This window comes from Bidens hawaiensis, unplaced genomic scaffold, assembly GCF_021521415.1.
Source record: "Bidens hawaiensis isolate Kalapana, Puna unplaced genomic scaffold, B.hawaiensis_p1.1 tig00023041_1, whole genome shotgun sequence".
NCBI classification, from domain to species: Eukaryota; Viridiplantae; Streptophyta; class Magnoliopsida; order Asterales; family Asteraceae; genus Bidens; species Bidens hawaiensis.
In genome coordinates this window covers 29,637-98,035 of record NW_027493598.1, presented here as the reverse complement: position 1 = coordinate 98,035, position 68,399 = coordinate 29,637, and the positions used below count along the sequence as shown (strand labels likewise).

General features: G+C 35.1%; 7 protein-coding genes, 1 non-coding gene and 2 pseudogenes across 14 annotated transcripts; 3 read left to right on the top strand and 7 right to left on the bottom strand.

The window, feature by feature from the left end:
- Positions 1–390: 390 nt before the first annotated feature.
- On the bottom strand, positions 391–6,966 carry LOC143566724 (starch synthase 3, chloroplastic/amyloplastic-like). 2 transcript variants are annotated; one of them, XM_077053349.1, is made up of 15 exons: positions 6,400–6,966; positions 6,107–6,179; positions 4,281–5,549; positions 3,929–4,143; positions 3,587–3,857; positions 3,318–3,496; positions 3,085–3,192; positions 2,637–2,746; positions 2,459–2,564; positions 2,216–2,386; positions 1,990–2,118; positions 1,597–1,911; positions 1,406–1,517; positions 1,210–1,333; positions 391–674 (listed from the first exon to the last, which is right to left on the bottom strand). In XM_077053349.1, exons 1-15 carry the CDS (start codon positions 6,529–6,531, stop codon positions 545–547), a joined length of 3,444 nt encoding a protein of 1,147 aa, XP_076909464.1. In that variant the 5' UTR covers positions 6,532–6,966; the 3' UTR covers positions 391–544. The 2 variants fall into 2 exon arrangements, with proteins under 2 accessions (XP_076909464.1, XP_076909465.1); XM_077053350.1 differs by having other exon boundaries at positions 6,107–6,170.
- A 5,210-nt stretch (positions 6,967–12,176) lies between these two features.
- On the bottom strand, positions 12,177–19,587 carry LOC143566723 (DNA topoisomerase 1 alpha-like). The gene is made up of 16 exons (XM_077053348.1): positions 19,512–19,587; positions 17,898–18,886; positions 17,608–17,802; positions 17,347–17,427; positions 16,709–16,768; positions 16,316–16,410; positions 16,035–16,191; positions 15,118–15,243; positions 14,906–14,986; positions 14,628–14,718; positions 14,358–14,491; positions 13,742–13,810; positions 13,564–13,653; positions 13,382–13,485; positions 12,526–12,694; positions 12,177–12,435 (listed from the first exon to the last, which is right to left on the bottom strand). Exons 2-16 carry the CDS (start codon positions 18,807–18,809, stop codon positions 12,367–12,369), a joined length of 2,433 nt encoding a protein of 810 aa, XP_076909463.1. The 5' UTR covers positions 18,810–18,886; positions 19,512–19,587; the 3' UTR covers positions 12,177–12,366.
- A 1,051-nt stretch (positions 19,588–20,638) lies between these two features.
- LOC143566722 (iron-sulfur cluster assembly SufBD family protein ABCI8, chloroplastic-like) lies at positions 20,639–23,386 on the bottom strand. The gene is made up of 2 exons (XM_077053347.1): positions 21,922–23,386; positions 20,639–21,073 (listed from the first exon to the last, which is right to left on the bottom strand). The coding sequence occupies exons 1-2, from the start codon at positions 23,326–23,328 to the stop codon at positions 20,855–20,857; spliced, it is 1,626 nt and encodes a 541-aa protein (XP_076909462.1). The 5' UTR covers positions 23,329–23,386; the 3' UTR covers positions 20,639–20,854.
- Positions 23,387–28,048: 4,662 nt separating this feature from the next.
- On the bottom strand, positions 28,049–33,423 carry LOC143566721 (polyadenylate-binding protein RBP45-like). Its single transcript, XM_077053346.1, has 7 exons — positions 32,734–33,423; positions 31,342–31,816; positions 29,644–29,699; positions 29,445–29,575; positions 29,256–29,352; positions 28,400–28,600; positions 28,049–28,318 (listed from the first exon to the last, which is right to left on the bottom strand). The coding sequence occupies exons 1-7, from the start codon at positions 33,007–33,009 to the stop codon at positions 28,316–28,318; spliced, it is 1,239 nt and encodes a 412-aa protein (XP_076909461.1). The 5' UTR covers positions 33,010–33,423; the 3' UTR covers positions 28,049–28,315.
- A 400-nt stretch (positions 33,424–33,823) lies between these two features.
- TRNAW-CCA (transfer RNA tryptophan (anticodon CCA)) lies at positions 33,824–33,895 on the top strand. The gene has a single exon. It is a non-coding gene; the product is annotated as a tRNA-Trp (tRNA).
- A 703-nt stretch (positions 33,896–34,598) lies between these two features.
- LOC143566715 (cardiolipin synthase (CMP-forming)-like) lies at positions 34,599–37,142 on the bottom strand. Its single transcript, XM_077053338.1, has 8 exons — positions 36,689–37,142; positions 35,876–35,942; positions 35,702–35,776; positions 35,556–35,607; positions 35,354–35,439; positions 35,195–35,269; positions 34,991–35,085; positions 34,599–34,857 (listed from the first exon to the last, which is right to left on the bottom strand). Exons 1-8 carry the CDS (start codon positions 37,120–37,122, stop codon positions 34,764–34,766), a joined length of 978 nt encoding a protein of 325 aa, XP_076909453.1. The 5' UTR covers positions 37,123–37,142; the 3' UTR covers positions 34,599–34,763.
- Positions 37,143–38,829: 1,687 nt separating this feature from the next.
- LOC143566714 (pentatricopeptide repeat-containing protein At3g21470 pseudogene) lies at positions 38,830–40,731 on the top strand (annotated as a pseudogene). Its single transcript, XR_013141278.1, has 2 exons — positions 38,830–40,530; positions 40,629–40,731. The product of XR_013141278.1 is annotated as a pentatricopeptide repeat-containing protein At3g21470 pseudogene (transcript).
- Positions 40,732–41,588: 857 nt separating this feature from the next.
- LOC143566713 (phospholipase A I-like) lies at positions 41,589–51,168 on the bottom strand (annotated as a pseudogene). The gene is made up of 19 exons (XR_013141277.1): positions 50,887–51,168; positions 48,699–49,040; positions 47,833–47,980; positions 47,619–47,697; positions 47,380–47,538; positions 46,554–46,755; positions 46,226–46,471; positions 45,888–46,050; positions 45,539–45,799; positions 45,342–45,463; positions 45,090–45,251; positions 44,833–45,015; positions 44,510–44,646; positions 44,286–44,424; positions 44,001–44,192; positions 43,488–43,899; positions 42,626–42,842; positions 42,432–42,521; positions 41,589–42,256 (listed from the first exon to the last, which is right to left on the bottom strand). The product of XR_013141277.1 is annotated as a phospholipase A I-like (transcript).
- An 849-nt stretch (positions 51,169–52,017) lies between these two features.
- On the top strand, positions 52,018–55,509 carry LOC143566720 (RNA pseudouridine synthase 6, chloroplastic-like). Its single transcript, XM_077053345.1, has 9 exons — positions 52,018–52,281; positions 53,168–53,296; positions 53,367–53,621; positions 53,716–53,797; positions 53,862–53,977; positions 54,059–54,113; positions 54,237–54,348; positions 54,424–54,593; positions 54,753–55,509. Exons 1-9 carry the CDS (start codon positions 52,070–52,072, stop codon positions 55,026–55,028), a joined length of 1,407 nt encoding a protein of 468 aa, XP_076909460.1. The 5' UTR covers positions 52,018–52,069; the 3' UTR covers positions 55,029–55,509.
- Positions 55,510–56,757: 1,248 nt separating this feature from the next.
- LOC143566719 (homeobox-leucine zipper protein MERISTEM L1-like) lies at positions 56,758–62,596 on the bottom strand. Of its 4 annotated transcripts, XR_013141279.1 has the most exons (13): positions 62,419–62,596; positions 61,091–61,339; positions 60,862–60,979; positions 60,510–60,698; positions 59,432–59,872; positions 59,235–59,336; positions 58,943–59,143; positions 58,552–58,726; positions 58,087–58,358; positions 57,897–57,992; positions 57,425–57,811; positions 57,136–57,207; positions 56,758–56,933 (listed from the first exon to the last, which is right to left on the bottom strand). XR_013141279.1 is itself a non-coding variant. In XM_077053342.1 (12 exons), exons 2-11 carry the CDS (start codon positions 61,315–61,317, stop codon positions 57,443–57,445), a joined length of 2,190 nt encoding a protein of 729 aa, XP_076909457.1. In that variant the 5' UTR covers positions 61,318–61,339; positions 62,419–62,596; the 3' UTR covers positions 56,758–57,279; positions 57,404–57,442. The 4 variants fall into 4 exon arrangements, 3 of the variants coding, with proteins under 3 accessions (XP_076909457.1, XP_076909459.1, XP_076909456.1); XM_077053342.1 differs by having other exon boundaries at positions 56,758–57,279; positions 57,404–57,811; XM_077053344.1 differs by having other exon boundaries at positions 56,758–57,191.
- Positions 62,597–68,399: the final 5,803 nt, after the last annotated feature.

Below are 68,399 nucleotides of genomic sequence, written 5' to 3'. Positions count from 1 at the left end.
ACAATGTATTTAAGCTATGTGTAATGGTTTAATTAAAATTGATAAAATAATTGTCAAACATGAGAGTTCTCACTAACTTTTTCATCAAAAACACGTAATGCTATAACTAAAACACAATTATTTTTTAATTATTTATTTATATAAAATGTGAGTTGGGTAGTTTGATTGGTTGCTGAGAAAGTGTAACCCCTACCATTCACTCTACTATATTATGTTAGATACACTTACATGTTCGTGTTAGATATGTGCATGAATAGTTTAAGTTTTACATGTTAATTAATACAGGTTTAACAGAAAATAAGAGTAGAACAACTGAACAAGTATTTGTTTGATAAAATTATAATTTGAATTTATTATTTAAATATTAAGAATAAAGAGAGTTCCAAGAAAACACTATCAATGTCTTCTAAAACTCATCAACAAACACAACCTTATCATTTTAAGAATCATAATTGCAGAAAACAAAAGACCTGTACAAATTATCCTATGGCTTTCTGTCTGTAACTTATTAAATCTAATCAAACCGCACTTTTCTCCATTAACTTCACTTCCGAGCCGCATGATAAAGCTCCAGATAATCAAGAGCCGGTCGGTTCCATGACCAATCTTGCTCCATCACTGTTTTACATAACGAATTGAACCAATCCCGACTCTCATACCACGCTGAAATCGCTCTGTTAAAAAATAACCATTAAACATAAGATTTCGGTAGTTATATAAAAAATCTGGCAATTTCGAAAATATCATATATATACCCATGCAACACTAAAAATATCATATATGCTCTCACATAGTAGTTAATATATCAAATATACCCGATTCATTAAAAACAATTTAATAAACGACCACTTTACCCTTATTTTTCTAAACCTTTAAAATTCCGTCTGTTGCATCTTCAACTTCAAATATTTTGATTTACCTATTTTTAGCTTAATTTTATTGCTCATATTTTTTCCTAAAACTTTAAAATTTCATATACGCTCATCTTGCTTATTGTCTATGTCGATCAGAATCCAAATAAAAAATAGTGTTTGAACAAATATAATGGAAAGGGGTAGAATGGTCATTACGTAAAAGTTCATTAAAGTTGGACATATGATATTTTTTATTTTGGTTAGGTAAAATATGAAAATTTTCAAGTTTGTCTTGTATATATGAAATTAATCCTAAAAAATAACCATTAAACACAAGATTTATGCAATTAGTTACCTGTTGACTGCATAGTCAACACCAGCAGCATCGGCTCCTTCAAAATTAAAACCGTTTGGTACAAGCCCTTGTGACTGTGCTCTCTCTTTATCATGATCAACATCAAACACAGTATCATAAAGTCCTGCAAAATAACAGAATTAGCTAAAGTTTGAATTGTTTGACTTAAAAAGTCAAACTTTAGATATAACAATACCTCCAGTTTTTCGCACAATCGGTATGGAACCGTATCTCATAGCCGTGAGTTGAGTCAACCCACACGGCTCGAATATTGAAGGGACCAAAATAAAATCAGCACCAGCATATATCTACAACGATACAAGAACGGGTCAAAAAGTCAACACGAATAAACAAAACAGCAAATTAGAAATGGAATATAAAACATACCAAGTGGGATAGAGGTTCATCATAGGTCAAACAGAGGCGGGCCCGGTCATGATGTGTAGAATGAAGTTGATTTGCTAAATTAACAAAATCATTTTGGATGCGAGGGTCCGGAGCCGAGCCCAGCAACACAACTTGACTGCCACGGTCCAGGGCCCGCCAGATGGCGTGCTTGATGAGGTGGATTCCCTTTTGGTGAGTCAATCGGGTGATGATTCCAATTAAGGGTAGATCGGCCCGTTTTAGACCCACTCGTTGCTGTAACGCTTCCTTCGCTGCTTTTTTGCCTTCCACCACGTTTTCGGAGGTGTAAGATACCTTAAATTACAGTTAAAAATGAAGAGTTTTAGATAATTTAAAGAAATGGGGCCCTCGTGTTATGAAAATGTTACTCACTGGAAGGTACTTGTCGTTAAACGGGTCCCAGATATCCGGGTCAATGCCGTTAAGTATCCCGTGAAACTTGTACAGATGAGGGGCAATTATGGGATTTCCTGCAACTTCGCGTGAATAAGTTGGAGATACCTGCATAAAGTATCCCATGAGCCAAACAGGTTTGATGGATTGTACATGAGTTGCAATCAAGTTGTATACGTGTTAAACGCAAAAAATTAACATTTACCGTAGTAGCCTTGTCAGCATACTGCATCGCTTTCCCAATTAGCGGGGCCCCAAATTCAAGGTTATGAATCGTGAACACAATTCGCGCTTTACTCAAACCGTAACTTTTGTAATTGTCTTTAAACAACCACGCAACGGGTGCACTAGACCAATCGTGACAATGAATTACATCCTGCAAAACACAACAAAACAAAACACTTATTATCCATTTCTTAAAATAATAAAATCATTTCATACAGCTTACAGGATGAAATTCACTCTGAAGAAGGAATTCAAGAGCAGCATGACAAAAGAAACCGAATCTTTCTCCGTCATTATTGCAACCATAAATGCATCCTTTCCAAAAGAGTCTGTTAAATACAAACGAAAGGTTTATGTTTACATTAAGTTTTATATTTCTTATACACACTAGGTGATGTTACCCGTTTTGGGGCTCCAAAAAGTAGACTGAAAGTCCTTCAACTTTCCCGAACCAAACTTTTATCTCGGTCCCGCCCCAAGAGTAGCTCTTATGGAAACCTAAGTCCTTCACCTACAATAATATAGCTTTTGTAATCATATGTAATGTATTGATTATTCACACATTTTAAAGAAATGAACAAAACTATAAATGGTGTGCATATATGCATTTAGATAATAGACAATGAATATTATAAATTTTTTGAATAAATCTTAAAAAAATAATTTTTACATGTATTCTAGTCAATTTATATAATAAAGAGTATAAGATTTAATACAATTCTCGTAGTTCTAAACATATTATTGGTTCAGAATGACCGCTCCTCTATAAGATAATGATTTACACACAAGAATATATTTTTTCAAGAATCATAGTTAAGATGAGAAGTTAATAAACCCTAACAAACTTACATTGCTAAGATTCAAGCAATCATACTTAGGAAGAATTATATCGACATTGTGGTTCAAATCCTGAACCGCACGAGAAAGACTAGTGACCACATCACCAAGGCCTCCCACCTGCAAAAATCAAACACAATATGAGAATACACACTTGTTATATTAAGCAAACTTACAACGATTCATCCAACTTTTGTAACCAGTTACCAATTTTTTGTATAAATTAATAGAAATTAAGATTATACCTTGGCAATGGGAGCCATTTCAACCGAAATATGCACAATATGCATAGGTGGTTCTTTTGCAATTCCGCCTGACACGGGTAAATGGTAATCCATACCATTCTTATTATAAAAAACGCCATCATCGGTTTCCTTCTCAGAGAACACGAAATCCATCACGTATGCATCTAGTGGTACCTTCACTGCATCACAATATATACAAAAAAATGCCAAATTTTAAATCAGACTTATATAGATTGATCAATAACTAGTAACACTTATAATTAACATACCAGAGGTTTTGACATGTGTCCCATTATCTGCAGGCAACATTTTCTGAGGTGGCAATGGGCCCATGCGATGCGTCCAACGGTTAAAAGAACATCTAAACCACACTTCCGGCTTCCCGTTTAGAACTGTGTTTGCAGGACTGTATAAAACTGTCACGAGACCGCCAGCTTGGACTTCAAGTGGGTCCGTGTAGACTATGTTCTTTTGTGACAACAAAAATGTTTTCATAGTTCTTTCTTTTGTTTCCGCTTTCATTCGTGCTGTTTTTTCCGCCTATAAATGACCACATATTTAACTAATGATAAATAATATATGAAAACAAGGGTATATATGTAATTTTAAACCTTAGCACGAATTTCTTCCTCTCGTATCCGTCTCTCGGTTTGAAGTTTGTTGTAAATCTCGTGTTCTTCCTCGGCCCAAAAGAGAGCTTCTGGAATGGAGATTGGGACGATTGCATGGAAATCTTTGCGGTTGTTGTTATCGTACATGGTGGCATGCTGAGGTGGACCGTCAGCAAAAACCCAATCCAAGACTAGTGAACGATGGGGGACAATAACTGTATAACATTTAGGACTTGAAATAGTTAGCCAATCAGATTAATATAAATGTCTAGTGTTTGAATATGATTACATAAATTATATGATTCACCAATAATCTAAACGCTGAGGTTTTATGATACATCCGATTACATACCGTCAGCATACCACCAATCGCCAACGTTCCCCTCAAACTTCTCAAGCTTCTCAACAATCGACAACCCATCTCTCCAGTTATTATACCCTCCATGAATCCATACATCTTTCGCATTCGCAAGCGGGCCCGCACCCTTATTATAATACAACCTAACCAAATCTTCCCCTTTAAACTCACTAGGCTCTATATACCACACACCATCATCAAACCTAACCGCCTTTTTCAACTGTTCTTCAAGTATCCCCTTTCTTCTCTCAGCTTCATTCTTAGCTTGCAATCTATCCGCTTCACTAGCCGCCTTCTCAGCATCAATCCGTCTTTGTTCTTCCGCTTGTTTCTCTTTCTCGTATTCTTCTTTCGCAATCCGTTCAAGTTCTCTTCGTTTTTCCTCAAGCAAAAGCTCCTCAAATTCATAAACATCCATCCCACCCTCCACATTGATGCAAAAGTCCTTACGATCGTTGTTTTCATAAACGTCTTTACCGTTAAAGAACACAAAGTTTATCGTGTATGCTTCTTTTGGGACGTGTATTTTGCATGACCACCAATCCATGCCAAAGTTTGTTTTTTCTAGTTTCACTTTGAAAGACTTGTACCGCCAGTCGTTAAAGGCTCCCATTATCAAGATTTCTGATTCTTCGTATAAACTTGAAACGGTCCGGTTAAGAAATATTTCTATATCTTGGTCGGGTGTCACGATATTGGGATAATAAAATATTTTTTCACCTTTGACAAGTGTCTCGGTCGCTAGAGATTTGAGTTCTTGTAATCTTAGCTTTGCTTCGGTTTCTTTCTTTAGTCGTTCTTCTTCCAGTTTTTGTTTACGTAATTTTTCTTCTTCTTCGATTTTCTGTTTTAGTAGTTTTTCTTGTTCTTCCACTTTCTGTTTTAGTAAGTTTGCTTCCATTTCCAGCTTCAAGATTCTAGAAGCTTCCTCAACGTCATTATCATCATCATCATCGCTTTCATCACTATCATCATCATTTTCACTGCTTAAAGTTTCAACCTTGTTATCACTAGTACTTATTGCCTCCAAAACATCAATATTTACATTTTCTGTCCTTTGACTGAACTCGGGAACTTGATCTATTTGACTTTCTTTTATGGTGGGATTCACAACCTCTGTAGAGATGGAAGGAGTCAAAACTTCTTTTCCTTCAACTGGTTTCTGATCTTTTCTCGGGTTGTTTGGTTTAGGCTTGAATCCTTTTGGTGCAGAGTCGTTTGCCCGTGGGGTTGACACTTTATATCGTCTCCGTCTTGAAAAGTCTATAAAAATGCAGAACTAACAAATTATTTGAAACGAACTAGGGGATGTTTGGATGTGCGTTTTTGAAAGTGGTTACTTGATTTTTGTCACTTCAAGTCACAAGTTTCTAGTGCTTAGATAACATGTATGCTCCTTTGATTTATTTAGGGGCAAAATAATAAGGGTGTTGCTAAAACGACACCACCCTACCAGACTGCCTATCACATCATATGAGTCATATGGGTCAAACTGGTCAAATGGGTCATGCAGGCCATATGGCACGTCTGTGGTATTTAAATAGTGTGTCAGTAGTGTTTGTTTAGTTGTCCCCAATAATAAATTTGAAAATAGTTCAGCAAAACTATCAACAAGTTAAGTATTATATAGCCATATTTTTCCGATTAATTCCTTACATAATAAACAAATTTTCAAATACTACATTTGTTAACTAATAATGATTATTCATGATCACATAACAACTTTCAAAATGCACATCCAAACACCACCATTCTCAATAAACTTAATGTTAAAACCTTCCATAAATAACTGACATACGAATCTAAGCTCAACGACTAACCTGAACTTGCAATGATCTGATTCGAGAACCCCGCAATCACAGAATACTTGTACCACGAACACGACTGCATAAACTAAAACCAATCAAAAACACAAAACCCTAAAACACATCAAACACCAACCCACCAAAATTCAATCCATACATGTGCAAATTCACACACATTTCATAATTTTCATTAACAAAATGAACCCCACAAACTAACATTTCAATAAAGACACAAACTTTAACTGAATCAACAACTTGTAAGACAAAATCTTGAAAACCCAATACCGAAATTGATCAATTGGGGTTACCTGTGAGACCAAATTTGTTGTTCTTGAAGGATGAAACCCAATAAATGGTTTAAACATGACATGGGTTTTGTTCTTTAGTGCAATTCTTGCACAGCAAACAGGTGTGTGAGCTTGTATAGATGATGATTCCATGGCTGCCCAGCTTCAGTGTTGTTGATCTTGATCACAAATTCAGCTTAAATTAGCCTGCTTTATGTTGCTCTGTTTTAGGGCATGATTTATTATTATTATGTTATTATAAATTATATGTGAATTGAGAAACTGAAGGAGAAAGAAGAGGTCTAGTGTGAGGAGTTTAGTAGAAGATTATTATTATTATTATTATTATTATTATTATTATTATTATTATTATGTATGTGTGTGAGTGAGTGAGTGAGTGAGTGAGATATGATAGCAGCAAAATCTGGGCCTCAAAGCTGCTGCAAATGCATGTGATTTTGAAGGTTTCTTCCTTTATTTTAGTCAATCTTACAATATCATACCTCTAGTGTTTACTACCTTATGGTTTTAGTCCAACTATTTTGTTTTTCGTTACACTTAAAACCGACACAGTTAGGGGGTTTGTGGTCTGGTTATGTCAGTTTTAATGGAAACAAATTAGTCGGGTTGGGTTGATTGGTTGCACCGGCTAGTTTTACTAGTTTGATAGTTTAAGCTCTATTTTTTTTAAATGTTGAATATATTTTAATATTGATAAAGATGGTTCACGATTATAAACATTTAATCTATATTCATAACTATATATCCTAAACATGAAAAATATGTATATACATAAGAAAATAACTATTGTTTGGTTCATTTAAATGTTTGGTCCCAAGTTTCAAATAGGGTTGAACTGATAAAATTGTTTTGATCTTAAATCGACCGACTTGCATCAGTTGGGACGGTGTGGTCTCTTTCAATGGTTTCTATGACCATCCTATATACCGATCGAACCAATAAAACTGTTATGAAACACGCCATTCTATTCATCTTTCTTAATAATCCACCTATCATAATAAATAGATAAATAAAAACAAACAAACTATGTTTCTTGTAATAAAAAGTTTTGAATTTTTTTTGTTAAATAATTTGTTGTGCATAGTTTATGGAACCCTAAAGGAGGGACAGCGAACATTTTGCAGCAATTGTTTTAAGTCTTGTCAATTTTTAAAGTTCCAAAGGCAAGAATTAAACAAACTTTGGTTTGCAAAATAAAGATAGGTTTATTATATGATAATGATGGGAATCGTCATAGTTATAACAAATAAAGGACTAAAGATTAATTATTCTAAAACACATATATAATTTAATAAATATGTTATGTCGATGTTTAGTCTTAAAGAATGAAAGTTGGTCTTCGACGTCATTTGTTAAAAAAAAAAACTCAATTTGAAAACACTATTTATTATTTTAAGCGAAATCGAGTATAAATCAAATGTAACTTAAGTGTAAAATCTATGATGGTTATGTTATCGTGACTGCATTTGGCAACAAAAGTAAAACATTAGAACTATTATTTGTGAAATGGTAAGTATGAATTATTATCAACTAACAGTTACTTTTTTTTTTGCTAAATAAAAATAAGCAAAACGATTTACAATGAAGTGGCAAGTAAACGGACAACAAGCTGCGCCGTAACCCCCTTTTAGATAGCAAAATCAATCCTATTAAAATAAGCAAAACGATTTACAATAGTTACAGTTTGAATTATTAAAATCCAACTTTTCAAACGTAGTAGAAAGGTTAATAGAGAAAATGTGAAATTGATAGTATGACGAGTAACTAATAATGCTTTGATGCTTCAAACACAAACATGTTTGGTGATTATTGTTAACTTTGAGTAAAAAGTGTGAGAAAAGTAAAGATTTGGCTAAATCTACATAGTAGTTGATTGTTGAGGGATACGTTATGTAACTAATAGTCTAATACTATTAAATATGGACGGTGGATATACGCTAGATTTTTTCATTCTATCTTCACGAAATATTATTTCACTATGACTTGCCTAGCATATTCTATGCCATATATATGTGTGGTATTTTTTTAACAGAAGAATTTTTTTTAATTCTTGTTATCTGTGAAATTTTAACTCGAGACTTCATCCTCTCTCTCAAATCCAGACAAAAGGTATATAACATGTGTTTATTTTTTGCTAAGATATTGTACGAAAATTATATATCCTTTATATGAATTTGCTTGTTATTTAAAGCTATAAGAATTTTTTATTTTAATGTTAATTTAATTTTATATCTGTGTTAGAAATATATTTACTGTTTTTAATTTCTTTTTAAGCTAAAAAAAAGTTAAAAGGACACATATAACTTAATTGAATCTACCGACGGGTAAAAAATGGACATGATAGAACAAAATATAAAAAACGTATGTTAAATATCATGCGAGAAATAAAAATAAAAAGGTATTTTAGTGGTACGAGAAATAAAAAATGTATTTTAGTCATACGAGAACAAATTTGCCGCTCAAAAAAAATATATGTATTATCATACGAGAATTAAAAAAGAATATTTTAGTCGTATTAAAACATTACAAAAGAATAATACGAAATCCAATGCTATTCTTTAGCCTCTCCTCTTTGTACATTAAATGATGTCAACCTTAGTTAAGACAAAGATCACCAATTTTTATTTTTTTTCTAATCGGTGACTTTCAAAGTTAAGCTACTTCATTGCGCGAACATGTCGCGCCCCGCCACCCCACTCAGGCCAACTATGTTGACATGATCGGGATCCACGCTGGCCAACTATGTTAACAAAGATCCCCAAGTTGTCTTTCATAACGCGTTATGATGAGATAGCCGACTCTTAACGCTGATTATATAAAAAAAAAGATGGAATACATTTCATTTCAACCAATCATTTTTTTCTTTGTTTTCATTTTTAAATATATAGTTAAACCACAACGCATATATTAAATGATAGGTTAGTTAAAGCTCACTGCATACGTGACAGTGACGTGACACCTTAACTAACCTAACCACAACACATAACCTAAGAGCATTTTTCAGTGAGAGAGTAGCAGTTCATATGTATCCCACCTAGAGCCTCGCTAAAAGAGAGAGAAGAAAGTGTTTGATAGTGTAGATAATTCGAAGAGAGGATGTGAGAGCAGCATTTGCAAAGAGGAGAGAAGAGGGAAGGAAGAGGAGGAGAGATATAATGGTGGTGACTATATCGTCCAAGACTCCTACTATTGGAAATGCTCCAAGGCATAAGTGAAATATTTGTTGAATTGTGTTGGCAACCAAAGAGCTTGTAATCAAACGAAATCATGATATGCATATATATTATAATCATGTTTCTTTCTAACTTCAAAATGGTTAAGGATCTTAATCTCATAGTGGACTAATTGATACGTGAATTTAGAAGTAGAATCACAAGTATGTGAATTAGCTGATTCAAATAGAATGCTAATGACATGTTTAAGCCGATTAAGGTATTTTATTTGAATTATATTTTATTGAGCGTCAAAATTGTTTGTGAACATCACCAATTAAGTTTTTTAATTGGTGATTTTACCCTTTTATAACTATTTCTTCTAGTACTATGACATTTCTTTTAGTTTTAAGTTTTCTTTCCATTAATTTTTATTTTTATTTTTAATAATATTTAGTATAAAGTTAATTGGACTCAACTTAATTAGTTCATTTTTATCAGTGACGGACCCAATAAATTTTTTATAGAGATGATAGAGAGAGCTCAACACTAATTTTAAAGGGAACGAGCAAAGATTTTCACATATAAATAATATCAAAAAAATTAAGTTATCAACTAAGCGTTTATCATCCTTTTTTTTTTCTCTGTTTGAAATAAGTAATTATTTGTATATATAATATTTATAAACTGAAGCATATTTTTTTTTTAAATTATACAATCTAACTAACTAATTTGAAAAATAAAATTAACTAGCTCAATCTGTCCTAACCAAACGAGCCGTGTTAGCTAGCCAATTGACATAACCAACCCTCCTCTGGACTTGACTTGATTGTTAGTTTTTAAAACCGTATTTTAGAGTTAGACGCGTTTTCTTTATCAAGACCAGCCGAATCGGACCATAATATGCTAAAAGATTTGTAGACATAAGCAGCGTACTTGATTAAATAAGTTTTTCTTATCTATAATTATCGAAATAGGTTTGAATTTTGCCAAAGATAAGTCCACACTTTTTTAAACAAATATATTTGTTTATGTGCTACGGTGTCCTTCATTATAAAAGTAAAGTGATAGATTTAAATCCTAGGTTTGGAGGATTTACGGTAATAAGAGTTTAAGTTGCTTGATTTGTTGTTACTTTATTAGGTCATAATTTGTATTTTTCCTATTCGTTCTTATATATCCTACTATACACTCTAATTATTCGACTATTTGTTTTTATATATATATAGAAAAAAGACTAATCCGATAAAACTATATTTATTTTGACACGGATTATTGTTATTGTTATATGTAATTTTTAATGCACACATTTAGTGTCTTAATTTGTTAAAACATATACATATTTTGGGATCTTCTTAACAACACTTAAACAAATTAAAATTTTGGTACATCACATACTTACCCAAAAATGAACCAACTCAACTTACAACACTTGGGTAAGTTGTAGGAAGCATTGGTTTCTCAATGGAGCCGAGCCATAGTCGATTTTGGCTAGGCTACAAAAATGAGTCAACTCAACTCAAGTTGTTTCAAATCAAGTTTTTTCAGCTAGTTTTATTCAAGCATTTATCAAGCAAGCCGTAAGGTTTTTGAACAGCCCTAGCCTCAATCTTCATTTTCCATACAAAAGTTGTTTTGTGTTATTTTTCAGATGACAACTCTATAAAACATTTGCATTAATAGTTAAGTCTAAATAAGGGGTTTTTACATATTTCCCCTTGGTAATGACTATAAATTACATATTTCTTCAACCCAAAAAAACAATTACATATTTCCCCTTTTAATATCAAATTACCAATTTACCCTTATTTCATATAGTGAAAAAATAGAGCAGTATTACTATTTTCTATTTTCTTTGGATTATTAGGCAAGTTTTTTAGTTGTAATTCATGAAGGTTGGAACCTTCTAAATCTATTTGCGAAGACCATAGCCAATCTTGTAAACAAATCAATGACTCGACAATCTTCAGTCTAAGATGACTTCTCTATCTATAACATTACCATCATACTAATGCCGACTCAAATGTAACTGTTGTGATACAGATTCTTATAAACATGCCTGGCAAGGTTAGAAAAAAAATATAGGATATTCCCTTTGACTTTAATTTCCAACAACCCAAGACACCATACATCTCTTTTTACCCTTTTATGAACCTCAGTGGGGAAGCTTAAACAAAAATGCGTATAAAAACTTTTGGACTCTACTAATAACTAACCCATTTGAACTTAAATTTGCTAAATTTTTCCGGTTTGTTGCTCATCCTTACCTTACAGCGAACCTAAACAATACCCAAGATAACATTTTAGTGGTAAAATGTTAAAAAGGGGGGGGGGGGGGGGATTCCAAGATACCCTATAAATAACCTATTACGAGAATCGTTTTAATCACAAAGTCACAAACCAAACCCATCGGTTTCTATATGGGTCGGCTTTTTAGGTTCGGTTACATCGGTTTGTCGATTTGGGTTTGTTTTTTGTCGGTTGTGTTGCACACCATAGTATCATCTAATACCTTAGTTGTACCAGCCTAAGAAAGCTTTTTTCTAAACTCATGTTCAGTCTCATATCCACAGTTGAGCACTTGAGCTACTAAAACATTTGAACATATTGTCAAGAAAACATGACGATGTAGTTAGAAACTCAGTTCTTGTGACAACCGGAAAACCGTCACTAAATAAGCAACTCATCACAATTCACTTAACAAGCTTCATACGACAGTTAGCTAAATTAAAAACGAAAAACATGTAAGAAAGGTCGGGTATTGTTTTCCACGCCTTGGTCAGTTTACAAGTCGCGGGCCCACTTCTAACAACCATCAGAATCTGAAATCAAAGTCCACATCCATTGCCCAAACAAACTTTGCCAATAAAGACTTGTTAAATATCTGCATCAGGTTCAATTAAAAAACGTCTTTCTAAAATCATGATATTAAAGCATTATATATTGATTTTAAACGTTAGCAAGTATTTCTTACCTTCTCAATGGGAACGTCTTGTCTCTTGCACCATGCGACAGTTATCCTTGGGTCGAGGTAGTTAATTTTTGAAGTACCCAATGCTACCGTTTTCAGATCTTCTTTAGTCTCTTTATCGCGCTCCATTTTCTCAATTTTTGCTTTTGTTTGAGCTATTTTTTTCTCTAGCCTGCATAATTTTTTTATCAATAATAAAGATAATGTATGTGCTTTTGTGTTTGCAGGTCAGAAAGTAGAACTCGACACGAAATTAATTTCTCTTTTATGTTTTATAACTTTTATCCTAAAATACTCAATCAGTTTACCACATAAAACTTACTTACGAAGAAAAAGGTAATAAAAATAAACCGGTTAAACAGCTTTGACCCAAGAACCTGGCGGCTGACTCCTTTAGCTAAACAAGTTTGATGTTTCGACCCGAAACTGACCCGAACTTCTTTAGACTATATCCAAACCCGTGAAGTTCGTGTTAGATTCATGTCGTATCTAGGGGAGTAAACGAGCCAAGCCGCTCGTGAGCTACTCGAGATCAGCTTGCTAAAAACTCAAATCGAGCCGATTATAAATTAGATATAAAAATATTATTAAAAAAAATATTTATATATAAAATTTATAATGTATAATTTAAATATATATATGAAAAAATGATTATAAATACATATAACTTATTAAATAATAAATAAGCCAAGTTCGAGCTTGAAAACCTATTTACAAGCCGAGCTCGAACTTCAAAAATAGAGCTCGGAATGAGACATTCTCAAGCTCGAGCTTGACATGAGACTGCCGGCTCGTTAACACCCCTAGTCATGCGAGAAATTCACATCCGTACTACAAATGACAAAATTAGTGATATTACGCTTCAGGATTCAAGTTTCTCTTTTGTTTTCCATCAGAGGCTTGTAACGGCGGCTTCCCTTTCTTTGCACGAGCCAAATCAGTTTCTAGTTCTTTTATAACATCCTACAAAATACAATCATTGCAAAATATTATAGAAATATGGTAAAAATGGAGAACATAATGAAAAGGACAAATTGATACCTTTAATTCATCTATCTTCTCATTCAATCTTGTCATTTGTGCACTATGAGACTTTGAAACACTGCGTTGATGGTTACATATGATAGCCACCTACCAAAATTAATGTGCAGTGTTAGACCGAAAACATTAATTAAAAAATTAAAAAATGCGATAAAATTAAAGGTTGCTTAATTAATACCTCCTTGTTTGCATGCTGGTAAACGACTATATTTTCAGCAACATCTCTAGCCTTTGTTTCCCTATTTAACTGCAAGCAGCCGAAAAAACCACAAAGATAGATGTTAGAATTACTTATTTGCCCATTGTCACCATTAGAAATAATTAATAATTTGTAATTATCTAAGGGTAATTTAAGACATTTGATTAATGCTCAGATATTCTTTAATATGAGTGCTTCTTTCCAGAGGGAATTTTTCTCAAAAGTACAAAATTCAAGCATATAACATTTTAATTTTTTTAATTTGGAATTATTCAGTAGCAATATTTGTTGTATTGCTTAGTCGAAACTTGTCCTAAAATCAAGATATTCTATTAATTATTATTAGTAGTATTCAAATAGTAGCCTGTCTTATGGATCAGGCACAAAAGTCAAAGTTGAGTAATAATTTAGGCACATAGTTTGTGTGCGGTGTTTTGACTACTGGTCAAATGCAGGAAGAGGAAATCTTATGGATCAAAGATATTAATATGATAAATTTTTGCAACTACAACAAGAATTATGCAACTGTAAATTGAAAACTGCTCAAAAACAAATCCTGCAAATTGACTAAAAACATTAAGATGGAAAGCGTTACCATATCATCTAATGTGATGGATGCATTATAAGTTCGAAAAACTTTTGCTGTAAGGCCATCCATAAGTCCCTTCAAGTGAGCATTCAATTTATTCGTATCCAGCTTATCAAAAAGATCATCACTGCCCTTTTTCCCTGAGATAGGTACAAAAAAAAGTCAAACTTATAAAATCTTTACCAAGAAAGTCAAACTGAAAGAAATATCAAAGTCAAACTAGAGAAACATAAGTACAAACTTATGGCATAACTTCCTCTAGGAAAGTCAACTAACCTGTTCGGAACTGTTGAATAGCCTTGAAGACGGGAAGCTCTACTTCAACCTCGTTTTGGTATCTTATAGAATCTTTACCAAGAAAGTCAAACTGAAAGAAACATTAAAGTTAAAGTCTAAAAAAGATTCCCAGTGATGCTTTAAAACAAAAAAAAAAACAAAAAACATATGTTAGGCACTTTTCCTTACACGGATCTTGTAAGTCATATGAAAATGCTCTACCAAAAGATATTTGGAGGTGGGACCCACAGAAGATAGATATACAATTTATAACAAACCTTTAAGATATTTGGAGGACTTGGTTCGACATTTTCCACTTTCAAAGTACAGCAACCGACTGTATCAGCCTCATCATCATCCTACAACCACAAAAGGTCATAAAGTTATAAACAATTAAGCATACATGAATTTTAAAATATTACTAACTCATCCACTGAAAAAAATTTAAGTATATAAAATTATAAATTGAAAACTGGTATAAAAGTGGTACCTTTTCATTTCCAGCCCTGAGTGCTAGTTTATCAATAAGATATGTAGCAACTGCTATTTGTCTCTTTGTCACATCTTTGTTTCCAAAATCTTTAGTGTAAGTATTTCTAATGCGTTGTATGCAGTGCTATAATCAAATTATAAAACAAGAAAATTATGAGAAACAGGTAAAATTAGCTGAAAAATGAAACCAATCAAATGTGTCAAAACTCAAAAGTTGCCCAAAATGTAGTTTTGAGGTATAAAATCTAGGCCTATAAACAAACCGGATGAACATAAACGAAGCATGGGCGTGTTCGTTCATTTAACCGTAACTGAACAAACAGTCGAACATGAACAATAAACGAACAGAGTTTTCTTGTCTGTGTTTTTTCATTAAGAAAATGAGCATGTTTGTGTTCATTTATGTTTGTTTATTAATCGTATAAACTATAAAGTATAAACGAACGGTTCACGAACAAATAAAGATGAATGAACATAACTGAGCTGAGAATGTGTTAGGCCAAAAAACTTATTAAAGTTTTACAAGTTAATAAAACTAAACTAAATTGTAATGGCCTAAAAAAATAAATTTATATATATTAATGAACGTGAATTAACAAACTTGAATGAGTACAAATGAACATAAACAAACATAAACGAATTGAAATGAACGAACGTAAACAAGCGTTCACTAACATAAATGAACACAAGACATGTGCTCATGGTCGTTAGTTTAACTAAATGACCAAAAATTTGTTCATGTTCTTTTGTTTCCTTTACAGGCTTAAAATCTTTTAAAAAGTCTTATTAGAAACAGAATATTATTGAAATAATACAGTTTTTTTAACCTTGTTTGACACAAAATTATATGTGTGTGTGTGTCTATATATATATATATATAATTATTTCTGGTCAACCAGCTGTGTGCTGACCTACCTTTAAGTCTCTCGCCTTTTCATACTTTTTCATGTCACTCAAACCCTTTAAATTACTGCTAGCAGCTAGAAACACATATTTGAATTCCTTTATATTGATTGGATCATTCCAATAAGCTAACCATGTAACCGTATTATCATGCCTAATTTCTTTCCAACTGCGACACATTAGTATTAATTTCAAAAGTAGATACAATCTAAAGTAAAGGACTTTTGCATTTGATGAAAACAACAAAATAATAATAATAATAGTAGTAGTAATAATAATATGGTTAAACAGACCTTTCACCAGCAATCAGACATTCTGGGATTGGAGCATCTTTTCCAATGTTTATGGTTATATCGCTCGGATAGATACGTCTTTTCAGCTTTCCCATCTAGAAAACAATGGCAATAGTGACTTTCTTGACTTGGTGAAAATGTTTTACTATTTGTTAAATAACTGAAACTAGGGGTGAGCAAAAACCAAACAATAACTAAAACTGGTGGTTCTTTTTTGAAACTTGGTTACGGAGCCACGGAGGTTAATGAGTCGGTTCTGGTTACATGTAAAAATCTACCCACTATAACTGAACACAATATCAAGGGATTTGTATTTTTTTTTATATTTCCAAATATAAGATATTAACACAAAAATGAAATCTTCCATTAGAGGGTCAAAGATGTCATTCAAACCTTAGGATGTTCCCCACGGCCTCGAAATAAACCAGGTGGTTCAACTCGGAAATTTCCAATCTGCATTATTAATTAAAGACATCTTTAATAAGAAAATGAAATAAAAAAGAACGGTGAACACATAATATGTTTTATAATCTTAGTCATGTGCAGGAATGATCAATAAACATGCAATGGTTATTGATCCTCTTGCACTCAAATAAGTTATGATAGATAAATATTATGACATAACTTTAATAGCTAGTTAGCAACACTTCAACAAATGCGCTTTCTAGGATAATATTTGCATATTTATTTATTTATAAAAGTGATTTATAACGCGTAAATATCAATATACAAATTATATTTCTTTCTGATGGTCTAATTACTAATTAGACATGTGGATATATTTTTATGTCCATTCACTGCGAGGCAAGTAAAAACCACTATTCACAAACACATGGCAACAAAAAGAAACCTAAATAAACTTAAATCGCTGTCTATCATATTTCTAACATATTATTTAAGCCAAGGTCCTTTACCTATTTGGAACCAAAAGTTATATAAGATAATGTGACTTTAAATCAAGTCATTTCTCAACACAAGACATGTTAACACAACTTTAGCGTATTAGAAACAAATAAAAATCTAGATATCACCTTTTCTTTAACACCGTCAACAACTGCCCACATATACTTCTCCTCTAGCTTCATCTTCTCTTCTTTCAACGCCATCTTCTCCTACACAAAACAACTCTTGCAATGATAACTTGTCGAATTATATTAAGTATCCAGAACCGTTGACTATAAGTCAACTTATGTCTATAATATTCATCTATCATGACCAACATTTATCATAGTTGCTAACAAGCATAGATGACATATTTGCTTAAAGATCAGTCAAATGTCTAAATTTCTTACTTCTGTAGTCATTTGTTTCTTTTTCTCTTTTTCACTCTGATGCCATTCATAAATTGGTTTAAAATCGCAGTCGTCCAAATTCTGGATCACGTGGTTTTTCCCCAAAATCTTTCGCCAATCGCCCCAAAAATTCTCTTTAAACTTAGGTTTAGTCATATAATCTGTATCTAACATCACTGCAAACATTGTTGCAACCTGTAATATGTACAATCACAAACATAAGAAAATCTTAATCAAGAGTATATGTGCATGACTGCATGTGCGTGTGTACATAAGTGAATAGAGTTCACCTCCTCTTGTTCAGGGGTCAAATCAACAGGCTTCCCTTTGTAATGCATCTTAACACCATGAGGCTTATATGCAGGTGGAAAAATTACACCATTATGAACCAAACTATTCCATTTTTCCCCTTCACCAGAACCAGGCGGGACTTCTGACGGCTTTGAATACTTTGAGTTTGACTTTTTGACCACTTTCTTTGACTTCTTGTTGGTTTGGTTTAAAGATGAGGAACTCTTTTTAATCACCTTTTGTTTTGAAGATGACGGTTTACAACTTGATGAAGCTTGGTTCTTTATTCTTTGTATTATTGGAAGGTGGTCATCATCATCTGACTTGGTTTCCGCTTTCAAACCCACTGGTTTGCGGTTGACAGGTGTTGAAGAATCCGAAAGCTTTGACTTTTTGACCGAGGATTGACCTGAAGACCTTTCTTCAGTTAACGGTCGCTTATTAACACCAATGTTCTTTGATTGATTATCTTTTGATGCAGAACCATTTTGATGAACTTTGTTTGCTGATCCCGCATTCGGTTTTATGAATTTTGTAGACAATGGTTTTTCATCATCAGAATCATCATCTCTTACTTGCGGTTTTGGAGCTGCAGAACCATTTTGATGAACTTTGTTTGCTGATCCTGCATTCGGTTTTATGAGTTTTGTAGACAATGGTTTTTCATCATCAGAATCATCATCTTTTAGTTGCGGTTTTGGAGCTGCAGACACACTTGTATGGACCCCATTTTTGGCATGATTAATGTTTCCTTTGGATACAGTTAAAATTTTAGTACTCAATGGTTTATCATCATCAGAGTCTGAATCATTGCTTGGTTTAGGAGGCTGGGAAGTACACTTTGCTATATCAAGTTTTGGATTCCTTATAACAGACAAGAGCATATTATCCTCGTCAGACGAATAACTCATTTTTGGTCAATTTGATATCATATAACACTTCAATCCCCACGGTCCTGCACTTATTCCTCTAAGCTGTGGCTGCCAACCTGCATTAACAATAACATTACATAACCGTAAGTGGTAACAAGATTCCCTTTTTTAATCTTAAACAACATGCAAACTCAAGCATTGCAGCTTTTAGATAATACAATCGAAACATTGATATCATTCACATCCCGTATGCCTAATTTTAATGTTACTTTTATGAATTTATACACAACTATTAGAATCAAATCATCACTAACCAAATAAATCATGCACAATGCACATGCAAATCGAATATATTGTCATACAAGTGTATATATAACCTTGATGAATCCTACATTGCGAGACTCTGAAAACAAATTAGGGTTTGCAGAATACTAAATTGGTAATGTTGCAAAATTTTTATTTATGATATTAATTTGAAATAGAAAATCACGAAATACGACCTAAAAGAACTTTGTAATTTGAAAACATCAGAACTAAGTTATGTTATATGTTATTGTTACAGAGAGCAGTGATACGGATTAAACCTAAAAACGAATAAGAACGTTTAAAGCTACGAGAAACAATAGAAAACCTAGCTAATTGCTAATTGGTTGATTGATAGTTGAATATGTGAAGTCTGAAATATAGTAATAATAATAATGGACGGATGAATGAGTGAGAAAAAGGTGAATGGTGTTGTACCGGTGGTACGGCGGCAGAAGGTGGTGGTGGAACCCTAGATCCTAAAGAGCCCACTCCGATTATGCGAGAGAGAGAGAGATTCACAAAGGCAAGAAGAATGAAAGAAAACGCTAAATATGAACAAGAATTTCTGTATCGGGTTGAAGGTAAACGGGTCGGGTCAGTGCATGAGATTGTTATTCTTTACCTAGAATAAATCAGCCTCTTTTAAGTTTTTTTATTATTCTTGGGCTCGCCTTCGGGCTGCTGGTTGACCCGTGTTCAGTGATCGATTCGTAAAAGTTAAATCTAAATTAACCTCTTACCTGACTTATTTTAAATATTGATTATATTCTGGTATTATTGTTACTATTATCATTTAAACAATTATTATTATTATTATTATTATTATTAAATGTGCATTATTATGTATAACGAAGTTTACGTACCGAATATCAATAAAACTGAGTATCGAGTATCGTACTGTGTTTATTGGTGCAATACAGGTACGAGCATAGGTATCGGTATCGGTATCGGTATTTCGATATAACATCTGCTTGGGAACCACTTTGGTTTTTCTAAAATCTCCAATAATTTTGGTACTAGTATTGGCACGGGTAACAAATAAGTTGAATCACTCTAAGTATCAAGCTGGCTAAACTGGTACGGATACCGATACTAAAACCCATAAATTACTATCTTTGTTAAAATTGGTATCTTGGTTAGTAACGAAATAATTATATAACACTTGGCTTGCCCAAAATTAATATAGATATATAGTAAGAAAATATTTATCAGACGTTGCACCATAAGTTTTATTTGAAACGAGTTTGGTCATTTCTTTGTATAAAAACCATGCTTAGTGGGACACTACATGGCTCCTATAACGCCTTAACACCGCCCCATTGTGCTTTTGGCTTTATGTGCATAGTAACCCCCAACAAACTCTAATTAATCAAAATTTTTATTTTTATTAAAAAAACTAGAAAAGAATTAAAAAATAATAATTGGGTAATGATTATTGCTAACTCAGATATCATGTGTTGGATAACGTCCTAATGATGGGGCTTTACAACTACACAGAATCTAACAATTTTTATATTTTAATCTATCGTTTATGTCGAAAACAATAAGATCGCACGAGTCTACAATGTCGACTTAAAAGGTCTTATTATAGTAGTCATAAGTCATAACACAAGCATTACAGTGGCTACCACTACCAATATATGTGAACAAGCTGCAATGTCCTTATAAGGTTTACATATGATATATGTATATGACCTGATTCATTTATACAAAGCACACAAAAAGCTAAAAACAGATCAAAGATGCAAACTTTTTCATCATTCAATTTCTGGGTGTTCTTAACCAACCGAGTTTTCAAGCTTCAAGCTCATTAATTGGTTAACTTCAGCACCGAATTCATCAGGAAGCTCGTTAAACACGTCCCTACAAAACCCAGAAATCATTGCAGCCATGGCTCTTTCGTAATCTATCCCTCTTTGTTGAAAGTAGAAAAGTTGGTCTTCCCCGATTTTGGAAGTGCTTGCTTCGTGTTCTATACGAGCAGACGGGTTTTTGGCCTGTTAAACGATAAACAAGAATCATTAAATAAAACAAAAAATTCATAACATTGAATATGGAGTCCGATTCGGAATGTTAAGTACAATTATATTTTGAGATCATCCATGATCCTTTGTGATTCGAAGTACTAATGAACATTCATGTGGTTTGGAATCCTTGTAATAAAGCACATAAATAATGTCTTACTGATTGTTGCAACCTTTTTAGTCATGCTCCTTCAGTTGCAAAATATTTGTCCACTAGACAAAACACGGAGTTTTACTTTGTAAAATGACAGTTTTACCCTTTGACAGGTTATTGAATGCTTTCTTTGAGCTTTGTGATAGTAATTTTAATTAAAGGTAATATGGAAAACTTAGTTTTGATGGCTTCATTGCACGGTGGAATACACACGCATGTATGAATTTAGAACTAAGAGGACCGCATAATGCATTTATACATGGTGCATAAGAGTTAATCAGAAGTAGTGAAAAAGAAAATTATATGTGGTTACATAACCGTCTTGTGCATCACATTTAAAGCAATATATACAAATACATTATACAGTCTCAGCATATTACTGGTTCTGAAATAAATGCCCCTATATACGTGTGCGCACGGCCGGTAGGCTATTGCTTGATGAAAAATAAATATAAGTAGAATATTGCCAAGTCTTTCGCTTAATGTTTATTAATAAAATTTACTTCAATATGGTTGCTATGAGGTAAGTGATGCTCGTTTAGAGGTTAATTATATATTAAAGTTCTTGACATAATTTCTTATATTATATATAGTTCTCTTTTAGGAAACTAACTATTCAAAAAACATATATTAACCTCTAAATTAGCATAAAATTTAAATCAAATACCTGAATATACGGGTACGTATTAGCAGCTGCATTGTCACCAATAAGCATCGAATCACACTGAGACGAATTTCTAGCATTATCGGCTCGCGACTGAACCTGAACAAGACCCCTATAACAATTTCTCGAATTCCCAGCCGAAATCCCCTTTGAAATAATCCTACTTTTTGTATTCTTCCCCTTATGAATCATCTTCGTACCCGTATCCGCTTGCTGATAATTATTAGTCAACGCAACTGAATAAAACTCACCAACCGACTCATCACCCTCCAACACGACACTCGGGTACTTCCAAGTAATCGCAGACCCCGTTTCCACTTGGGTCCACGAAATCTTGGATTTTCGACCCGCACAAAGACCCCGTTTCGTCACAAAGTTATAAATCCCACCTTTCCCGTTCTCATCCCCAGCGTACCAATTCTGCACCGTCGAGTACTTGATCTCAGCCCCCTCGTTACAATAAAGCTCAACCACAGCAGCATGAAGCTGATTCGTGTCGTACGAAGGAGCCGTACACCCTTCCAAATACTCAACAAAACTTCTATCATCCGCCACTATTAACGTCCGTTCAAACTGACCCGTTTCCATCGCGTTTATCCTAAAATAAGTCGAAATCTGCATCGGACATTTCGTATCTTTCGGTATATACACAAACGATCCATCACTAAACACAGCCGAATTCAAAGCAGCGTAAAAGTTATCATCCGTCGAAACAACTTTCCCCAAATACTTTTTAACCAAATCCGGATACTCCTTAATCGCCTCCGAAATCGAGCAAAAAATCACACCCGATTTCTCTAACGTCTTCCTATGAGTCGTGGCAATCGAAACACTATCGAGAACAGCATCCACAGCAACATTAGCCAATCTTTTCTTCTCATTCAAAGGAATCCCCAGCTTATCAAAATACTTAATGAGTTCCGGGTCAGCCTCATCAAGACTGTTTAAAGTCGGTTTCTTTTTCGGTTCGGAATAATAACAAACGTTCTGGAAATCAATTGGTGGGTAATGATTATCAGACCATTTGGGTTCAGTCATCTTACAGAATTTGTAATAAGAATTCAACCTAAACTCAAGCATCCAATCAGGCTCTTGTTTTCTTGACGAAATTAACCTAATTGTTTCTTCCGAAAGGCCTTTCGGGATGGTGAACGAATCAATTTCTTGATTGAAACCCCACTTGTAATCTCGTTTGAGGAATTTGTGAAGTGGGTCGTCGTTACTTTCAGTGATTGGGTCCGATTGGATGGTGTTTGCTTCGGGTCCGGTCTTCAAGACCCTGGGGGTTCTGGGTGTGATTTTGGGGGTGAAATTGAGATTTGAAGAAGACCCTTTTGAGAATTTGGGGGTATCTGAAATGGGTTGTGAAGAGAAAGTTGAAAAGACTCCGTTTGGGACGATGGAAGCCATGGATTTGGTGGGTGTTGCAGGAATTTGGAAGATGATGATGATGATGATGATGATGATATGTGGTGCTGTGGTATGTTATGTGGTGTGTGGCTGTAATTAAGGACTCATTCGTATGTCTACCACGAGCCCTAATATTTTCCAAATTGTTGAGCTTGAATTATTGATTGGGTTAAAACTTCATCAATACACGTGTACAACCGTACATACATAGTTGTAGTTGCACAACAAATGCAACTCTGGTCATGAGTTATTGTAGCTTGCTTGATGAGTTTATGGCGGGATGAAAGTTGACCTCTATCAAAAGCGGGACAGGTTGGCTGGTCTTTGGACGTCACATGAAGTCAGAGAGATTGACCTGTAACATAGGGATGTAAGTGGACCGAACGTTTGGCGAACTGTTTGACGGAAAGTTCCTTTATATTCGTTCGTTTAATGTTTGAATGAGCATGAACAAAGAATTTTGTTTCGTAAAGTATTTGTTTATGTTCGTTATGTTTGTTTGATTATGTTTAATTGTTTATTCATTAAAGGTTTTTAATAGTTATTAACGACATTTTTAATCTTATTATATAGATTTAAGCAAAATTATTTATAACAAATATATATATAAACCATATAATACCGGTATCATATGATTAAAATTATATGTAAATTAGCATGTGAATATGAATGATAAAAAATACATTATAGCAGACTTGGTATCCGAACTAAACTGTTGACACCAACTATTCTCAGCTAGTCAAATCAAATAAAAGATTGTGTTCATTTGTGTTCGTGAATTATTCGCGAACAAGTTCATATCCTTAGTGAATAAACACGAACACAAAATTTTGTCTGGTAAGGTGCTCGTGAATTGTTTGTTTGTCTGATAAAAACTTAAAAGATAAACATCAACGACCCTTTGTTCGGTTCTTTTACAGCTTTTGATATACCACTGGTCAAAACCAACTAGTTGGTAAGGAGAGTCATTCTACTGTTTGGATTGAGACCAGCCTTTACAAAGTAGATGGATGAATAACGACACTCAAGCAATCGAGTTCAAGAACATACTGGCCAAAACTGACAAACTTTGCTAATTTGATCTAGCATACTAAAGAATTTAGAAAACCACCGTTTGTTAAGCCATGCATACGGGGCGACGAGGGACGATATTCGGAGGGGACACCGCCCCCATGCGATAATAGGGGCGATAAGGGAGAAGGCGACGAATTTTTGTCGCCGGCATGTGTTGTATGCTTATTATTATATTAAATGTGTGTGATATATATATATACACACACAACATATGATACCCGGCAAAATAAAAGGTATTATTATATTTCATAAACGAGATTAGGACATGTTTAGGCTGGATTAAGTGAAGACTAAGACCCATAAGTTAAATATAGTATTTTAAGCTAAAAATGAAGGGAATATATATATTATAAAACATGTGAGAAGTGAGACGGAATAAAGAAATTCCGGTGATAAATAACAGAGAAACGAACGTATTCGGTTAAACGTATGAAAATTTAACCCGACATTCAAGAAGGTGTCCAGGGGTGAATCCATTTGAATATTTTATAGGATCGAAAACCAAGAACACAGGCGAAAACGTGGCTCAATTCTGAGTTATAACGAAGCGGGAAAACGCAAATTAGTATTTTCGAACACGGTCGTTAAAGCCCATGTACCGATGAGCTTGTAAAAGTTGATATTATCTCCGTAATTGAGGTTTATTATTTGGATAAAATAAACCGAATAGACACCATAATTTTGGATGAGTTGTTTTGGGGAAAATCAACTATGCTATGTTTATTAAGTTCGGAGTAACACAGAACCGACACCGGTAAACGATCGATAATAACTTATTAGCGGATATAATAAGTTAATGAGACAAATTTAAATCGAGAACGGAATAATTATTTTGATGAAATGAATTTGGAAAATACAACGTCACTCGAAGTAGCGGGATCGTTGAAGCGAGAAACCAAAACGCGATAGTAAAACTCGTTCCAAACCGCACCAATATAAGGTGGGTCACCCCACTTTTTATCCATTTAACAACATATTTTCTGAAATCTAGAGAGAGAGAGAGTAGAGAGAAGGCAGAGAACTCCGGTGGTAGAGCGAGGAGGTCCGGCGGTGGTGCGAGGCGGTCTGGCGGTGGCCGGTGGTGGTCCAGCGTGGTGGTCCGGTGACGGCCAAATTCCGTATTTTACCTGTAACCATTTTTCGACCTCCCGAACGTAATGGTAAGCTCCGATCGTCCAAATTTTGAGCTTAAGTTTGTTAAAAACAAGTTTTAAAATCTGGACAGATTGTATTATTCTTGCATGTCCACAAAGATCGGTCTATAACCGAAGATCTAACGGTCCGATCATCTTGATATTTTTACAGAAGGTTCATAACCCATAGATAATCATTTTGAACGGTGGAGATGAGGATTGGAGTTGCTTAGGCTGGGTTTCTAAACCCGTTTTATTGTTCAGCTCGCTGGGCGGATTTTGAAAACACAGCTCTAAAGAAATGCAGATTCCCGTAAATCTGGCCATCAGATCGAGCTGAAATTTTCGGTGAACCTTTCTAACATATAGATATTTGATTTCACCGAAGGGATCTATGATCAGATGTTTAGATGGTGAGTTATAAGATTAGTAAGTTACTGGTCAGATTATAGAACGAAAATAGTTTCTTAAAACGAGTTGCATGTAGGTTTTGAGGTGTCGTAAGGACGATCCAAGACCGGAGAAATGTTCGTGACGCAAAAACGAACGCCTTGATGTATCCGGATCGCATTGCATGCGGGTTTTGAGCAGATTTCTAGACTCGAACCGTACGCGAGGAGGTATATCGTTTATATCTTTAAGTGTTGAAAGAATTGGATAACATGAAATATTGTTATCGGAAATAACTTGGACAATGAAAATTTTGTTAATAATTATTTAGAAAACCACTAGATACTATCGAGTGATAGAAATGGTACAGTTGAGACTTTGACGATTTCGTGCGTTTGTATATATTTATAAACACGATATTTGGACTAAAATAGTTTACCCGGATAGTGACCACAATTAATATTAAAAATAAATATATACTTTTAGAAAATGTAAATTTTTATATAAAATATGAAATCAAAGTTTTTATATTAAGAATATTAATATAACACGTTTCGGTATAAATAATAATAACGATTATATTATGTTTTGTTAAGAAAGTGGTATATAATATATTTGTCAGAATTCAAACACACGTCTATTAATAAAAGAATATTATATTTTAAAATAACTATATATACTTTTATTAAATAACGTCAAAGTGTAGTTTCAAAATCATATATTAGTTTTACAACGATTATTTGAAACTATGGTGTTCCAATATATTTATGAGATATTTTAAAACATTTGATTCAGTTACGATTTTTCCTAAACAATAAAAGTTTGTAATTTAGTTATTAAAATTATAATAAATAAGACACGTGAGGATAAATAAATTAAGTTATGATATAATTCCATTTGTATCTATGTTTATGTGTTAATATACTTGGTATTAAACATAGGAATCTGGTTATCATTTGGATGACTATTAATAAGATATTGACGTTGATTGGCATATTATCACACATAAATGTTATTTGAGCTGAGGCAAAGGTGAGTTTTCTCGTAAATCCTCACTTTTAAATGTTTTAATGATTTATAAATATTTTTGGGGAAAAATTATGTAAAGAAAATGGTTATATATTTTACAAATTGTGTTAAATGGGATGAGTCAGTATAAAAGGAAAAATCGTTAACCTAGGAAAAGGGCCTAAAAATATTGGTAGATCTATCGGGGCGACGCCCCCACTCTTCCAGTCGCTCTGGTTGAAAAGGTGGAAATATTTTGATTTTGGTATGTTTCGAGTTTATTATAATGATAGTCATACATGTGTTGTATTCTTTGCTCGTTTACAACTAACACGTTTTGTTTAAGAAATATATAGCTATGTTTGGAAAAGTGGAAATTAAATTCCCATTGAAAAGAATGGTGAATAATGAAATTTATCATTGGAAAGAATGATGAATAAATGAGAGTAAAGTTGAGAACTGTTACATCCTGGTTTTTAATTAAGAAACTCACCAACATTCGTGTTAACAAAATTATTTTAACATACTTTTCAGGTAAATGAAGAAAATGGATGCTTCGTGAAGGATTCGGGAAAATGGTGTTGTGCGTTTGAATGAATGATAGTTGGACTTGTAATTTAAAATAGAACCGTGCATGTTTGACACGTGTAAAACTCTGATATTTAATAAAGTCCAACTAATGGTTCATTATTTTGAATATGATTGGCTGAACGTTTGTCACCGCCCAAATTAACAAAATTTAGTCTTTCGTTGCCAAGTTAACGATTTTGGGGTGTGACAGAACACATGCCTATTATTATATTAAATGTGTGTGTGATATATATATACACACACACACACATATATAAGGGCTACGACACTATTACACATTTAAAACAAAAACTCTATATTTGCTTACTAGACGCCAAATGGCACACATAACCTCATTTTGCAACCCTGCAACTACCCATAGCCTTGCGTGTGTTCATAAAAGGTGTTATGAAATGATAATGATGTTGTCTTTTATGACTTCTAATATGTAATGATATAACAAAAATATAAATATGTTAGTATGTCTCGAGTTTTTCTTTTGACTCAAGCTTATCTTGGACTTTCGAACCAATATTAACTCATTTCAAAAGATAATAATTTATTCTCATAACTACGCCTGGAAATGTAACAAATGCAGAAAACCCTGACCCGCATGCCTGGTTACTTAAAAACTCGAGTTTCAAAACAAATAAACTTAAAAACAAAACCAAATCACAAAACAGTCATTCAAGAAAAAAAAAGTCACACACATCTCAAAGCAAATCCAAAACAGATTTGCTTTTGGCCCAATACTCAACCCTTGTTCATTCCTAGAACAATGCGCGCCTCGATGTTCAGCACGCTCATGCATATCACTGTACCATTAAGCCCATCACAAAAAATTACATATTTTGACAATAAAGTTGACTAAACAAATGTTAACTGGTTGGCCATACCTGATGCTGCTGAGGCTGTTGCTGTGTCTGTGGAGGTTGTTGTGGTGGCTGTTGGACTTGTGGATAACCGCCATATCCAGGATAGCCTCCATAGTACATGGTGGTGGGGTCTTGCGCAACCGGAGCATAACCATAAGTCTCGTATCCCTGTCCATAACCGTAGTAACCGCCGCCATTATACTGACTTTGCTCCACCTGAGGCTGAAGATGAACAAACACAAAAAAATTTTACAATCAAATAGTGCTTTTTATTAAGTTAGATTAAATAAGAAAGGTGGAAAACAGTATGCCTGTAAACGAACCTAACGTTCAGTAAATTGTTTAGCAAAAAGTTAGTTTATTTAATAGATGAAAGAACAACAATATTTGTTCATTTAGTTAAACAAACGAACATGAACACATGTCTCATTCGTTTGTTTGTTTACGTTAATTTATGCTTGTTAGTTTACGCTTGTTTAAATACACTGGTTTACGTTCTTTTATATATTTATTCAACTTTTTTAAGGTAAACTACAATTTAGTAGAGTTTTATGGAATTAAATATAATCCATTAGTCTAGTTTCATAAACTCTTTAGGCCCAGCCGATTCATTTTTACGTTTACATTTAAATGATTTCCACTCAGTTATGCTCATTCTTTTACGTTCGTGAACCGTTTGCTTATACTATTAACAAACGAACATGAACAAACATGAGCACATATACTTTCTTAACAAGCGAACACAAACAAGAAACTCCCGATCGTTTAATCGTCCGTGTTTGATCGTATGTTCAGTTAAAGTTAAACAAACGAGCATGAACATGCTCGCTTGTGTTTGTTCGGTTTGTTGACAAGCCTAGAAAATAATTAAACAAACCTGTTTACTTGAAGGGCTACGGCCCCATGAAAGACGCACGGTTTGCCCACCCAATTGAGTCCCTTGCAGCATTCGCAATGCTTCTTCAGCACAGCTTCTGCAAGTGCATGATAATAATCATACAACCAACCGTATCTAATAATTTCTAACTATTCTGAATCTGTAACAAAGTTTGAAATAAATGCATACCTGTCAGCAAACTGAACAAACCCGCACCTCTTGCCCACGGGGATCTTTACATGAACCAATTGTCCGTATTGGCTGAACACTTGCTTAAGAACGTCGTCTGTAACGTTAGGATCCAAACCACCCACGAATATCTGCAATCAAATTTTCAAATTTGTGAGATGTTATGTTCTAAAAGACTTTAATGAAACAAATTACTGACAGTTGTGTTATTTGGATCTTCTTCGTTCTGTGTTCCCTGAATATTTGGGTATGAAGCTGCAAGTAAAGCAAACTCGAATGAAATTAAATGAATGTAAACAACAGCGGCCCAATCCCAGCATAGAGTTCAGATCCGACAAAAGATTATAATAAAAAGAACATTCAAGATGTCTAGACACACGTGCCAATGACAAAGTACAAACAAAAAGTAATATTTATTATCCATAGAAACAACAAAATTTTAGAAACAGGTGTCGGGAAATCAGTAGCACAGAAGGACATATAAAAGAGAACTAATTGGTTGCATAAATGAAGAACCAAATAGATAATGTTGTAATCTCATGTCTTGTTTTGTTCATACTTTTATATAATTCATGTTTCAATTTACCCAACTTAAACAATAAACAAATACATAAATAAGAATATATTGCCTCCTAGCTTTTGTCCTTTAAAGTCATATATACAGATTCTAAAGTGATGAATAATAATACTCTTATATGAATGCAGAAAAAGAATCAATTCACTGAATTCAAGCACGGATCCCCAAAAGATCAGCTTGGACTCATGTTTTATCAACTAAAAAATAACTCTTCAACTCAGTCCTCATGAGGTTCACTTCCAATGAACAGAGTGCCATGTACATGTGCACTTTTCATTTACAAAATAAATATTGATGAAACTAATACGATCAGGATTATGGAAAAGTCGTAATATAAGCAAAAAAGACATCATCATAGAAATAGTGGCGTAAAGTCAAAAAACTTTAGGAGGAGAAACAATGGCAACAAACATAAAATATGAAGGGGAAATAGATCCAAATAAAAAGTAAAACTACACAAAAAAATACTAAACCAAAAAAATAAAGCAACTTTTGGTAGTTGTAAGAAAACACAAACAAAAGATAAATTGAATAGCAGAAACTTGGTTTAAAGGCGCTCCAAGGCGTTTAGGTCCCAAAAGACGAGACACACTCATCACATACGCGGCGCGTTGCTCTATGTACAAGCAAATACGCTTTAATTACAACCAAAAGGCGCGTGTATCTCATTATCAAGCAAAATTAGGTTGTTTTTACAGATCAATATCCTACAAACTTTGATTTAGACCCGGAAGTACATGAGGCGCACCTTTTTAAACCAACGGCGGGAAGTTGTAAATAAAGTAATAAACCAAAGGCAGGAAGTTGTAAATAGACCAAAAGGAAAGACCAATATTAATAGACTTGAATTAAAAAGAGTAAATAAATCACAGAATAATGTTGCCTTGAGGAATTGAAATAAAAAAAGAAAGGGTAAATGGGTAATTTAACGGCTTAAAATGAAAAACTGACCTAAGCAAGGCCACCAATATAGAGGTAACCATTTCTGCTGAAATCAGTACCGGGCCCTTACATGGTAGAGCCTCTTGATTCCCTGCTTTGAGACAACAGTTCATATAAGCTTTTGCATGTTTAAAACATAACGAGTATTTAATGCCCAAAATCTCAAAGCACGGGAAGGAAATTGACTGCAAGCTCATATCTTCAGAACTTAAACGCAATACTAACGAATTGAACTTATAAACAACAAACTTCTTACAACCAAAAGTAAAAAGAATAACACATAGATGATTCAAAAAGGCTAAAAAAACAGCTCACAAAATTGTAAAAAGTGAACATTAACAAGAACTTAATATTTAAAATCATAGTTAAAAGATGTACCTTTCGGATATTGTTGTGGACTAACATTACTTTTGTTAGCAGCGGGTCCAATGCGCATCGGTCTAGTTGAACATAATCTTCCATTCATCTCAGTCATAGCACGAAGTTGTTCAGTTTCATCTCCAAACTTGACAAATCCATAACCTTTTGTGCGTCCTGTCATCCGATCAGTTACAACTTTTGCACTCTTGACAGATGGATAGTGAGCTCTAAATGTCTCCTGTAGCGTGTAATCTGTAACATCAGCCGCCAAATCCCCAACAAATATGGTATAATCGGGAGAGCCGTCTGCGCGTTTTTCACCAACACCAAAGGAAGCCCAGTTCAGCCTGAAGTTTTGCTCAACATTGGGCATAAGAGTGCCATTATATGTCTGTAAATGCCTTTCTGCAGCAGCACGACTAACAAACTCAATGAAACCATAACTTTCTGATTGTCCGGTTTGCTTGTTACGAATAACTTTTGCGGAAATCACCTGCACATGGTAACATGACTTCAGATCATTCATGAAATAGAAGATTACATGTATTTCAGTAAGAAACAAAGACACAAAATTGTGTGCTGCATGTTAGTTGACTACATTATAACAAATGCATTACCATCTTGGATGCATGGAACAATTTAGGAAAAAAAGTTACAAATTACTCATTTTGGTAAAAAAGATGCAAACTTTGCCTTTTTAATGTAAAGTGATGGGACCATCATTTAACCACGAGTTGAGTTAATACTAAATTCCATGTTGAACGGCCTTTTTCCCAATTTAAAACCTAATGCATTCCGAAACTTTTGCAGAAAGATTCAATAACCATATCACACTTTATACTATTCTAAACATTGTTATATTTGGAATATAATCAACATTCAACCAAAAAGAAATAGTCACATGATCCTTCACTTATGCATGTTAAAACTATCAACCTTGTCCATATAAACCAATGAACAACTCAGTTTTGAAAAAAAAATAAACAATAAAAGGACTTAACGCATAATTACTCCACCATGAATGCCTGGCAAATCGTGTCTTATCATATTTAACAGCTTAGAGACGACTCGATTAACACAAGTATCAAACATAAAATTTAGCAAAAAAGTACATTATGCAATTATTTTATACTTTTTTAAAAAATAATTAAAATTAGAAGGCTAGGTTCATCACTTCTCCTTCTTGATACGTAAAACATATAACTGTCACGCTCAAACCACCAAAGCCAAGTGTTTTACACTTGGCTTTGGTTTAACACTTTGCGTGACAGTTATATGTTTTATGTATTAAGAAGGAGAAGTGATGAACCTAGCCTTCTAATTTTAATTATTTTTTAAAAAAGTATAAAATAATTGCATAATGTACTTTTTTTTTTTGTTAAACAGGTGGTGTTATCGTGTGTATACTACCTCTCCAGATTGGGCGAAACAGGTAACGAGATATTGTTCGTCCATCCAATACTGTAAATCACCGATCCAAAGCGTACGGATCTCATCGGCACTAGCCGGCTGGTGAGGTGGCACAGCGTACTGAGGAACAACGGGTGGCGGTTGGTGGTTGTAGGTGTACATTTGTTGAGGAGGCGGTGGTTGTTGATGGAACTGTTGTTGTAGTGGTGGTGGTTGCTGTTGATTCATCATCATCCATTGCTGCTGCTGTTGTTGGTGGTGGTACCGTGGATCCATCAGGTGTTGCTGGTTGCGTATTGAAACCCTAAATAGAAATAACAAAAAGATAGATTGGAATATGAGGACGTGACGTAACCTGATTGATTTTGGAGGTTTTAAATTTTGATCCTTTAATTATGTGATATGTATGTTTGGGTACTACATGTTTGTTACATATTAGTTAATTTGGAGAATACGGAATGTTAAGATTTTTAAAAACAAACCTTTTTCGGTGAGTGATTAAGTGAACGACATTAAATCAACTTTCGTTGAATCAAACATAAAAAGAAACGCTCGGGCTTGGAATGGAAGAGGTGGTGCAAATTTAATTTTATCATTTTATCAATTTTCGTTTATAAGTTTTTTTCTATGTTCTTTGTATTTGGCGGTTTATAGTTTGTTTTTCCTTATACTTTCGGGCTCCTGGCATCTTGCAAGTTGTCCCTTTTTTTTCGTTTATAATATTTGGCCTTTTAAAAAAATTAAGTCCTTTGATTAGGTTTTTAGTTATTCTTTTAGACTTTTAGTATGAGTATGATGTAATAAGTTTACCTAGACACTTATGGAAACGTGTTAGTAAACTTTATTTGTGGCTAAAAAGCTGTATTAGGATAAACGACACAATAAAACATGAAAGATAATAATAAGAAACCAAATCTACCATATGAAACAAGTGTAGTATGCATTCATACTAGAATATTTCTTGGGCTAAATCATTTTACAGAAAAGGGAAAAAAACAGAAAGAGGTTTAGATAGTCTACAGTTTGATTAATAGTAGTCAAAAATATAAGACGGCGTTAAATAATTGTATCGCAGTGTTTAAAGCAACGGGGATCCGTGGCGCAATGGTAGCGCGTCTGACTCCAGATCAGAAGGTTGCGTGTTCGATTCACGTCGGGTTCAAATCCCTTAATCCCTTAACTTTTTATTTTATAAAATCTCAATCCTATACTTCTGGCTGTTTCTGTGCTCTTTCCGTTGCTTTACAATAGTAACATTTAGCTTAATTAAAAACAATATTTTAACTCCAGCTTCCATTTACTTACGGATGGTTGTAAATAATAATTATACAATGAACAATCAGATGTCTGGTTGTCAAAATATGTTGTTTTTTACAAGTTCTTTTAACCCCTGCTCACATTTACTAAGGAAGTTCTTTTTTTACAACTCTTTGCAAAGCAGTGTCCTGTAGAAGTGTAAACTTAGTGGATACATTTTTTGTAGGTGAGAATGTGAGATGTGATGAACTTTACATTTATAGAACACTGAAAACATATATTTAGTTCTTAAATAAAAAAAGATACCATCAACAAGATAGTAGTCGATAAACTGTCACTAAGACGTGACATGTGAAGTTGTGAACCGTTACCAAGTTATGTTACTATTCGTCAATAGATTGTTTACCCACGTCATATTTTCTAAAACATTTTTCTTTTAAAATTGGAATCACAGGCAAACATACTTTTGACTTCATTTCACACTATTCTTACTGTCATAGTAACTAATTTGCAGCAACAGTCAAAAAATCTCATCAATTATCAGAAACTCATGAACCAAACAAATTTGAGAGCATAACCATTTGTACCAACTATGTAAGAACCAACTATAAGAGTAAGAAGGGGAAAAAAACTAAAATTACTGAAATACCCTCTTAACAACAATATAAGTCACTTATTCCCACTAAAGTCCCAAAAGTAGTTGACAAGCTCTATATGAAGAAAAGAAGCCATCTACTATTTACCAACTCATCAGTTTGCTTCACTATCAAACATTACCATTTCTTTTTAACAAAAATCGACCTGTTCTTCAGATGTTGTATACCGTAAGCTGCAGTCGACCCCACTGTTGTTGCAGCCACTAACCAGCTGCATTGAACCAAGAATCAACCATAAGAGATCACCCATTTTATCACTTATGTTGCAGCCACACCATAAGTGACTCATCCCGACCCAACCCGACCCGCCAATCTTGACAAAAATGGAGTTTAACTAGAAGTACCTTAGGTATGCAATGTATGACTCAGTTTCCTGAGTACCAAACTCGGGTTGCAAAAGGGCCCCTGTAACTAAGGCTAGTTGGAGGCACGTATTAATCTATAGTAAGATACCAATTAGTAAAGGGTATTATGGGTATTTGATATTAATCCAAGACTCATGAACATAGCCCAAAAAGATAACTTGGCATTCTGAACATGATGTTTACCTTACTGATCATTAAAGGTTCAACTTTCTGCGGGCGGACGCCATCAAGATTGAAGAACTCAGACCAACTCCTTGACTATTGCAAAATAACATTTGAAAACGACAAATAATTAACGGATTCAAACCCATAAATAACTAAATTTACTTGAAAACAACCCACCTTTGAACCCAAATGGCTAGCCCTTACATACACAGCACCACCAACTAAAGCAAGATCTCTGGCCACCACAAGCGCAACCAGTCCTGCTGCATAATCACGAAGTCAATCAAAGATTTGAGAAGATGTCAGGTCAACTATGGTCAAAAAAAGAAGAGGTGTGTGTGTGTGTGGTGGTGGTTGGGGGGGGGGGGGTCATACTTACAGTGCAGAAGACCTCTTTCTACCATGGCCAATGCAACAGATCCAATTAAAACCTATATTTTCAAGTTCCCGTAAATTTTAACGGACGATCTAACCATGGTATACGTATTACAGCTTTTAACATTTATGCTAAGGAAAAACGCTTACTTTGTCAGCAAGAGGATCAAGGTATGAACCAACAACAGAATTGATTCCCATTTTTCTAGCAACATATCCATCTAACTGTAAAATAAAACAAGATTCTGAATTACAATGTTTTGATAGGTATGCTTCAGTGCTTGTTACAGGACATGAACATAATATCAAGTGCCGTACTCATACCCAATCCGTTGCTCCCGACACAGCAAGCCCGATAAATGCAGGAAGATACATATCTTGCATGATCATCCTGCATTCCACAAGTTATACTTTAAGTATGACTCATGGACCTTGTAAAGCAAACTGGAATTTAACTAAATGCACTACAATGAAAAGAAAACCTAATACAAGACCAATAACCATGATTAACAAAATCTTACTCATCCAACATCTAAATGCATTCTTTTCGTTCAATTTAATGTTCATCTCTAAATGTGCACCATATGCTTCACCAAATCAGCATTTCAATTTAGGGCTGGCATTACAGATCAAACATGACACAATAACTAAACGTGCCATTTTTTTCCAAACACGAACCTCTTTAAAAACTGGTCGCACGTCACAACCTCTTTAGGAACACAATAATAACACATTTGTAGTGAAACAAAAGTTCATAAAAGTCTTAACCAATAAATATCTAAATAAATAATCCGAGTACAGCGGCATAAGGTAACTAAGGCATACGCCATATACTCATGGTTGTAAAAATCCTGCCTAGGCGCCGATTAATCGCTAGCCGGTATGTAGTTGATTAATTGCCATTTGGTCAAAACTGAAAATTTATACATATAAAATTTGGTACTTATTTGAAAAAGTTAGATACAAATTTCAATCTGGCTAATCTCGATTAATCGCTAGTGGCTACTAACTAAGGTTTAACTGTGTCTTAAATATGAACATTTTAAGATCAACCCTAAACTTTTAACCTGTCGAAATCGCCTAGGCTAACTTTCAAGTAGATAAATAATAAAATGCACAAAATAATAATGGTCATACCATCCGAGAACCGGGCCAGAAACCAATCTAGTCATGGAAATAAAATTAGGCCAGTTCACAAAACTCTTTGCCAATCCATCGCCACCGAACCCCTCCGAATCGTTCCGAATGCCTAATTTGGGTTCGGAAGCAACTGATCCTAACCCTAACTTAATCGGAAACTTTGGCTCTCGGAGTAAATCGAGGGGGCGAAGTTTAGGGATGGAAACGACGTCGTAAAGAGGGGTGGCTGATTGGAGAAGCTTCCATGGAGGATATGAGAGGAAGAGTGGGCCGTTGAAGTAAGAAATGGAAGGAGATAATAAGTTTGTCGAACGAGAGAGGAAGATGGAGGATCGTAGGGTTGTGGGATTAGGTGTGGAGGTGAAGAAGGTGGGTTTGGTTTTAAAGGTCGTTTTGCTGGCGAGTTGTCTCAGTGATCTCAGGATGGCCATTCATGCCGCATTGCGGTGCACAGGAAGAAAGAAAGTTATTATTATTAGAAGGGGATTAATTGATATAATAGTAAAATTTAAAAGTGGTTCCAATCAACTTTGAAATTAGTAAACAATTTTGAACGTTATTTCAATCAGGTCACTGATAAAAACTTTTGTTTCAATCAAGTTATTTAATTTTTATTTTTGTTCCAATCCTAGATATTTTACCTGAATATCAGGTAATCTAGGTTTTTTTTTTATTTTTCAATGTTTTTATTTTGTATAATAACTTTTAAAGGTTGCGAAAATTGGTAAAAATACGAAATATAATTTTAAAATTCCAAAAATTTTCAAAAAAAAGTTCGAAAAATTGCAATAAATTCCAAAAATTGAAAAAAATAAAAAAAATGTTCAAAACGGGTCGGAACGGGTTAAGGTCAATAGGTTCGGGTTAGAACGGGTCAATGTCGGAACCGGTCAAAACGGGTTTCGGGTCAGTTTTATTTTTTTACTCAAGAATCAGCGCGTTTTCAACACGTTACAGCTCGTTTTAACAGCAAAATCTCATTTAAGCGATTTTTTCAGTTAGTTTCAGCACTTAACAGCTCGTTTAAGCGATTTTTTCAGTTAGTTTTAGCACTTAACAGCTCGTTTAAGCGATTTTTCACTCCGTTTCAGCACCTAACGGCTCGTTTAAGCGATTTTTGAGTTCGTTTCAGCACCAAACAGCTCATTTAAGCGATTTTTGAGTTCGTTTCAGCACCAAACAGCTCGTTTAAGCGATATTTCAGCTCGTTTCAACACCTAACAGCTCATTTAAGCGATTTTTCAGCTCCTTTCAGCACCTAACAGCTCTTTTAAGCGATTTTTCAGCTCGTTTCAGCACCTAACAACTCATTTAAGCGATTTAACAGCTCGTTTAAACGATTTTTCAGCTCGTTTCAGCACCTAACAGCTCGTTTAAGCGATTTTTCAGTTCGTTTCAGCACCTAAACGCGCTTAAACGAGCTGTTAGGTGCTGAAACGAGCTGAAAAATCGCTTAAACGAGTTAAGTGCTTAAACGGACTGAAAAAAATCGCTTAAACGAGCTTTTACTGTTTAAATGAGTTGTAACGTGTTGAAAACGCGCTGATTCGTTGGTTAAAAAAAAACTAACCCGAAACCCGTTTTGACCCGTTCTAACCCGAACTTGTTGACCCTAACCCGTTTTGAACATTTTTTTAAAAAAATTTTGCAATTTTCCGAATTTTTTTTTTAAAATTTTCTGAATTTTAAAATTATATTTCGTAATTTTACTAATTTTCACAACATTTAAAAGTTATTATTCAAAGAAAAAACATTGAAAAATTTTAAAAAAAAAACTAGATTATCTGCTATTCAGGTAAAATATTTAGGATTGGAACAAAAATGAAAGTTCAATGACCTAATTGGAATAAATTACTAGTTACATTTAAAGAAAAAATAAAAAATAAATAATGTAGCAATTTATTCCTACCTTTTCATAGGTAACACCACAAACACCTTGTGAGTAATTCCAATGATATAACACTCCATGTAATTTTTTTTATCGAATATGTTAAAGAAACACTTAGAAAAGAACAAAAGCAACACCAATATTTTTATGAGAAGACAAGTCATGTTGGTGATAATAAAGATAGAAAAGCTTTTCAAAATCACACGGTCAATAATGACACTGACAGTTTGATATACCAACACAAATGGTTATAGATTGTTAGTAAACTAATTCATGATCAATCAACCATCAAACTGGTATTCCATTATTCGAAACCACATCTCTAATGGCACACCCAAACAAGCCCTTGTAATCTACACCCGAATTCGCCATAACCCACTGTGTAATATCCTCACTATAACCCCTTTGATTCTCAAAGCATGTGCTTCCTGTTGCATGATCAATTACGGCAAAGCTGTGCATTGCGAATCAATCAAAGCTGGGGTGGATTCAGATGTCGTAGTGGCTACCTCATCAGCAACCATGTACGGCAAATGCGGCGCCCATGTAATCGATGCCCGCAAGGTGTTCGATGAAATGCCTGTGAAGAATGCTGTTGCTCATAATGCAATTATCAGTGTGTATATGCACATTGGGGAAACCGAGACGGCGTTAGGAGTGGTTCGGGCCATGGTTTACAGAACACCCGTTTCGTGGATTGAAATGATTGCAGGGTATGCGAAAACCGGAGATACGAAGACGGCTAGATGTTTTTTTGATCAAGTTCCGTTTTTTTTGAAAAATGTGGTTACTTGGTCGGTGATGGTTGACGGGTATGCGAGCAACGGGCAGATGGAGGCTGCTAAGGACGTGTTTGAGGTTATGCCCGGACGGAGCTTCTATGTCTGGTCATCAATGGTTTCAGGGTATTTCAAGAAAGGTGAGGTTGAAGAAGGTAAAGAGGTTTTTGATCGGATTAAGGTTAGGAATTTGATGATCTGGAACTCGTTGATTTCGGGTTATTGTCAAAACGGGCTTTGCGATGAAGCCCTGGATGCATTTGGAAAAATGCAATTAGACGGGTTTGAACTGGATGAGGTGTCCTTTACTAGTGCTTTTTCTGCTTGTGCTCAATTGGGCCTGTTAGAAACTGGTAAACAACTTCATAGCATGATTATTCAAAAAAGAATCAAATTCAATCAGTTTATTTTTAATGGTTTAGTTGACATGTATGCAAAATGTGGCGATTTAACAAGTGCGAGATTAATATTTGAAAACGGTTTAGAAACCGAAAAGAATGATTAGTGTTGGAATGCTATGATTTCAGGCTTTTCTATTCACGGCTATTGTCGTGAAGCGTTGGAGTTTTTTGACAATATGGAGAATTCACATGTGAAACCGAATGAAATCACTTTTCTCTCGGTTTTATCTGCGTGTGCACATGCAGGGTTTGTTGAATATGGGTTAAAATCTTTTAAAAAGATGGTGAAATATGGTTTATCGGCTAATGTTAAACATTATGGTTGTTTGGTTGATCTTTTAGGACGTGCGGGAAGGTTAAAAGATGCATATGAAATAGTGACAAAGATGCCGATGAGACCAAATGATATGATTTGGGGGGCTCTTCTTGGAGCATGTAGAGTTCACTCTGATTTAAGCATGGCAAACTGTGTGATTGAAAGGATCAAATTTCAAGATTCTTTTGATAGTTCTTCTTATGTGCTTATGTCAAATGTATATGCTGCTTTCTGATAGATGGGAAAAGGCTGAAAGTTTAAGGATCGTTATGTATAGTAAAAGGGTTGTTAAGACAGTTGGGTGTAGTTCAGTCACTCTCTAACCCCACCTGAAGTTTATGCGGTTAGGTCTCGATGTCATTTTGATGGTTTTGTTTTGACTTGGAAAGCCAAGATTGGCAGATTCGGTAATTGGTCAAAACAGGCTCGGGTTAAAAACGATCTATTTAAGGTAGGTTGATTGGGTTGGTCAAGACGGACAGGTTGGATCATGGGTCAAAACGAAGTTTGGGTTAAAATGGAGTTCGGGTTAAAATGATCATTTTGAGTATAGGTTCAATTGGCTGGGCCAAGATGGGCATGTTGGATAACGGGTCGAAACGGAATCCGGGTTAAATAGATAAATTTTTAGTATAGGTTGAACGGGTTGGGTCTAGATCGGCTGGCTGGATAATGAATGGAAATAGAGTTTGGGTTAAAACAATCATTTTGGGTACGGAATTACGGATTGAATGGGTTAGGTCCACTGTCAAGATGGCCAGGTTGGATAATGAGTCAAAACCAGTTTAAGTTAAAACGATAACTTTTGGTATAGGTTGAATGTGTTGGGTCAAGACGGGCAGATTCGATAATGGTTCAAAAAGATTCAGGTTAAAACGATCATTTTTTTGTTAGTTGCAGATACAATATTATTACGGTGATATTTTAAATATTTCAACAAAACAGTGTAATTACGCCCTAGTTGCGGTGCACGCATATAATGTATATATGTGTGGACCCTCGGGTGGGCAAAAGTGAAATTGCAGTAACCTTGACGTTATTTTACTAATTTCGTGAAAATAATGTTAAAAGTGGCGGAATGTAGCATCATGTGGTGGCGTTGATGGGCGAAAGACAAAGGTGCATGCTCCAATCATCGGGTGTCTCAATGGTTGAGTGTTATGTGTCTTATGTCCAAGGCTTGATGTAAAACTACTGTTGAGCCTGGGGTCTCACTGGAAGCAGCCTCTCTATTCCTACGAGGTAGAGGTAAGACTGTCTACATTTTACCCTCCTCAGACCCTACCATAGCTTTTATCTTTATGTTGCCCAACCACACGCCCACAATGGTAGCCTTATCAAACATGAGAATGTTACAATTAACATCTTTAAACATAAAATTACGCACTTCACAATCTTCTATAAACATTACACAACATTGTAGTTATAACCAAAACATAAGCAAGATATTTTAACTCATCATAACGTTTAAACGACATCATTGTGTTTCATAGTCTGTTATCGACTACAACCACCTCTACTCGCCACCAAACTCGAATCAAACACACACGTGCAAATACACTCCAAAATTGTAAACAAAATTTAGAACTGGCCAATATTCTTTTTCAAAATTTTATTGAAATTTATAGTTAAATTATATATCAACCGTTATTATAAAATATAAATAATAATATTCTTTTTTTTCAAATTTCGGTTATACACACTTTCCCGGTATAATTTTAGTGTTCACATAATCACATCAGAGCATACGAGGAAGATGACACGAGTATCTAATCGACCGATGAGACGCAAGAGCCTGTCGCAGAGCGAAATCAACTCGATCTCCTTTCAAATGCAACGACTCATAAATCTCGCATATAAACTTCGACAGTTCTTCTTCGTCGTCGTCCTCCCAAACTAAGGCTCCTCGGTCTGTACCCGGAGTCATGTTTTCCCAATCACTCATTGGGCTTGCGGCTGCCAGAACCTCGTCTTCTGGTTCCTCCACTCCAATTCGAATTTAGCTAATTCACTCAAATCGCAAGATCCGTAGAATGATGTAAACTGGTACTGCGTCTCTTTAGGCTCGGTTGTGGGGCATATAACGGCTTTTGCACCCGAGTCTAGAAAAGCCTTTATTAAGGCTGGAACCGGGCTGTAAAAGCCGCTGTATATTATTATCCTGTCTCTCCATCCACCAACCTGTAGATTTTCATATATTTAAGGCCTTAATCGAGTACCGATAACTTGAATTAATCACCAAAAATCACGTCTTTGGGTTTAATATAACAATTTCAGGTCATTTTGAAAGATGCTTTATGTTATAACTTAATATGGTTGATTGTTTAACAAAACATTTATAAACTCGAAAACATACCATCCAACGAACATCTGCAGGAGCCAAGTGCATGGAAGGAACCGTCCTACGAAACATGTAAGCCCCGATTTCTTGATCATCTTCATTCACCTTCATCCACACATAATTTCAACATGTTTACTTATGATCTTGACCTGACCTGACCCGTTTTGACCATATACTGAACCCATATAACACGCCCGTTTTGAGCATACCTGAGTCTGGCGTCCTATGTAGCGATGCACAACAATCCCTATCTGGAAGCAAGGTCTGCATGCTACCAAATCAGCAACAGTAGATATGTTTGAAATGTGTGAAAATTGTTCCCTTCTACGCCCTTTTAACATTGACTGAAAACTGCATTTCACATTTTGCAGAAATTTGTCTGCCAGTTCACCCGGTTCGGCTACCACAAACACGTCGTTTTGCCAGCTGGAACAATGGTAGAATAAATAAATTGGACTTTTTAAGAACATAAATCAAGTTCTGCTAGGCTTGTAAATGAACCGAGTGAATAAGAACGGTGCATATTTGTGTTCATCTAACATTAAACGCACAAACGACTGAACACAAACAACTAAACGAATGGGGTTTTTCTCGTTCATGTTCATTTGTTAAGAAAATGAACGTGTTCGTGTTCGTTTATAGTATAAATGAACGGTTCATGAACGGATATAACTGAACATAGATGAACGAACATAGCTAAGCTAAAATCAATTAAAAGTAAATGTGAATGCTTTGGACCTAAGAAAAGTTAAATGAATATATACTAAAGAAGTTAAAGTATGAACTTAAACAAACGTAAAGTAACGAACATAAACGAATTTAAATGAGTGAACGTAAACGAGAGTTCACGAACATAATGAACAAACGAGACATGTATTCAAGTTTGTTCGTTTATTAGATAAACGAACTTCCCAATGAACGGTTCACTGAGCGTTTGGCTCATTTACAAGCCTAGTGACCCTGACATTTTGACCCGTTAGCCAATTTGACCATTTTACCCCCTAAAATCAAGACTATTAAGCAGTGTTCTAATATGTAAACTGGTTGTTACAACAGAAATCAATAACTAACCTTATTATTGACCCATTTGTATCATTCTGAAGAGCCAAATGAACAACTCCAACATGTTGAGAATTTTGCAACTTATCATGCAACAACCGGATCGGGACTGAAAGCTGTCTAGGCGCAGTTGGTGAATCTGGGGGACTACTTTTTGTCTCAAGACTTAAATGTGATATCATATCATAACTGTAAAGATGTGGGCTTGATGAGCTGAACAATGGAGATGCAAATGGTGACGGAAACGATGTTTCTGGTACTAGCTTAACCGTTGCTGATGTCATCACATCCATAACAGATAGTTTTATTCCATTTTTACAACAAAATGTGTCAAGTGATTGAACATGGTTGAAAGGTTTTGCAGGATTTGAAGCATTTATAAGTAACACGTTACGTCTCCAACCTAAACAGGCTCCGTTATCACCTGCCGATTACAAGAATCAGAGGTTAATGTTAACCGTGTTGGGTTTTTTTTTTAATTTTTGTTAGTAAATGTTTGTTATATAAAATTACCAGTGCATTGACGCTTTGCCTTGGACAACTGTGGAGAGTGTAGATTTTCAGGAACTTTCTCATTATTATGATTTTGTAACAATTTTTCGCAAACGTTTTTGAAAGCCGAAGAATTGTTTTTGATATAATCGCTGGTGGCTGCCTCCAACTTAAGCCATACTGTGGGATCAGTCTCGTCTAACTCCATTTCACAGCGTTCATCAACTGCATAAAGATGACAAAAACCTTCATACACGCACACACACACAAACGCGCACGCACAAACATAACACACAAATTCCATGTTAATAATGCCACCTGGATTGAACCGAAAATACTGAATATCGGGAATCATGGAAAGCAATGTGCTTAACATATCTTCTATGCGGTCGATTGAGCACGCACTTTCAACCAATACTTGACCGGTGTCCAAATAAGGCCACCCACCTTTTCGTACCTAGAATCAAACACAAATAAAATAAAAATAAGTATATAGTTAGTGTGTGTGTATATATACATAACTTAGAGAGAAGAGAGATTGCCTTAGTTGGAACAGTACAACAACCAATTGAAACTAAGGTATCGATTTTTGCATCTGGCCATAAAAGTTGTGCTTCCCGTATAGCAAATATTGAAGGGTTATTTGCAACAATAGCACCATCTTGCCAACGGAATACACCTGCACATATGTCACAGATTTATGAACAAACTCAAACTCAAACTCATACTTCATGGTAATAAGCTTTTTAAATGTCACACTTCACCTCTACTTTGCTACACTTGGTTGACCTTTTTTATTCTTACCATATTTCATATAATAGTTATTTCTTAAATTCCACTTGTACAGGGAGTTCATGCATTATACCATCAGAGTAATCATCAAGATAATACGGAGCTGCAGATGATGCGCGTATAGCTTGCCATATATGATGTCTACAACTTCCCATGTGAGTACCGTGCTTATATCCAATTTGAGCACCGTTAGATGATGTTACTGACTCACTGTTTGCTGAAATTGTAAAGGAGCTTCTAGTGTGCCAGCAGGGTACTATATTATTCAATATGTTATAGTCAATAATATGATCTATATATTCTAATTAGCACAAAAGTAAGTCACTGAACCTGATAATTACGAAATATAAACGGCTGCGCTGGCGCCATATTGACTAAAGTTGACACAACAATAACCTTTGGAATCCCTTTTACTGCTGAGTCTATCAACAGATCTCCATCCTCTTCGGTATATATCTCCTTTAATAATCTCTCAAACTCATCCGCGCTGTGCTGGACATACATAAAACATAATGGTTTTAGCCCATTAATAACTTTTAACTAGTAAACATATCAAGAAATTAAAACATGAAAATTGCATACTTTAGATCCATGTATAACGACTCTATAACTTTGTGATGAACTTTTATAAAGCTGATCAAACTTCTCTCTCCAAGTTGCTGCTTCATTATCCTTTGGAACGTGTTCAGCAAACACGAGTTTTCCTATAATATTATGCACGCAAAATCTGACACGACTATCGAGAAAAAACATTTTGACAAGTTATCTAGCTAGCTCACCTAGACTTTTGTATATATCTTCACATTTTTCCAATGACATGAGTTTTATTCCAAGAGCAACTGCAAGCAAGCCTCCGGTTGATGTGCCACAAATAAGGTCAAACATTTCATGTATCTGTTTGCCTGTACCCTTTTCAATTTCCTTAAGAATTTGTACAGTTGCAAGACCTTTCATACCACCTCCATCCATTGTGAGTATCCTCAGTCCTTGTTTTGCCACCTGTCTTCCTTTTATTGAACGCCTCAAACTCTCGTTTTCCCCTATAGTCATATATTGTTACACGATTTAATGATATAAATTACTAATCATTTATATTATTATGTACAGAAAACAATTACAGAAATTAACCTAGAATTGCTAGAGCACGAGCTGCAGCTTTTCTCACACGTAGCTCGGATGCAACCGTACGTTGCAAAAGAAGATCCCTTAAACTTTCAGAAGCAACGAGAATCTTCCGGTTTTCTAAACAAAAGGCTAAGTTCCCGATAGCAAGTAAGGCGGACCTTTGAACCTAGGGATGTATAAAACAATTCAGATATTGCCATTGAACGAAAGAGACATGTGTTCATGTTCATTGATTTAACTAAATGAACAAAATTTTTTGTTCATGTTCGTTCGTTCATTAAATAAAGAACTTCCTGCCAAACGATTCACGAACGCTTCACTGAGAGTTCGGTTGTGTTTACCTCTGGATCGTTATGGACACATAACAACTTTAATGATCTTATCACATCCATATTCATCATTTTCTGGGCCACCTTATCAGAAACAAATCCTAGCTTTGCCACAACTTGCAAAACAGATTTCAGTTCTTGAGGGCCATCACATTTCAAAACTCTTTGAATCGGTTGCATGATGTCACAATCCATCAACTGATGCGACACGGATACATCTGATGCTATAGAAGTAAGTGCAGAACAAGCCTGCTCAACCTGAGAAAATTTTACAAATACTTGAGAAAATCTTGATGAGAAATAGACAATATATATTATGTGACTAGAAATGTCAACTAACCACATGATGATTTTCACTACTTATCATGCTTATGAGTTGTCGTATTGCGTTTTCATCTTTACCAATAACTACACGATTTCCTTCATCTTGAGCTATCTTTGCAAGGGCGGATGCAAGCAAAGGATGGTGGCATGACGAGTAGCGAAATATTAAGGCAAAAAATGCACTTAGCTTGTGTCGTGAAGCGAAGTAAGAATTATTCAACACCAACATTCCATCTAATACAAGTTAGGTTTATGATAGTGTTCATCTGGGTGTGTTTTATCTCAAATGATCGATTTAAATGTAGGCTTGTAAACTAACCGAATGTTCAGTGAACTGTTAGTGACTGGCAGGAAGTTCGTTAATGCTCATTTAATTAATAAACATTAAACATGAACAAACGGTTTTGTTCATTTGGTTAAACAGACAAACATAAATGCATGTTCTGTTCATTCATTTACACTCGTGAACTGCTCGTTCATACTATTATTGAACCGACATAAACGAACATGAACACGCTCATGTTCTTAATGAACAAAGATGAACAAGAAAACCCCATTTGTCAATTGTTTGTGTTTGATCGTTTGCTCACTTACAGTTAAATAAACGAACTTGTCCCGTTTGTTTTCGTTCAGTTCATTTACAGGCCAATTTAAATGTGTCAAATAGGAAAGGTAAGCCAAAAGGAGCAAGGATAAAACACGTTAAAACTTGAAAGTTATCCGAAGTCTACTTTTATTACATAAGACCTCTTAAATCCTTTTCATATTCTAACAATCTTGCTTTGTACACACTCATTGTTTATAAAAAGATTTAAAAAGCATGAAAAAAAAGTGCATCATATTTTACCTCTATCTGCACATTCACAGATCTTAGATAATCATCTGCAACAATCCGGATGTTTGCAAGAGAAAGGTGACGGAGTTGGTGCAAAGACAAAATTTCAGGAAGAAATTCAAGTGGATTACCAAATAGCCTAAGAACCCGTAACTCAGCCATCGCCCTAAATAATAACATGAAGATAAAACATTAGATTTCAACTTATGAACATGAATGAAGATATATCATAATGTAATAAATGACCTGAAATCAAGAAGAGGACAAACTAGCTTATTGTGTTCAAGTGATAACTCCACAAGTCCAACACACCGCCTGAGTTCAACTGTTTGTTGTTCAAACAAAAAAGGAACATGTCACAAGCTGTAAATCTGTCATATTACCAACATACATTGGAAGTGACTTCTAAGGAAGTTGCAGGCAGAATGACATCCAAATGAGAACATGAATACAAGCTTACCTGGTACAGTAGCCAACATGTTGTAGTCAACTGTGAGTACTTTAAGGTTTTTCAAATCACCAACTTCAGGAGGCAAACTTAACAGCTTATTGTTATCAAGATATAGCTTCTCAAGAAGTGGCAGTTTAGTCAACTCTACTGGAAACACCTGTAGATTGGTTCAATAGTTAACCAAAATGAGTAACAATTCTAGGTTTGACCTACTCAAACTGTGCACTTATATATAATGCATATGTAACTAAACATTCACAACCTTCCACTAACAATTGTGACTGAAAAGCACAAGGAAGAAAATGGATTTGCTATCGGTACACCATCCAAAAAATGTGTACACCAGCTTGCGTGTCACATCATATGGGCCTATGACCTTCATAGTTCATACAATATGTATGACAGAGCGAAAAGGTCATATACCGGTTAACGTAGCTTTTCAGTGGCCACATCAGTCATTTGTTTGCCAGTAAACAAATCATATGAGTTGTATGATTTGGCCCTTTTACGACCTGTATGACCTCTTTTTTCGACCTGTCATATAGGCCATATGACCTTCATACTTCTTACGCCTCATATGATAGAGCAAAAAAATGCCATCCGGCCCATATGACTTTGTCAGTGATCACATTAGTCATTTTTTTGACAGTTAACAAATCATACAAGCTGCATGATTTGGCCCTCAAACGACCCGTATGACCTTTTTTCGCTCCATCATACGGCCCGTATGGCTTTGTCAGTGGTCACATCACACATATCTTTGCTGGTCAACAAATCAAACGAGACATATAACCCGCATGACCATTTTTCACCCTATCATTCGCCCCATAGGTCTATAAAAACAACCCATATATACAGACCAGAAGAAAACTTACAGACAACCCGCAACTATAAACGCTGAGAACTGTAACATTCATCCAATGATCAGCACATACTCTCACCCCAACACCACCACTACCATGCCCCATACCCGAATTGCCCGACTGATCAGCTGCAAAATCTGATTTCAACAACTTAGTAACAACACCCATCCCATCATGCTGTTGACCCGACCCTCCAATGCGCGACATAAACATCGCCCTAAGCGGATCCCTTTGCTTCACAACCTCCATCCCCAAACTCACCAACTTCCCCTCCCCATTATCACCACATTCACACAAGCTAATCACCACCGTTTCTTGCGGCAACGGCAACGCTACCATCACCTGAGATAAGAGCTGCCATTAAACCGAAACCCGACCGGAATTCGAAGCCACCTGAACCCAAATTAGAGAATACCGGAAAATTCCAAACACGATTAACCCGAACCTTAAATGGGTCAGTTATCGGGCCACTTTTTCACCGGAAAAAACCCGAACAACCCGACCCGAAAAACTCGAACATTTATCGCCTTTCTTATTGATTTGTTCTAGTTAGGGTATGTGTAGTGGGCGACAGATAGGGGCGATTTTTGTGGTGAAACCCCCCCCCCCCCCCCCCCCCCAAGGCGACAATAGGGGCGATAGGGGGGTGCTATTTGTCGCCTGCTTTAGTTTGTAAGGTATTATTATTTTATTGTTGTGTGTGTGTGATATATCTATCTATAATATATCATAAAGGGCAAATTAAGACATCCATTTTTAAGTAATTTACAACACTTAAAGCATGAGATACATGTGTTAGTAAGGGTAAACATGTCTTTTAAACACAATCCATTCAACTTACAAGTTTGGCCTCTCATCTTTAACCATATTATGTTTTTAATTTAACTTGTAAACTAACTTCTCACCCATGATTTTTAAATGACTATAACCTTTTCATACGTTAATATTTTTATAAACAAATTGCTTCATAAAAACGAGCATTTTATTTTTTTTAATTTGGATATGATATTGTTGTAATTTTTGTTTCATTTTAAATAAATTAATATGTTGCGTAGGGGTGTTCAGTGTCGGTTTTGATGGTTTTTAAGTTAAACTTGTGAGTTCAACCGTTAATACTGATTTTTTGTCGTCCAAAACCAAACTCAACCATTGAAAGTTGAAACCGAATCGTTACTAACGGCCTGGTTCCAGTTTGGTTTCACAGTTTAAACTTTAATACTAAATTTAGTTTAAAATAATTAATAATTTAAATGTACCATCAACTTTAACTAAAAACCAACATAATATGATACTTGAGATGATCATAAATAGAAAATGATAATTTTAACCACATAAATGGTAAATATTAATGGAAGATTTAGGACGTGAAATAATAACAACAAAGATTACAAAAGGAATCATATTGCAATTAGGTTAATTTACAGTTTTTTCTGGTTTCATATAGCCGGTTGCCGATATAAACCGCGAACCAACCGTTCACTACGTTTTGAAAATTTTGAAATCGAACAACAAACCGAAAGTAAAAAAGAAAAAAGAAGTCAAACCAATAACCGATTTAAACGATTTTAAGGTTTTAACCAAACCATAAACACTTATATTTATACGTGATTAACATGTTCAAACACCCGCTGCATCGCGCGGGCACCTGTCTAGTATATGTATATGTATATGAGGCTACAACACCATTACACCCCTAAAACGAAAGCCCACCCTTTGCTGATTGGGCGTCACATGACACAAAACGCCCCATTTTGTAGCCCCTCCACTACACATAGCCTCAGGAGTCTCTTGTATTTGAAATATGGTCAATTGATGTTTGAATTTTGATAACATTTTCTAGTAGCATTATGAATTTTGATGATATTTTGTTAAAAGGACATTTTTTTTCATTTTACATCTAAACTAGAAAACCGAACAATGTAACCCAAACCCGAATAACTCCAACCCCAGTGTCACTTTTTCCTAGCCAAAAACCTGAACAGTTATTATCTTTTTTATAGGTTTGTTCTAGTTAGGAGTCTTTGGTACGTATCCGGAATATTAAGTTTTGGGACTTTTGAACATTATCGTATACTATATATTGTCAATTGATGTTTGAACCTTGATGACATTTTTTAGTAGCATGATGATATTTTGTTGAAAAACATATTGTTTTCCTTTTACATCTACACCAGAAAACCGAACAATGCAACCCTGGAACAGTTTAAAAGCCGAACCTGAGATTGCAGCGCAAGGCGACCTGTGTCTCGTCATCGTTGGCGCTCCAATGGATATCAATTCGAAAGCCTATCTCGTGATTATTATTATTATTATTATTATTATTATTATTATTATTATCTTTGGACGGTGATCCGGGAGAAGCTGGTTTCGGTGATGATGATGATGAGGGACGGGTTTGATCGTCTAAGGAGTCTTCGAAACCGTAATATAAAGATAGATGGAAGAGATCGGAGAGTCTCTTCCAGCCTAATCCCCATGACATTATTGATGCAAAATTTTGTGCATGCACCAACGACGATCATTGATTTGAATTTTCAGAATTTTGTTGTTTGTGTGATGATTTGATTTAATTGAGAGTTTGTTTAATCGAAGCGTGATTCAAAGATGGCGTGACATTCATCGATTTGATTGTTGGAAATTTGATGGTGTCATTTGAAACTGTAAGTTGGCCGGCCAGCGGAGTACGTGTTTATGTAGTTTCCTAATTATGTTCATATGAAAATTTAACCACCCGTGTCATATTGTTTGGATTTAGCCCGGGTGAAGCATGGATTAGGTTTCACGACATCAAACCTTCTTTTAAAAGTTTTTGAAAGAATTAGCTAGTGTTCGTTATGTTATGTATTTTAGTGTGACTGGATTGACTTGTTGACTAATACAAATCGTGATATACATTAAACAAATCCAAATGTATAGAGTTTTTTAGTTTATTGTGATGTTTGAAGCGAAGCCACCAACGCATGAGGTTTCAAAAGGGTAGTGTCATTGATAGAAAGGTTGAAAGAGCATATTGAAATTTTTTATTTTAACTATTATTACTATGTTAGAAATTCTTTAAAAAATGAATTTACATCATAAAGTCAAAATAAATGGACGAATTTATGATTATTTAAAATTCTCTTCATTTTTTTTAACATGACCCTTTTAATAAAAGGATTCCTATAACTGTATAACATGTTAAAAATGTTTATAAAAGCTTGTGGCTTTTAGTTTGTTTAACAAAAGATCGGATAAAACTAGCTAAAATAAACTTGATATGAAACAACCTAAATCGAGTCGACTCATTTTTGTAACCGAGCTGACTCGACGGCTCAATTGTTCTCGTTTAACTTCAAGTTCGAGCCCGGGCATAGCCGCCCAATACCTTACCTGCAAGCAGAGAAATGGCATCGGTGGGGTGGATTCCCAGCTACCGGAGTCTGGTGGTGGCCCCAGTGACATTACTCCGAACACTAGCCGCCGTCACCACCCACCGCCACAAAACCACAATCTTTTGCCGTTCAATTTGGGATTCCGAAAACAACAGCAGCCGCAGCAGAGCGTTTGCATCTAAATCCGCTGTTGCTGCAGCAGTCACCTCATCGGATTCTAAACGGTATAATTGCATATCAATTGTTAATTTCGGTTCACTGAAGGTACACAAAATAACCTTCAGTTAATATCGGTTCAGTTAATATCGGTTCAGTTCGGTTATTTCACATATGTTGATATAGAAAGTAAATAAGCTCGTTATTGGATTATAACTTCGCTAAAGTATGTGCCTTATAAAGCAATTTTACATCATACGTAACAAACCGAACCGGACAAGACCTTGTTCGTTTTCACAAGCACAAACTTAATCACATAATACTCATATATATATTTGTTTTATAGTTAAAAGTGTTGTTTAAACACATATATGATAAGATTAGAATAGTCATTACAGAATATTACAAGACCTTTATGGAATATACATAAACAAACAAACATTAACGGACATAAACGAACACCTTATCGAACGTTTACGAACACAATTTAATGAACATGGCCTCTGTTCGTTTTCGTTCATTTAGTTAATCGAACGAAATTCCTTGTTCATGTTCGTTCATTTATTAAACGAAAGGACATAAACAAACTTCCTGCTGAATGTTTGGCTCATGTACAGCCCTACATACGATCCATATGGCTTTCGACACATATCCATCATTGTCACGTCATTCAGTTTAAATAAAGGTATATGAGCCTGTATAATATCTCGTGTAACACCTTATACGGGATCGTATGAATATTTTTGACATATTATACGGCCATATAGATATAGGGTCATACGACCTGTATGATTTGGCGAAAAGTCATTCAGCCTGTATGACTTGTCAGTGGTGTATCATGTAAGGATAGTATCCCAGTGCTGTGCGTATAGCTCTGCCTTTTCATATACAGAAACTTTAGGTACTTGCCGTATGGTTTTCTGATATTCGAAGGTCAAGTCTTGGTTTTTTCAGCTGTGCAGAGTATGGTCGCTTGCTTCCATGCCCTTCTGAGAGTTTTCAACCGAGAATCGAGCACTTAGTTGTTAAAGAAGGATGCACAATTCTTGATTTCATCACCAAATCTTTAGATCTTCCACCTTTGTAAGTTGCTATGTTCTTTTACCTTTCTACCACTACAAGAGACCACAATTAATATTTTTAAACTTTAAAGGTACGTTGCAGATCTTATTCATTTTGGAGCTGTTTTCTATGCCCTTGTATGCCCAAAACCTCCTTCAACCGCCACACCAGAACAACTCAAGTTGTACCATGAAGTTACCGACCCATCAGTCCTGAAAATGAGACCTTCAATTAAAGGAAAAACAATTCGAGAAGCACAAAACACTTTTAGAATCACTCATGTTGATCAGTTTGTTGAAGCGGGCACTTATGTGCGGGTGCATGTACGCCCAAAAAGATTCCCGAGGTACCCTGAAATTTATTTCTTTTTTGTAAATTGCATTTTTTAAACTGCTAAATATGAAAAAAATGAATAAACCTATGTTTTGATATATTACCAGATGTTATGAAATTGACTGGAGGTCTAGAATTATTGCTGTTACCGAGTCCTATGTTGTTCTCAATAAACCTTCTGGCACATCAGTATGTGAATTATTTTTGTTATTGTCTATATATTTTGAGGAAATGGTCCCATTAATTTTGTTAGGTAGGTGGAACTACAGACAATATTGAAGAAACTTGTGTAAATTTTGCTACTCGTGCGCTGGAATTAACTACTCCGTTAATGACAACTCATCAGATTGATAACTGCACAGAAGGCTGGTATTATACTTTAGATTGAATATTGTTTTTTTGTTACTTTTTTATTTTTTATATTAATGACTAATTTGATATTGTTTGCAGTGTTGTGCTAGCTAGAACTAAGGATTACTGTTCAGTTTTTCATAAAAAGATCAGGGTAACCTATAGTTTCCCTATTATTGTTGTTGTTGTTGTTGTTGTTGTTGTTATTGTTATTATTTATTATTGTTATTATTTATTATTGTTATTATTATTTATTTATATTTGTTTTGTGCACTAGGATAAACAAGTTAAGAAGCTTTATCTGGCACTTGCAGCTGCTTATGTGCCATGTGGAGTCATGACACATTACATGCGACCATTTCGTATGGCTCCTAAAGTTATCTCCAAAGGTAAACATAATGATTAATATTTTCTAATACTTCATAGTATTTATCTAATCACAAATATTTTAAAAAAATGTGTAGACTTCATTAAAGGATGGAACATGTGCCAACTTGAAGTTCTAGAATGCAAAAAAGTCCCATGGCCAAATAAGTTACATGAAAAAACTCATGGAATTGAGGATATCAATTGGCCTAATAAAGAATTTGCATACGAGTGCAAGATCAACCTCTTAACCGGCCGGACCCACCAGGTACATTATATCTTTCGCCTCCTAATTTTGACCAGATTTGACCAAAATGAAACTAATTGACTGAAAAGGCCGAATAAGAACTTTTGGACTAAAATAGTTTTTTGAGTCAAACCACAGGGACTAAAACCGTAATTAATTCTATTTATTATTATGGTACAGATTCGGGCTCAATTGGCAGCAAGTGGTGCACCGATAGTGGGCGACTCGATGTATATGCCAGCTGTAATGGCTGAGCTGGCAGCCCCCGGGGTAAACCCGTTTGGGGAGTACAAAAAGGACTTTGAAAGTGGGGCCCATATGGAACGGGCTGCTGAAGAATGGGCTACAAAACATGGGAAGGAACCTGGGGTCGCTATTGGGCTGCAAGCTTGTCAAATTTCATGGGATGATGGTGACTGTGTCTATGAAGCAGGGCCTCCTTGGTGGGCCCAGTAGAAAAACTTATAGAAGTTGTTTCTTGTTATGTGCGGTTTTTTAAACGAATGGCTCAGCGAGCTTTGGTTAGCTATACTTGTTCGTGGAAGTGATATTTGTTTTCGTCTGAACTTTAACTTTTAATTGTCACAAATTACCGTCATATTCTTACTCTTGGTGCAGGTGAGTAGGTTTGATAGCTGTTTTGAACGACTTGGAGCAAAGGGCAAAATTGTACATTCATACAATGATGGCGCATTGGTGTGGCCTAAAGACAATATCTTCATTCACTTTACTTGCAGTTTAACCATTTTTGTACATTTACACATGAACTGTGAGGTGAATTAAGAAGAACCCAAATCCGTCTAAACTTTTGTTACTTGTGAGATGCAAGCACTCGGTAGCGAAGCTTCAGTATAGATTGTTGTCACCGAGTAAACATGCCTCCAATATTCTTTGAAATTATGTTCTTAAAGACTATATATTATATTTTATCACTTTAAATTATCCGGTCAAGTGCTTTCGTTTCGGTCTGCTCAATACTTGTCTTGTCTTCACTTCATGTGTGGTGGATTGTACATATATACAAGCTTACAAGATGCATAAGGGCAAAGGTCATGTGTGATGCATCTTTATTGAGGTTGAGGGGTCTACATGGTTGTGCGGTGCGGTGCCGAGCAGGAATACCACTCTGTTGGCTGCCCACCACCACCAGTAGCTAGGTGACCACAAAATTTCAATAAATGCTCTCACACTCTCACTTGTACGTGTTGTTTAATGAAGTCTTAACTGTTAATTTGAATCAAGTTTGGTGAATGGTTCTTAAATGGGTGGAGAATTTAATGTTTTTACCAATATCAGCTACGTGTCTGGATGGTCACTCAAGTAAGTCACACGTACACGTAATATTTTATTTTATTCTACTTGACGTCAACTTTGTTTGTTTGTATACATGGTTTAATATTGTGAGGTATATTTCTTTTTTTCTTAACAATAAAAATAAGATTAATGTAGTTATTGATAAGTCCTATATTTAGCAATAGAAAAACATTGTTCAAATGATAACAAACAAACATGCCTACTAGCTAAAATCTATGTGAGGGTAACATTTAGCCGGTAAAAAGAAGAAGTTTGAACTCACTAAATAATCATTGTGAGGTAATCCAATCGGTTCAATATGTTTTGACTTGTGCCCTATATTGAATTTTCCCATTTGACGACATATAACCATACGCATATCCTAAACATGAAGATACTAAAATGGGAAGGCGCTTGCAAATTAAAGAGAGGCGTTTCTTAACTCTTAACAATTTTATGTTATGCGGTTAATTCTAACCGGGAAATTGTGAATCATTTACTTGTGACCAAGTCAATATATGTTGAGAATCGAGATAAATTCAGGATTGTTGGTACATATGGAAGGCAAGATACGAGAAAACATTCAACATAATAAGATGGTAACTACGCAAACAATAGTCGTGGAAATCAAGGCGAATACTTTCATTTAGGTAAAAAATCGAGCTATGCATGTATTATACGTTAAAGTGGGAGTCATCGAGTATTTTCAATTTTAACCGTTTTTAATCTTTGATGAGATTGATAGCATATATATAATATATATGTTGTAATCTTTGATTTATCATCTTCTTAGTTTCTCTAAAATATTGTCTGCACTGCCACAAAAGAATACAAAAAACAAACTGAAATAAAAGTAGTGAATTAAAAAGTAGAATTACCAATTCATCATGTAAAAAGTAAATATTGGTTCAAATGATATGAAATGTATGCCCAAGATGATCATATTACTAGAACTGGGATAACATTGGATGAAAGGAGGCAAGTACTATTATGAGAAAGTTGCTACAATACCACCATTCTAATTAAACTAAACTACAAACACATACAAGCCTAAACCAAAATCTTGAACAAAGTTATGAGTTTTAACTTAAAATTCACTTGATAAAGGTTTTAGTTTACTCGGAAATCATCCATACAACGACGCAAAGTCAATACCCGAACCTATAACCTTCAACGGATGGTGAAAAACGCTTTCTTGTTGTTGACACCATTCGCCAAAGGATTGTTTTAGGTGCGTTCTTGACTTCTTCCATTAGTAACAAATGATAGAGAGTAAACATCGCCCGCTTCAATCCATCTCCCTTCATCTCATTCCTTGGATTCACCCTACAAAGCATACAAACTAAAGCAAAGAGTCAGAAAAGATATTCAGCATTGTTATGGACAAGGTGTCATTAAGAAGACAAAGTTGCTGCTAATGCGCATTAAAAACTATTATCGGTTGCCATAGTGTTTGAAGAATGTCTAGTTGCTAAACACGTCGCACTTGGTAAAAAGTTATGCTCGTTTTTAGTTGAAAATGGAGCATAGTGATCAACTAAAACAGAATATTGTCTTACCAAATAAAACAACGATAGTTATGCATTCTCAGGAGCCACCGAAGCCTTGATCCTTTCAACGGTGCACTTAATAAGACTATTAACCGTTGCAACCGAACCAAGGGATAGTTTTGCGGTAGGAACCGAATCAACGAGAATCTGAAACGCAACGGTTAGTAAAGATCCACCATTTCTAACCTCTAGAATTCTCCCTCCCTGATGTTTTCCTCCCCCATCAGGAAGTATAGCAAAACCAGATGGCAGTAAAGCCACATAATCAGGGTCACCACCACTTAACACCACGTTCATTGCCGCAATATCTACAGGAGCGTAGATAACATACGAACCCGTTGAATCATTTGAACTCTCCTGAAGTATAAGCATGTTTCCCTGGCTAGAATTCGCACTCTAGAAAATAGTATAAATAATAATCAACAGTCTGGTATACAAAATATCTAATTCAAGAAATATTTTCTTAATGAAAAAAGCTTACATTGACTCGTAGAAGTGACACACAGTTTCCTGGATCCCTACCGTTAGCAATATGCGCCATTTCCTGAACAAGACCGCCGTTTGATAGAATGTCCCACTGCGTATGCATGTAAAATTTGAGTCCGTATATAAAAGGTCACTAGATATATGTATGACACAGTTAAGTTTGTTGTGACTTATAAGTTAATTACCTCACTCCTTGAGTTTTCATCGCGAAGGAAATCAAACACTTGTTTTGGTGGAACAGGGAGCCAAAATGATGTAGCAGCACTTAGTACGATACCAGGAGGCCTGCCCGGATCATCCACACTCTTTCTAGTCATAACTCGAACATCATCTGCCCCACTACCGGATAAAGTTGTCCATGTATGAGTTGTTGAAGCTCCAACACCGCTACAAAAACTCAAAACCATTCTCTCGGAAAGTTTCAGCATGCTCTTTCGCCCTTCTAGATTTGTTATAACTGCCCAAATGTTGTTTGTTAAAACAAATGTAGTTCAACAAATTTTTTTTATTCGAGACATTACAAATGGTTAAAAGTTAGATGTCTTCAATCATGTTCTATTATTATTGAAATAATAAAGTTTTTATAAATGTACCATATTAATATTAATAAAAAATTAAATTGTGAGTTTATATATTAACAAGTGTGTTACCTCCAACGTCGCCTCCAGGAATATTGCTAGCCATCGCGCTTGCAAGCCGTTCACATTGCCTATCAAGAGTTGCTACCCATCGCTTGGCTCCAAAGGCTAAACCAGAATTCACTAGTGACCGATAGATATCATGAACGGCTCTGTCATCGACTTCAACATGCTCAACCCATGTAACCTGAAAAACAGAAGCAAAACATGAACCATCAAATTCAGATTGTTTCAGGATGTTTTTATATTATCCAATTTAGTAACATTGGCAATTAGCCAATTAAACTTTGTGGCTAATATAGATGTTTACTGTGATTCCCCTAAATATATATTTAGTAATTACTAGACTACTACTACTAGTATAAATCAACACAAATCCAAAAATTGGACAATAGAGTTTTACCTTTGAATATCCATTGGGAAGTTCTTGAATCAAACAACCAGATGGCCTTCTTCTTGATCTTGCCATCGCAGAAGGGCGTAAGTTGTCCAAAGATACATCGACCACGGCCCATGTCCCATCAGTATGTTGTTTACAGTACCTAACAAAATAGTATTCTCGGGCCGGAACAAGTGGCGAAGGAACTTGATACTCGGATGTCATCTGCAAAATACATATTTGGTTAACTATATGCTCTTGATACTTAGATGTCATCATGTTAGTGTTTAGTTTTATAAAGAGATTATGTTCTTACCACTTGTAGAGCTCCATTATAGTTTCCAGCCACTCCAGTTGAAAGCACTTCTACAGTCATTGCTCTTGAAACAATCCCGGAAAACACATTTGACCACTGATTCTGCAAAATCATGATCAGAATAGGGTTTATAATTATATTTAAACTTCATTCAAAATAATCAAGAATTTAACACAAAGTTTAGTATTATCTTGTACCACATCCATTAAAATTTCAACAAGATTGACATAATTCATGATGACAACCGCCGATTCCCTTGAAGCCTCTGATTTCAATCCCAATTGTGTCGGTCCAATGCCTCTAGGAAACATTTGCGAGTAATTTTCTTCATTCAAGGTCTCTGATGAGTTATCAGAGCTTGGAATCCACAAAGGCTCACCAGCTTGAGCCATCCTCACAAGTTCCTCCATGGCCGTAACGGCTAGCTCGATTATAACTGGCTTGTCTGCCTCACTAGGACCTGAAATGGACCTGAGAAGATTGCTGGTTCCAAACATGTCGTCTACCATCCCGGGCTGTGGACTAAAACTACCGATCGGTAGGTCAAGAGAGCGTGGCGGTCCATTTGGTGAAAGATTAGGGAAAGTTAGCAATGGTTTGCCAACATATTTTGCAGCAATTCCAGATATCCGATCAATCTGTTGAAAGCGCAAGAAAAAAGATGATAATTTGTAACAATCACTACAAATAAAAAACACATGTCATACTCCTAAAAGAGAAGAAATTACATTCATCTGTGCATGAAAATAATAAAGAAGTTCAACATTTATTATACAATAAAAAAAACTGTAAATCTATACTTAGAAGCATGAGGAACATATATCTTGTCCTTGTGGTTTGGTGTCGCCTCCTGCTGTTTCTGCAGGGAGTGTGTGCTTGCTTCTTGTTCGTTTTATAAAAGTTTACAGTTCAAAAAAAAAACAATGAAGAAATATCTTATGTGCTAAAGTGTAGAGCCAATTCTTAACATTTTATGGGAAATAAAAAAACTATTTGTGATCAGAGCATATGTTTTCAACAATTCTACACATGTTTATGTTTATGCATATGTTTATGTTTATGAATATGCATAAACATGTATAGAAATGATATAGATGCTTTATCAAACAACTTATGTTGGAAATGCACAATTTGCATTTTGTAATTTAACAATTTGTTGAAAATAGCTCATATTTGTGGCCATATTTTAGAAACGTAAAACTAGTGACTCCAAAAATTGATTACTTCTTTCCATAAACAACCAGTTATGTTCTTATAGGGTTTTGAAATATTTACTTCTTCGCGTAGGCGAGCGTTTTCGATCCTGAGGTGTTGTTCATCGAATGACATCTCCCCAATGGCCGCAGGACCACCACAGTTAGGACAAGTCGCATTAGTGAGGGCTTCTTTGTAGCGTATGTTCTCCATCCGGAGCTTTTCATTCTCGTTTCTCAGCTGTGAGTTCTCATGGCGTTCATGTTGAGCCTAGATTAACAAGACAAAACATAACTTAGTTTAGCAGCAAGGCAGGTTTAATATCTTTGAAATAAACAGTACCCCCTAACGATAAAGTATAATAAAAAAAATTCAGTTTAATAATAGACTATATATGTATATGTATACATATTCTTTGGTGTGTGTAAAATACCTTCATTTGAGTTCTTTTGTTTTGGAACCAAAACTTGACTTGCAAAGGCTCTAAAGTTAGTCTTCTTCCAAGTTCTTTTCTTTGTTTATCATCTGGATGTGGGCATTCTTTGAAAAACCTATATTCAACAAATACCAAATGTGTGTAAAAATTATCTTAAAACCAAAAAAAACCACTATGTGACAAACAAAGATACGAAAAAGTGATTTAATTTGATCTAAGAACTTACGACTCTAGCTCTTGGATTTGATGTTGAGTGTGACGATGATAGCGTTTCTTCTTGTTGGGACGTTGATTTGGATCTTGGTCATCGCCTGAGGGCGCATCCATGATATCATTGCCGGATTTACTCTCGTAATCTTCGTCTCTAAGCATGTCAAGCTCATTTTCTTGATTCTTGTGGCTCATATCAAGAAGATGGTGATGGTGACTATCAAACATGTTGGGTTGAAACATTTTTCTTGAATCCTTCAAATTCCTGATCATAGAGTATTACATGGTATTGTTATTCAAAATAAACAAAAAAATATGTAAAAAAAATAAAATAATTGAACTTTGAATTCCAAAAGTAGAATAACGAAGATTGTTAACTACATTCAAGTCATATAAACAATTAATAGAGAAAACGAAAGCAATACCAAGTGTGTCTTGTACTGATGATTACATTTGGGCATAGTTATGGCACATTATAATCATATTAAATATCTTTATATTAAGTATAAAAAATTGTTATTAATAATATTAAAATTAGTTAAAGAAACATAAGAGATGACGTTTGGATTGTCGATATTTGCGTAAATGAAATATGAGAATTTATTAGAGGTCAACGAAATCTCTCTTTTTCGAAAACATAAGTCAACTTTTAAAGCATATAAAAGTTAAAAAGATTTCTTCTTTTTTATTATTTTTGCTTCTTTTGTTGCACTTTGTTGTGCAAAAATTATGGTTAATAAAAAACAACACATATTCAAGCTTACATTTATTTGATTTACGGAATTATATTTTGCAACTTGTTTCCCTTTCAAAACAAATTTTATCACTGAGAGAATCTTTGTTTTGGTGTTAAATCAAATATATAAAAGTTGTTTTAAATCTTTAACAGCATAAGAAATATCATATGATATATCCGAGAAGATATACACGGTTCTGCACTTCTGCACACATTCAGAAACCCTAGCATAACAATAACATGTGTCCTTGTAGTTGAGGTTTGTAAATTAAAAAAAAACAAAATTAAAGGAAAACACATACTTGATCACTGAGAGACTCTTTGTTTTCAAGTTAAATCAAATCTATAAACGTTTTTTTTTTTAATGTTTAACAGCATAAGAAACATCATATGCATGTTCTTCATACATTCAGAAACCCTAGCATAAATCAAAACTCTCTCTAGAAATATATTTTATTTGGTATCTATAAAACTTTCTTGAGTTTGCAACAAATGAAGACTTTTTCCAGATGTTGAAGAAACCTTGGGTAAAAAATGAAAAACGTCAAAATCTTATCACTTTGTATGCAAATCCAAATGAAATTGAGAAGGGTGGCATGATAACTTACTGATATGTATATATTGAGTCTTGGTTTTGCTGGATTTTAGACCTTAAGATCAACTGGAAACCACTTTTAAGACAGTAAAAAAGTGGTTTTCAGGCTGGTTTCCATTGAAGCAATCTGTAACTTTCTTGTGAATAGAATTTAAGAAGAATGAAGAGAGAGAGAGGGAGAAGAACGGTTGGGAGAATTGAAGAGATGAGATGGGGAGATAGAGAGGAGTTAATGCAATTGCATTTATGGAGAGAGAGAGAGAGAGAGAGAGAGAGAGAGAGTTGTTGCTAGCTGGTGTTCAAACTTTGCATCTCTCTCACTATGTATGTATGTATGTATGTGTATGTATGTATGTATAGCTGGTTTTGACTTTTATTGATCAAACCGAATCGGTTTTAATCCAAAGCGGTTTTGAGTTTTAAACCGGTTTGTGCACCTATATATGTATGTATGTATGTATATGTATGTGAGTTTTAAACCGGTTTGTATACCTCTATATGTATGTATGTATGTATGTGATGAAAGATTAAAGTAGTGGTAATTTTCTCATATGCATGCAATGTTTCTTGTAGATCATGTAATTGTGGTTATAGGGTAGTAGGATAAATTTTCTACAACTTTTTTTCTTTTAGAACAGCTGACTCGGCCATACATCCAAACTTTACTCATAAATCTACACATCGCACGTCTACCATAAAACTTGGACCCTTAACCTTAGAATAATTGAAGACACATTTTCATCATATATTATAATTTTGTACCACTAGGCTATATCTTTGCTATAAACTTGGAAGGAATGGAAGAAACATCAAGTGGAATGGGTCGAGTGGCATCGATTGAGGCGGCAAGATGGTACTGCCTAGGAACACCACTCGGTGGCCTTGGGTAACACATGATTAAGATTAATATTTAATAGCAAAGAGAGATGGCCATATTATCAAGAGTAAATTGTAATTTGCATCTTTATGGTTTAGGGGGGAACCACTTGTAACCTTCTTTTGAAAAATGAAGAGTTTGCGTCACTGTGGTTGTCGGGTAGGATCTGCTTGCGTATAACCCTATAATGGTGTTAGTAAATTCCATTAAGTTACTAACGGAATGGGGGGCATTTAGGTCATGTCACATATCTCGTGAAATCATAACCACAATAAACCCCTGACATTTACCATCCATACTCTTTGCGTCCCTGTGCTTTCCTCCAACCTCCATCTCCTTCTCCGACAATACCAACTCCATCGCCGTTGCCTGTAACCTCTAACGTCCAACCTTCATCGCAGTCGTACAACACCGACTGTACACCTCCCACCTTTGTCCTACCACCGATCGTGCACCCCCAACCACTGTACACCACACCCACCAACGCCGCCTCCAACTATGTCACTGCTGCATGCAAACCTCCAACCTTCATCACCGCCATACACAATCGGACCACCAGTCGTACACCTTCCTGATGAATCATTTTGATATCTACTTTCGTTAATGGAGGCGTTGGAATATGCTAAGAAGCTGCTTGGATTGGGGAGTAAAGGTATCAAGATTTATTTTATATATATACTAGTTTATTCTCCGTATTACGGGGTTATTTTACATTATTCGTTTTTAATATCTATATAATTTTTTGGATTTTAATTTTATTTGTTGTAAGGAATATAATAATATATACTTAGAATTTGATGATAAAAAAACTTCACAAATAAATGAGATGTTATAACCCGGTTCAAAAGCTATTTGGGTTTGGTGAGACCTAACCCGCTTATTTTTTTTACTATAAAATTGTTTATTAAGTATAAATAATATTTTTTTTAAAAAAATCGGATACTAATTTTTAGTATATCCCTATTTTATATGATTTAATTCATATAAAATATTTGGTAAAATTAAGTTTTAGTTTAATGAGATGTTATAACCCATTTAAGCGCTATGTGGATTTGGTATGACTCATACCCGTGAATTCGGGTCAAATGCATTAGAAACCTTTATTTACGAATAAAGCAACATCATAGCTTGAGAGAGTATAGAGAGGTTACGTTTATATATATTTAAGATTTTATAAATCGAATCTAGTAAAATTTATGGTGTGAAATTGATACATTGGTGACTCGGGTAAAACAATTATTGGGTTTTAATATAGTTATATATGTGTGTAAAATTACAAAATTACTCTCATGTACTTGCACATGAGTAGATTTAACGACAAAATTAATTGGGTTATGGCTAAAGTATAAAACGTGTGAAGTACATTCGGAAACATTAAATATAAATCTCGTTAATTTTAGAAGTAAAAGGTGTATGTTGAAATTTGGTACAAAAATAAAGTACAAAATTACTCTTCTTGGTATATAAACTTGATTGAATTTTCAAAAGTAAGACATAAGCACACGAATATACAAAGTTAAAAACCTGAAAACCCACCAAATTTAAGGCTTGATATACAAATTCATGTATTATCGTCAATTATTGTGTGGATTTACAAAATCATAACAAGAGAAATTGACAAGATACATCATCGAATCCAAGCAAAAACAAGGTATTAATATGTTGAAAACCTTAAAACTAATTCACTTGCATACTTAGTTTAGTTATTTTATAAAAGCCACTTTATATTAAGGTTGGATTCATAAAACTGGTTTTAAGCATAACTTGACATTGTGTCATGGGGAAAAATGATTTAATTTAATATGTATAAAATTATGAATTAAATTTGAATAATGAAATAAGGTTCTGAGTTCTGATTTGAAAATAGTCTCAAATTAATTAATTTTGAGACTTCACTTCGATGAAAAATGATTACTGTAAAATTTTTATAATCTTGTATATAATTCGTATTTTTATATTATGGGTAAAAATTTAAAATACAAATTATCAAAATACAGCCCAAGCCCAAGTTAACTGGACACAAGCCCAAATTAGAATTGGGTCACTTTAGTCGGCTGGAGAGAGATGTACAAATAAACCGGTTTGAGACCGGTTTATGGGAAACTGACCCGAACCGGTTTGATATGAAAACCGGTTTCACCTAAACCGGTTTATGAACCGACCCAAACTGCTGGTTTTGGTATCGGTTCCTCTTTTTAACAAACAAACCGGTTTTAAAACCAAACCGGTTTGAGAAAAACCGGTTCCAAGTCGACCTCTCTTGCTCCTAAACCGGTTTGGGTCGAACCGATTTTGACCAGACTTTGACCAAATCGGTTTGGTTTGGGAAAAACCCCGGATTTATACACCTCTAAGCTAGAGTATCCAAACACTTGATCAAGGATGAGCAAATGGTACTAGGTACCAGAAATTATCAGTACTAACTTTTTAAGAGAAATCAGGATCGAGAAATTCAAGATCGATACCGGTACCGACATTTACCAAATCTTTACATACAATACTGGTACCACACTTTTGAAAAATTCAGGATCAGAATTGGATGGTACTGATACGGTTCGAGCTTTATACCCTGGTTTTATTCCACAGCATGTTAATATATTTTATTAGTTTTTGAAGTATTTTCTTTATTTTGGAAGTAGTTAAAAGTAGTAGTAGTTTGAGAATTCCACAAGTAGGAATACTAGTTAAAATTCCTGAACATGACAAATTCCGTGTTGTGTGGAATGTGGATCACTTTAAGGCTATGAGTACTTGGTGTAGGCTCGGGCGAATTGTGGGCGTGAAGGGGCGAGAACACCGCCCCTCCTGGCGATATGTGGGCAAATTGGGGCGGGGGCGGGGTTCTGTTGTCGCCTGGAAGAGATGAAGATTATTACTATTATATTATATATTATTATTATATTTCTATTGTGTATATATATGTATATGTATATATGTTGTGTGTGTGTATATATATGTATATGTATATATGCTGTGTGTGTGATAAATATATATATATATGTATATATGTTGTGTGTGTATATATATGTATACAAAATGAATCCTAGAAATAACCCGAACCAACCGAACCACCCATTCTCTCCTTTCGGTCTGTAACATCCTAAAAATTTTAATGATGAATAAAGGAAGTTATGTTTAGTGATTTCGCGTAATTAATATCGGGTAGGGAGCGGGTCTTGGACGTGGATTAATTGAGATGGGTTAAATGAGAATGAGATTTCAGGGATATAAATACCCCCAAAATCCCAAAATATCTTCATTTTCACCTAACTCCCTAACACCCTAAAACACACACACACACCACACGCATACCGCCACCGGCCGGCCGAGCCAAGGGAAGAGTCGGGCAGGTCCGAGAGAGAGCGATTAGTGTACTAGCAAGTAAACGAGATCCAAACAAGCCCAAAAAGGTATGATTCTTGATCTTTGAAGTTTAAAGATCCAAGCTTTTTTAGTGTATAAGCGACCGAAAATGGTCGGGAAGCGTAGTGGGTGATATTGAACCATAGCAAGGGTGTTAAAATCACTCAAAATGCTGGAAAGAAACCGAACAGCGGCTGTCTGGGCAACTTCGCCTGCATCTGGGCAACTTTGCCTTCAAAGCGATGAACTTCGCCTGCAAGCTAAGTTCGCCTGACGAACTTCGCCTGCAAGCTAAGTTCGCCTGACGAACTTCGCCTGCAAGCTAAGTTCGCCTGATGACAACTTCGCCTGAGGCCAAGTTCGCCTGATGACAACTTCGCCTGAGGCCAAGTTCGCCTGATGACAACTTCGCCTAAAGCTAAGTTCGCCTAAGGTTTAACTTCGCCTAAAGCTAAGTTCGCCTAAGGTTTAACTTCGCCTAAAGCTAAGTTCGCCTAAGGTTTAACTTCGCCTAAAGCTAAGTTCGCCTAAGGATTAACTTCGCCTAAAGCCAAGTTCGATTAGGAAGTAAACTAAAAATCTAATGAAAAATGTGTTAAGACAGTTAATGGAAATAAAATTTTTCCAAGCTGACCTGGCAGCTCGACCCCAGCCAGGGGCTCTGCCCCTTGGACCCTGCTAGGGGCTGCCGCCCCTAGACCCCGCTGCCAGGGGCGCTGCCCCCGGACCCCCGTTCGTTGTGGGTCATATAAAGATAGACATACATTATGAGAAGTGATAGTTAATTGATACGTATACTTGTTATACAGTCAGGCACAACTGAAGAAAGGAATTACGATTAACGGTGAACGTAACCGTGTTCAGGTGAGTTTCTAGCCCCATTCCTTGTTATGTTTTCGGGGCTGTGTGCATACTTGATGTGTTGTTAATACATTTATCCTAAGTGATAAGTGTATGCCCTATGTGATATATGTGTTATGTAAGAATGATTGCTTGATGGTACGTGAACGATCTTCGGATATTGCACGTACTGTCAGGTTGTAATGCTATGTATAAGGTAAGTATAATATGAATGCTTATGCGTATGAACGTGATAGAGATAATAAAAGAAGGAAATAATGATGTATGGTCGTATGGTTACGAAAAGGGGTACCGAGCCCTAATAATACTCGAGGTATGATGTATGGTTGTATGGTTACGAAAAGGGTACCGAGCCCTAATAATACTCGAGGTATGATGTATGGTTGTATGGTTACGAAAAGGGTACCGAGCCCTAAAAATACTCGGGGTATAATGTATGGAACGAAGGGGGAATCGAACCCTACTAATATTCGAAAACTAGGGACCAGACCCTTATAATATCTGTGATGTTAGGGACCAGACCCTTATAATATCTGTGATGTTAGGGAATCGAACCCTTCTAATATTCGAAACTAGGGACCAGACCCTTATAATATCTGTGGAGGGTAGGGACCAGACCCTTATAATATCTGTGATGTTAGGGAATCGAACCCTTCTAATATTCGAAAACTAGGGACCAGACCCTTATAATATCTGTGAGGTTATAGGGCGAAAGGCTCTTTAAAACGTATGATTATGTATGTAAAGAAAGTATGAAGGTAAAAATGAAAGTAAAAGCACTTAAGTGTGTATGAAAGAAAGTTAAGAGGTTAAGTATGAAGTGTAAAGAATGTATTGTATGATTATGTGAATAACTAGAACTTACTCAGCGTAGCTGACTTTTAGTATGCACA

Bases quoted from the DNA above. Each gene is read 5' to 3' on its own strand.
- LOC143566720 (XM_077053345.1), top strand. From the start codon at position 52,070: ATGGCATCGGTGGGGTGGATTCCCAGCTACCGGAGTCTGGTGGTGGCC. The intron at 54,114-54,236 runs GTAACCTATAGT...TTTGTGCACTAG, and splicing joins TTTTTCATAAAAAGATCAGG to GATAAACAAGTTAAGAAGCT. The intron at 54,349-54,423 runs GTAAACATAATG...AAAAATGTGTAG, and splicing joins TCCTAAAGTTATCTCCAAAG to ACTTCATTAAAGGATGGAAC.
- LOC143566719 (XM_077053342.1), bottom strand. From the start codon at position 61,317: ATGTTTCAACCCAACATGTTTGATAGTCACCATCACCATCTTCTTGAT. The intron at 58,359-58,551 runs GTAACACACTTG...ACATTTGGGCAG, and splicing joins TCCTGGAGGCGACGTTGGAG to TTATAACAAATCTAGAAGGG. The intron at 57,812-57,896 runs GTAAGCTTTTTT...ACTATTTTCTAG, and splicing joins TGTCACTTCTACGAGTCAAT to AGTGCGAATTCTAGCCAGGG.
- LOC143566715 (XM_077053338.1), bottom strand. From the start codon at position 37,122: ATGGCCATCCTGAGATCACTGAGACAACTCGCCAGCAAAACGACCTTT. The intron at 35,440-35,555 runs GTAAGTATGACC...GTGATTATGCAG, and splicing joins AGAAAGAGGTCTTCTGCACT to CAGGACTGGTTGCGCTTGTG. The intron at 34,858-34,990 runs GTACTTCTAGTT...GGTTCAATGCAG, and splicing joins TCATACATTGCATACCTAAG to CTGGTTAGTGGCTGCAACAA.
- LOC143566721 (XM_077053346.1), bottom strand. From the start codon at position 33,009: ATGGATCCACGGTACCACCACCAACAACAGCAGCAGCAATGGATGATG. The intron at 29,576-29,643 runs GTCAGTAATTTG...ATTTGATTGCAG, and splicing joins AAGATCCAAATAACACAACT to ATATTCGTGGGTGGTTTGGA. The intron at 29,353-29,444 runs GTATGCATTTAT...ATGCACTTGCAG, and splicing joins TTTGTTCAGTTTGCTGACAG to AAGCTGTGCTGAAGAAGCAT.
- LOC143566723 (XM_077053348.1), bottom strand. From the start codon at position 18,809: ATGAGTTATTCGTCTGACGAGGATAATATGCTCTTGTCTGTTATAAGG. The intron at 16,411-16,708 runs GTTTGAATGACA...ATTGTTTTCTAG, and splicing joins GCCGTGGGGAACATCCTAAG to ATGGGAAAGCTGAAAAGACG. The intron at 13,486-13,563 runs GTATCAATTTGT...TGTATTTTGTAG, and splicing joins AGAAGATAGATGAATTAAAG to GATGTTATAAAAGAACTAGA.
- LOC143566724 (XM_077053349.1), bottom strand. From the start codon at position 6,531: ATGGAATCATCATCTATACAAGCTCACACACCTGTTTGCTGTGCAAGA. The intron at 3,497-3,586 runs GTATGTTAATTA...ATTGTGATGCAG, and splicing joins GACACATGTCAAAACCTCTG to TGAAGGTACCACTAGATGCA. The intron at 1,912-1,989 runs GTGAGTAACATT...CTGTAATTTAAG, and splicing joins TTAACGACAAGTACCTTCCA to GTATCTTACACCTCCGAAAA.
- LOC143566722 (XM_077053347.1), bottom strand. From the start codon at position 23,328: ATGGCTTCCATCGTCCCAAACGGAGTCTTTTCAACTTTCTCTTCACAA. The intron at 21,074-21,921 runs GTATTTGATTTA...ATCGTTTAACAG, and splicing joins ATACGTACCCGTATATTCAG to GCCAAAAACCCGTCTGCTCG.